At 32.4% G+C, this 72,089-nt stretch overlaps 2 protein-coding genes and 1 long non-coding RNA gene across 11 annotated transcripts; 2 read left to right on the top strand and 1 right to left on the bottom strand.

Moving 5' to 3' along the window:
• Nucleotides 1-31,059: 31,059 nt before the first annotated feature.
• LOC145120183 (oligopeptide transporter 4-like) lies at nt 31,060-36,310 on the top strand. The gene is made up of 6 exons (XM_079055995.1): nt 31,060-31,632; nt 32,025-32,122; nt 33,372-33,968; nt 34,275-34,527; nt 35,093-35,275; nt 35,482-36,310. Exons 1-6 carry the CDS (start codon nt 31,099-31,101, stop codon nt 36,094-36,096), a joined length of 2,280 nt encoding a protein of 759 aa, XP_078912121.1. The 5' UTR covers nt 31,060-31,098; the 3' UTR covers nt 36,097-36,310.
• Nucleotides 36,311-37,634: 1,324 nt separating this feature from the next.
• On the top strand, nt 37,635-58,218 carry LOC145119790 (uncharacterized). 3 transcript variants are annotated; one of them, XR_013714010.1, is made up of 5 exons: nt 37,635-37,878; nt 38,134-38,209; nt 38,394-38,459; nt 44,468-44,585; nt 58,128-58,218. It is a non-coding gene; the product is annotated as an uncharacterized LOC145119790 (long non-coding RNA). The 3 variants fall into 3 exon arrangements; XR_013714009.1 differs by lacking the exon at nt 58,128-58,218 and adding an exon at nt 48,615-48,721; XR_013714008.1 differs by lacking the exon at nt 58,128-58,218 and having other exon boundaries at nt 44,468-44,836.
• On the bottom strand, nt 39,571-66,853 carry LOC145119789 (MADS-box transcription factor 23-like). 7 transcript variants are annotated; one of them, XM_079055525.1, is made up of 11 exons: nt 66,614-66,853; nt 66,083-66,280; nt 50,607-50,676; nt 47,690-47,768; nt 47,444-47,526; nt 41,060-41,121; nt 40,594-40,693; nt 40,448-40,489; nt 40,274-40,357; nt 40,029-40,189; nt 39,571-39,935 (listed from the first exon to the last, which is right to left on the bottom strand). In XM_079055525.1, exons 2-11 carry the CDS (start codon nt 66,262-66,264, stop codon nt 39,929-39,931), a joined length of 870 nt encoding a protein of 289 aa, XP_078911651.1. In that variant the 5' UTR covers nt 66,265-66,280; nt 66,614-66,853; the 3' UTR covers nt 39,571-39,928. The 7 variants fall into 7 exon arrangements, with proteins under 7 accessions (XP_078911651.1, XP_078911650.1, XP_078911649.1 ...); XM_079055524.1 differs by having other exon boundaries at nt 50,601-50,676; nt 66,083-66,266; XM_079055523.1 differs by having other exon boundaries at nt 50,601-50,676; nt 66,614-66,852.
• Nucleotides 66,854-72,089: the final 5,236 nt, after the last annotated feature.

The raw sequence follows: 72,089 nt of genomic DNA, 5'->3' as shown, positions 1-72,089 counted from the left end.
AGGTAAATGGCTAGCATCGATCAGAACTCGATTCAGATTGCAGATCGCTGGCTCGCTGCTTGCTATTTCTGGTTCTTGCGGTCCTGCCTGCCACGAACGAGGCAGATGAGACTTCCGAGGGGTCGACAACTCCACTTCTTTTCCGATCGAGAAAAGAGAATACAGATGAAAATTTGATTATGTCATCTTTTGTTGTCGGCTGGAAATTAGAATGGAAGAGAAAAGGATGCTGATTTTAGGGTTAGAGGTTTGAAGGGCTGAAATGTAATTATATATATATATATATATATATATATATATATATATATATATATATATATATATATATATATATATATATATATATATATATATATATATATATATATATATTCGGGGCAGGGCGGGTCGGCGCAGGCATCCCCACTCCCTGACCCGAACCCGATAAAAATACCCGATAACGGCCCGAAACCCGATAAGCTCGCCCCAACCCACCCCAAAATCTTCGGGAATCGGATTTTCCCGCCGGGTTCGGGTTTTTTTGCCATCCCTAAGACCCATGTATTACATGGGTTAATTTAAAAAAAACAAATATAAATGTCAAAATATTTAAGAACTTTGAATTTATAAGAAAATTAGAAAATTAATGAATTATTATAATATAAATGTCTTTTATCTTTTAAATTTAAATAAATAAAAGAAACTAATGAGTTTTAATTTTATGAATTTTGAAATAAAATGTAAGTTCATTAATAAAATTGATATCCATTTGTTACTACATTTATTGTAATTATTACATTAAAATATCATCTTAAATTTAATAAAATAGAAAAACTCATAAAATGACATGTGGAAAAAAATTCAAAATAACCATAAAATGACATTTGGCAAATTGAATGAGAGTGTAACAAATGAAAAAAAAAACCTTCATTTATTAGAGATGATATATATATATATATATATATATATATATATATATATATATATATATATATATATATATATAAGGTCCTTCTAAACACAATATGAAAATAAGACTATAAACTAACAACAATACTAAATGTATTTCCAGTTTTTAAAAATTCTTATATCGGGGTTTTTATAATTTTGTTGCGATGTTTATATGGTGCAAGTAGTGTATTAACGATCAAGATTTAATATTCCATTAAGAATAGGGATTAATCCTATAGTCAATATTTAACATCCCCTAATCTAATAAATAAGAGCAATTTCGCCACGTGGCATTCAATTAGCCCCCAAATCGATTTATCCCACTCAAAATACCAATGCCCCAAATGCCCTCTGCTTCATCTTTTATAGTTATGCATTAACGTTTGAAGGTTGATTCTCTCTTTAACCCTAATCCTCTTCCCTCTCCATCAATGATTCGTTGCAAGAAACGACGTTCGAAACGCTACATCCAGGTAATTAGCCTTTGATTTAGGATTTGAACTAAGCTACAATCAATTTGGGTGTAATTTCTTTTCTATAATTGGTTTTGGAGTTGTGATTGACTTTTTGAAAGGAACTTCTGCCCCGCCGATTATTTTAGCTTCACATTCCTCGAATGGCTGTCGTCTTCGTCACAGCCTAGTAAGCCTGATTTCTCTAAAAACCAGTTTAACGTTGGACTATCTTCTCCTCCACCTATGTTTCCATCTTCATGATTTCTTCAGAAGAACATCAAATCATCAAATCACCTTAATTTTTTCACAGTTTTGAGAAATTAGGGATTTGTGAAAGGAAGAAGTAATCAATGTTGAACAACATCTGGAAGTAGGAGGTTAATGATCAATTATTAGATCGATTGTATGTGTGGCTTTGTGATATACATGCTGAAGAATTATGGATTTGTGGGTATATGTGACTGGTTAATTGAGGAATTAGGGATTTGTGATTATAAGTTTTTCATGGATTTTCGTAAAAAATAATTTTTGATTGTTGTGCACACTTACATTATCGGCTAATTCACAAATTCCCTCTACATTGTCTACTACTTGAAATAGTGAAAAAATTGTGTTGGTTAATAAATGTTTGATGAATGCATATAAAGCGTTTGATAAAATGCCTGAGTGATAAAATTCATGGAAAATACAAAATTTTAAAGGTAGGTTTTGAATGGTTTTACTTACCCTCATCTTCTTTGGGTTTTCCTTCTTGATGATTTCATGACTTCTTGATCTCAACCTCTACATGTTGATCATGATGTTTGATGCTATGGATATCTGTAAACTCAAACTGAAGAAGATGAGCCAGATCATCGCCTGTGTAAGTTTCTTTTTCCACCAAATATTTTCTGGAGTAGGCATAATTTCCTTCACATTTTTGTGTGATGTAAGGATAGTTTTGTTGAAAGCAAGTTGTATTCTCATCTTGAAAGGGTATTATTGATTTCAATTTGGGCATTTTGTAATCTTATTTCCTTATTCCAACTTTTTACTACTTTTCTTTACACAACTGTTCACTATTTTTTTTTTCAATTTTGGCTCATCCTTATTGATGCCCAGAAGGTGTTCGACATATTGTTAATCCCAAATAATTCCACTGGATGTTTCAATCTTTGTCTTTAGAGTAAGCTACAGAGTGAAACCCTCTGAGAAGCCATTACGTAGATCATCACTAATCAGATGGCTTGATCAGTAGACGAAAATGGTTGATGTATCACCTCAATCTCTTGTGTAAGCTCTTTTTTCTTTCACATTATGTTAACCTTTATAAATTATGCAACCTGAAGTTGTCTTTTTGAAAAAAGATTGAAAGCATATTGGTAGATTATTGAAAGTACAATGCCTTGATAAGGAAAAAAACTAGAAGTACATTTATATTTCATGCATTAAGTCATTAATTGAGTTGTACCTTTGGTTACAGGTTTAGATATAAGTGTTTGAAAATCGGTTATGATTTGGTCAATTATTGTTGTTTGAATCGGGAACTTAGAAAAAGTTATAAATCTTCATTTAAGATTGTACTCTGCTGATTACCCTATTAACCATTACTTGTATGCCTATTTTCTTGAGCTCCTTCGTGACTCTGTTATTTTCTTCAACTACAAATGAATATATATATATATATATATATATATATATATATATATATATATATATATATATATATATATAGATCTTCAACAACAAATGAAAAAAATTAAGTTTAATTCTTGATGTAAATAAGTGACTTACTTTATAAACATTAATAATTTCTTCAACATAATTGATTATACTGCCCTTTATGCTTCTCCCCCTACTCAACAAATCAGAAAATTGACCAGGTAAGACATTCTACACCTGTTGCCTCCTTAAGTATGTTGTTTTCTGGTTCTTTTGGCTAATACAAATCCAGATTTCTAAATTATACCTTTGCGATGTAACATACATGTGTTGAGGTATGTGTAAGTCGACTTTTTGATGCCTTCAGCTAGAAATTCAACATTGTGGTAAATCAATTTTGTCTTTTTGTTTTACTTGTGCTTTTAAATGTCATCAACTTAAACAAACAACTGAAACATGGTATGCACATTCAACTTTGTTTGATTGTGTTGTGTTTATGAACTTGATCATTGAAAATGATTGTAGTTTTTTTAGCCTTGATATACATCCTTATAGATATGAGCATAAAAGGAATTGAACTAACTAATTTCTTGATGTCATTGGTAGGTACTTGACCGGAGAAGAAAAGAAAGAAAAAATTTAAAGGTTGTCAAGAACAGAACATGCGCAATCGTTACAAGTGTTGTTATTTTGGTATGGCATGCCGATATGTTGAACCGTAATGTTACTTACATTCCTACACCTGGCCACCTAAGAAAAAGAACAGAGCATCAAGTGTAAGTTTTTATAAATAACCTATTTTTTCTATGTAATTTTTAGGTTTAAATGAAACACATCTTTTGTTCTATGTTATGTCAGGTAATCTTTTCCAAATTTATATTTCAATTTCGTGTAAAGGAGTTAATAAAAATAGAAAAAGGATGATCAGGTGTAATAAGATAAGCAAAGGGCAAAAAAGTTTTTTTATGGTGAAAATTAAAAATGGGATTGAAGAATTATAGAGATTGGATACTCTGGTGTAAAAATAAGATTAAAGTTCAAAATTGTCTTTTTTTAGGATATGTCGATTTTAGCAGGTTTGTTCTCATTGCCTGAAAGAATCGTGACTATGGTTGCCACAAGAATAGAAAATATTGGTCTGAGAAGGGATTGGTGCAATAAAATTATAAAAGGGTATTTACGTCCTTTTATGGATATTGATGTATTAAAGATTTGGTGTAACAAAAATCTAATCCTATTTGTGTCAAATTTGATATTGACTGCAAGTTAGTGTGGATTAGTTTCTTTGGAATTAAAAAAAGCAGATGTGGATTAAGTTGGTGCGATAACAAGGTTAAAGGGCAATATGGACTTTTTGTTTATTGTTAACTATGATAGGGTTACAAAAGAGTGTTAAAACTTTCGTAAATTTGACATGCAGTGGAGAGAAGGAATCAATTTTGATGTTTTGAAGTTTTGGTGTGATAATATGGAAAAAGGGCAATATGCTCTTTTTTGGATAACATTATTCAGGCATGTTTAAAATTTCAAGACTCAGATAGGGAAGGGAAAAAGAATTGGTTTGATGTCTTAAAGATCTGATGCAGTAAAATGATAAAAGGGTATTTCGCTCTCTTTTTTGGAATTTGAATGGTATGAAAAATGGGAGCAATGAAGGTTTAGAGGGACGTAATGGTCTTTTTACTGTGATGAACAGAAGATTAATTATGATGCCTCAAACTGGAGTTGTATTTTATGCATTAGTGATTTATTTTCTAACCGGAAAATGAGAGAAGTAGATTTAGATATGGTATGTTTTTTGGTCTAACACTCTCATGAGATATAATGGGTATTTTTGGAGTAAAATATTTTTTTTGGAATTATGGTATGTATTTGTTATACTACCATATATTTATTATTTCCTAATTGTTTATAAAAAAAATTGACAAATATTTTCATTTGTTCAGTGTTTTGGTTTTATATATTTCTCCAAAAAAAATGAATAATATAAAAGGGTCAAATAATCGAATTAACGTGAATTACTTATTTGGTTCAAATCTGATTTTTTTAGTTGGTTGGTTTTACGTTTTTTGTCCATAAAAAAATATAGAATAAAATGCAAAGCGGTTAAAGATCAGGATACAGACACCTTAATTTTTCTACTAACGATTCTAGAAAATATATATTTTCTACACTTTCTTTTACTTTTAAATTATTTTGTTGCTTTTCATCGTATTGTCCTATCATACAAGTGTTTAAGTGTACCCTCTTGAATTCATATGAGTTGGTTAGAGTTTTTTGAAGCTGTTTGATGAGTTACATTAAAATATTATATTGTTCTTTGAAATTGACATAGTTTAATGAATCTATGCTGCTCTTAAGAGAAATTATATTGATTTTGCATGATGTTAAAGGTGACAAATCTTTGTGCTTTTATATACGTTTTTAAGAGAAGTTATATTTTTTATATAGAATGAGGTCGGTAATGGTGTTATAGAAGCAGAGATATTCAATACAAAAGTCATAACAAAACTTATATCTTACTAATTTAATGAAATTTTATAAATCTTTGATTTTTCATTATCATTTTTAATTATCAATATTTTTTTTTTCCTTTTTTACCCGTGGTTTCCACGAGTTGTAACATAGTATCATTATGTATAAGTGCCTATCATATGTAGGAAACTTTATAATCAAGAGACTCTTCTATTAAACATGGAAGACTCTAAAGTCAAATGATATAACAGTTGGCCATATTTTCTAAAGATGCGACTTGTTCGTGGTCCCATATTTAGAATTAGAATGGGGAAAGTTCAAAATTTGTGGAAGCTAATTGTTATCCATCTTAAGTTAATAGTGTAATTGTTATAACCATATTTGATATTTTATTTATCAATATTAAAAAAAATTTGTCTGGTTTGTTACCTGTTGTGTGATAAAACTCAATCATGTAGTGTTGAATGATTTCAACCTCTTAAAGTTAATGGTTAAAAGAAGATATGATTATTTAATCGTTCAGAGAGCGCTCAAAGGATTTTAATTCGTTCAAAGACTAGAGACTTTATCAAACGTCGTGAATGCTAACGATTAACATGTGACTTAAGGTTCTATTTAGAGATTATCAAAGGACCTCATAGGCCAATAATAATTTAATATACCTATATATTTTTTTTACATCTGATATCCATAATTTATACTCCTAAAATATACAGATAGTTACAATGTATTGGGCTCATTTTGTAATTTGCATATACAATAATTGTCGATTTTGTGTTCCCAAACATAGTAATCTAAGACTTTGAATGGAGTACAAAGGGATTGTCTTATTGTCTAGTTGACAGTTTGTCACAACTTGCAAATTTATTAGTCAACTTCATATGAAACAACGTTCAAGTAAATCTTATCGGAACCCTCGTACCTCAGATCTCTTCATTTGTTATGATCGTTTTTCACTTGAATTACAAATATAAGGTCATAAATATTATTAAAATTAATGATCAACTGTCTATGGGAATGAATGTACACTTTCACATTAGGTACACATACGTTGGATTACACCAAAAAAACTCACATTTTTTTCGTTTAATTTTTTTAGGTCATATTTTTTATCGGAAAAAAAGCGAATGTACGGTTGTTCACGATTTTTCGTCATTTTTCCATAAAGATGTATGTTGACTTATAAAAAACAAACTTTTTTTTTCAAAAAAGACTCACTTTTTTGTTGTTTTTTTTCAATATGTAAGTTTATTTTTATCCAAAAAAACTAATTATACCAAAAAATCTTAATTTTTGATCATTTATTAATAAACATCAATATCAACTAAAAAACTCAGTCAGTTCATATTCACACTATGAATCTAAACTGTAAATATTTCAATTTTAACATTCACAATGTGATTCTGACTTATTATTTCAACTCTTTGATCATTCACAAATTAATTTAGTGAAATTTACATATGAATTGAAATATATTTCCATGTAATTTTATAATATTTTAACATTTTGATTACTGATAAATTAGTTTTGTAAAATCAACAAATGGATTTATTCACATTGTGAATCTGAACTGTATATAATTTAGTTTTTAGAATTCACAATGTGAATCTGACTTACTATTATTCACATTGTGAATCTGAGCAGATTCACAATGTGAATCTCAACTGAAATTTTGGTTTTTTTTCTACATCAATATGAATCTATGTTTAAAGAGTACCAAAAAAATATGAATATTTACAATGTAGGTAAAGGCACATTGTAAATCTGAACTGAAATTTTTTTTTTTTATCATCAATATGAATCTATGTTTAAAGAGTATCAAAAAATATGAATTTTGATATATTTATTAATTTTCTTCAATAAAACATAGACCTTAACTTTTCAAAAAACAAAGAAAATTAGGTGGGTTTTTTTTGAAAAAAAAAATATTTTTTTATATATCAATACTGATCTCTATGGAAATTAGAGGAAAAATCATGAACAATGATATATTCATTTTTTTTCCGATAAAAAACATGGCTTAAAAAATTTAACTAAAAAATAAGAAGTGAGTTTTGTTATAATCCGATACATGTGCATCCATTGTAAAAGTCTACAACCCTTCCTTTTGTCGTTGATCGCTTTAAATTCTGATGCGTTAGATTAGTTCTTTGGTGCCTTGATTAATAATAGTTCTCTATTGAACTTTTTCCACACACACACACACACACACACACACATATATATATATATATATATATATATATATATATATATATATATATGTGTGTGTGTGTGTGTGTGTGTGTGTGATGGGTTTTATAAAAAAACAAAATAGTACAATGCGGTAAACAATAAACACTTAATAGGGTACATGCATCCTATAAAAGATCTATGTCATACACCTTGATACCAACATACAATGAACAACAAAACCTATTATAACCCTAGTGTAATTCAAAATTACCAAGTGTAGGGTTACATACCTCTTGATTAGTTGTAGTAAACAAATCATTTCAATCTCCTTCTAGTGTAGGTCTTGGAAAGTTTAGCACCAAAAGGATGATGCATCTAATGGCTCACACCCAAACCCTATAACTAGAAGACAATAGGAGAGAGGAGGGAGGAGATTTTTGGCCAGGGTATCTTCCAATGAAGAGTATGAAAAAAAAATTGATGGCATTGGGGTCCTATTTATAGTTTAGATAACTTATGGACAAAACAAGATTTGAATGATTAAATAATAGATTTAATCTCAATTCAAATTTTTTCCTTAATTACTACCAGTAGGCTTTTGGAAACCCTAAAAATGTTCCCAAAACCGTCCACCTTGATGGTAGGTTCTAGAATTGTCTTTCCTTGTTCAACTATGAACAATTACAATTCACCCCTTACATCATTAATTAATTCCAATGAATCCTAAATTAATTCCAGATTAATTATGATTAATAATTAATTAATTCTAATTGATTTCATATTAATTTATTAATCATATAAATTAACAAACCAATTTTCTATTTTCAGTTAATATATTAATCACATAATATATTAAACAAATTATTTCCTCATAGTTTTCAATTAGTTTATCAATCATACAATAATCTAATAAATCATCATCTCTTTATAAATATCATTCTATCCAAGTTCTACTTATGAGGGCAGCCCAAAAAGGACTTTGTTTCTGATTACAAGAATATACCAATTTAATTACTGGCTTAGACACTTTAATCCTATAGTCTCCCACTTGGATAAGTCTGTAACTACACTTTCAAGTATAGACCTGAACTAAACAACAAATAGTGTTTTCCAAAGCCACTACGAATTCTGATTCGAATCAAACGTTGGCCATAAGATAAGTGATCAGCTATTCCTTCGTTCCACAACATATCATATGAACGTGAGACATGGATTATAATCAATCTCATAGTCCAAGATTCTGTTTCTCGATTTCCCGAATTATGACGACTGAGTTCAGACTACTAATTGAAACATCAATTTAGTCCGGGATCGGCTAGGCACTTTAGATGTCGACAACAGATCATCGAGTGGCCCAAATATATCGATTTTCCTGTTAAGGAAAAAGGAACAGATTACTTTGACTATATAGTCATACATTTTACTAACCAAATCATGCATGAAATTACTCTTTATAATACTCAGTTATGAGATGCGTTTGGGTAAACCAATGCACAACTGATTCGTAAACTACGAACTATATATCTCTGCTTAAGAATAGTAGATATTATCGTCTTATAATTACTCGTGGTAAAATCAATGAAGTAATCTCTAAGCATGGGTTTATCCAATACTTAAAATTCCTATTTTCAAAGTATTCATGAATATTGTAGCAATTCTGATTCCAATGTCTTAACCTCAATCGACAATCTACAATCAACTCATGACAATCTTAATTCACTACTTACTTCCAAAAGTATGAGCGACTGTGGAATTTTAAATAATATTAAAATTACTTCATGAAGTAAACATGCAAAGTGAAACTCAATAATAAATTAATTAACTATCGTTTCAAACTTACTGAATGAAAATAATTTATATTATTTAATCACCATAACAATTACGAATGTAGTCGTTGTATAATGTTTCAAGTAATCAACTAACCACTTGAATTAGATAACATCATTCATGTCTACATGCATACTATGCCTCTCTATAATCCTTCCTTTGTGAACAGATCCATTGGACAATATTCCAATGATGCACTTTTCACAATTCCGAATTCTTATCATTTTTTAAGATGTAGTGGAATTTCATCTTTATATGCATTGTCTTTCTGTGATGTCGAGACTTTAAAGTCATAGAGATCGACCCTTCGATAGTACAAAATCTTCCAATAGAACTTGTTACTTGAAACAATTCCATGTTTTTGAAGTCTTGGTTCAAAGGTACATTCTTTGAACAGTTCTCTTGCATTAAAGTTTTCAACTCACATGTAGATTTTACAAACATCTCCCATTATGGAAACATTTCCATATTCCCATATGACCATCAATTATGACCAAGAAACATCTCAATCAAAAACGTGTCACTATAGTCCGTCCTATTAATAACATACTCATAACTATCCACAATCAACCAATTCTTCGGTAAAACCTTAGAACGTTCTTGACAATTGCTTGAAAACTTCAATCACATGAAATTCTAATCCTTTTCACACAATGCTAAAGGCATTTGAAAATTAGAATAATTGAATATTATAGCATATGTAATCGATCCTATATCTGAAGCATATGGGACTCGACTTATAATTACAAGGGTCCAATATATGCACAATTTCTTACTATAATATTTCCATATATAAAATCTTCAATGTTGAAACATTTCAACATGCTATTCATACATGACTTTGACTAAGTTAAAATATACAATCTAAACCTTTACATTCGTAACTTAGTATGAGTGCTCTCTCCTTTAAGTCTACTTATAGTGAAACAGTTCCCAACTTTTGTAACTTGCAAATTAGAGACATTGTTGCCTATGGATAGTATTGTCAACATGCAATACCAGCATAAAAATTATGCTCCCACTAGATTTGACACATACTCAGAAATCAACTGGACTTCTAGAAATCGATACCCTTTGACTTTCTCATGGAAGTGCAGATCCTGTTTCGCGATGCTGCGTTAAGTCTCAAATTAGACTTCTTAAGCCTATGCATTTTTTCTGGATAGGATATGTGTTCAAACCCTTTCAAGATGTGATAAATATATTTCTTGAAAGTTTAAATAATTCATTTCCATTCCTTACAATTCAAAATATGAAGAGAGATGTTGTAATCATATTGTAATTTTGAGAATGCAATTAATACCACTAATATCCACATTGATCTTTGACAGATCTTTAAAATCTATCAGCAAAAATGTTTCCTCATAATCACTTTTATGAATTACAGCGAAACCTTTTGTCACCTAGATTTGAAGGTGCATACGTTCCATCCATGTGGATCTATCATTTCCATCCTATAGTTATAAGACAAGGTTTAAACCAAATTCAAAATCAGTTTTCCTTCATGGACTGGACTTTGCTATTTTTTTAATTTCACTGACCAACACACTTTTGCTTTTGTAGTTAAAAGTAGAAAATTGAACTCATAAGCATTACCAACTCAACTGGAAGTGCACATCAATATTTCAATTAAACACAACATGTTTACAACCTCTGGTCGTGTGCTAGTGATAACTAAAAGGTTTATTGTCATTTGACTCTTGAAACTCTCAAGACCAATATGAATTCCACTTACTTATTTACATATGAGTTTTTTCTCTCAAGGAATATTATTTCACGAGCTAAAACAAATTTTCAAAAGTTTGTCTGGATTCTCGACAAGAAGAACACTTCATAGAATATATGTCTTGGTTTATCTTTTGTTTCTCTATTAACGAAAACATCATAACTCTAATTTTATATATGTTTAGAGTAAGAAAACATTTTTACTCCACATATTACGAGGCGTTATTATCCTTCTTAATTTGAATTTTAGTTTCAAGATATGATTCATAGTTACTAGAGCAGGCCTCTAAAACTTGATTGGAACAAAGTATGACTCATCTTATGATCGAACCATTTCCAACAATGTTCGTTTCCTCTTCTTAGTCATACAATTGCACTAAGATGTTATTGGAGGATAAATTGTGATACAATTCCATAATTATTAATATGATCATAAAATATGATACTAAAGTACTCTTATTTCTTTTCAGATTAGAGAATCTTTTATCTTTCTGCCTAATAGATTCTTTTATTCGTTCTGTTACTCTTTGAATCTTTTCAAAAGCATTAGAGTTTTATCTAATATTATAAACACAACCATATTTACTGAAACATCAGTAAACCATGACGAATAGAGTTATCGTCCCTTGTGGTGGATCTGAAGAGTCCATATCAACATGTACTAGATCAATTAGTCATTCACTTGCTTCACATAAGCATGTGAACAATGAATTAAGTCATAATTTCCAATGAACAAGATTCTCATATATTATACAATTCGACTTGTACAACACCAAGTATTTGTCCATTTGGTGATGAGATTTCTTTTCATTTGGTCAATTATGCTAATACCACAAGTGATACCATAAGAATCAAGTCCATAATTAATAGTGTTATTATTAGAACCATAAATAACTTTTTCATTGATGTCATTGCAAGGAAATAAGATAAGGCAACTAAGTAAACCAAAACTTTGCTTTTATTGAAATAAGTGACAATTGGAACTTGTCCTTACAATGCATAAAATGAAAAACTATATTTCTAAACATCTTAGAAGAGTAATAGCAATTTATTAAATTATCCTAACTCCTTAGTTGTAACTCCAAATTCTGACCATTGAACCATGCGACCAAAGTCCATCTTTCACGATCAAATTTAGCTCACTTTACTCAAGCTTCATTCCTTCTTTTAGATCATGTAATGCCATCAAAATGTGATCATCACATCATGTATTAAGATTCTAATAATAGGAACTTATGAAGTTAGATAATGGGTGTACCTGATGTAAAGTCGCACGAATTGACTTCCCGATCTTTAAGATCCTTCAGGTACTTTGGGCAGCTTCGCTTCCAATGTCCCTTCAACTGACTGTAAAAACAGATGGAATCATTGGGGTCAAAATTGGGAATGATCTCAGAATGAGCCTTTCTCTTTACCATACGACCAAACGGGTTGACCTTGGTTGATCCCTTTCGATTGGGAAGAGAAAACATTTCTTGATCACAAATGTTACCATTATCAATTTCCATGGAAACCTTGGAATTATATTGTAACATACACTTTACTAACCTTGTTCAATTATCATGTTTCATATTCTTGTTAGTTTAAAAATGAATATTATTAGATATCATTATAGTTTTAAACGTTTAAAGTAGCTAGTTATAATGGAATAGAATTATATGTGTTAAAAACACCATTTTTCGATATGGTTTTGAGCGCTGAGTTCTAACAAAATAGTTTTATAAGATTAGAAGTTAAACTAAGTTTAGAATCATTTGTAAGGTATTGGAAGTGATGGGGAAGTCTTATGTGATTCCGATCAAAAAGTCAACTATCGGAATTAATGAAAGTATAACGTCTAAGTTGGAAATATGTAAAATTTCTTTTATTAGAAGATATTTTCTAGTATATTTTTATTGGAAGTTGTAAATTATCTCGTTATAAATGTATAGGTGAAAACCTCATCGAAAACGGAGTTCTGAGCGAAAAGTTATGCAATTTTTAGTGTTTAGGGGTAAAACGGATACCCAAACCGGGTCAAACCCGACCCAACTCAGGTTTTTACCCATTAAAACACGAATTTGGCTTATTTTTCTGTTAAATCAGTTCCTCACCATCACTATGTGATATTTTCACCTACATGATCAATCTTGAACAAGTTTTGAAGATTAAATCAAGATTTGGTGTGTTTTTGAAGTATCAAGCTTAGTAATCAAGGTATGAACTCTTAATTTTGGATTAACCTTTGTAATTAGTGGGTTATTAAGAGATTAGGGTTTGGTAAAAGTGGATTTACCACTGATTTCATGGGATTAGGAATGAGTTTATGCTACTAACCTAGAATCTTAAATGGAAATCAAGTAACTACATGTAAACTTGAGAATTAATCATGGTTTAAGAGTAATTAGTGAAAATTAGTAATGAAAACCATGGTTTTTAACTGAATTAGCATGGATTACTAAATTATTCAGTGTTATCATTGTAAAAAGAAGAACTTAGTGATATTGATCATGAGGTTTGATAATGTAAAGAGTAAAATGAAATCATAAAGGGTATAATTGTTCAGTTTTTGTAAAAATCACCAAAAATTATAGAAAAATCATACGGATATGTGCTACATAACCTTGGAAAGATGAGAATGTCTACTTTGATTTTTGTTTTAACACAAAAATCTAATTCCAGACTTAAGATGAGTGAAAACAGCTATATGTTCAATGCAGTAAGGCTGAATTTTGACAGCTTTAGGACATTTTGACAGCTTTGGGATGTTGTATTGTAAAATTCATAGTAAATTATAGAAAAATCATAAAAATGTGAGGTCAGTGGAATTAGAAAGATATAAGAGTCTATTTTATTAATATTTAGAATTTATTAGTTATTTTGATATTTAAGAAGGGGAAAACAGGTCTGCAAGTGACAGCTATACAAAGAACAAAAACTAAAATTTCTAAATTGAAAACAACATAACTTGAGATTAGTTGAGTAATTGCTTATGAAATTTGAAATATGAACTCCGGGGGTATAATTGAAGCTTTTAGAGGCCTGGGGATGGTGTAATTTCATCAGAATTCAGAATTCTATCACAACATTCCGTTACAACACAGTGAGTTCAATTTAGGGACAATTATATGTTATGTGTTATATGTGCAATGTGATTTCTTGTGTTATTGATCTAAGTGGTTATTACTTGATATTGGATTTTGATGCCTTTGGCCATGTAGAGCATGACTCGTATCACTTTGGTATTGGCTTTGGGCTAGGTAGGGCTGAAAGCCTGTATATTCTAGCAACATGATAAAAAGGAATTATGTTCAATGTGCCACTTGGGCTGGAATTTATGATGTTGATGATCCTAAATTATTGTTTCTCATTGATTGTAATCCCTTGAATATAATCGTTGATTGATCTATAAAGCCCTTCATTTGATACATATATAAACCATTATTGTCCTTTGTTTCTTTTTGTTCCTCTCATGTTGTTATGTATATGACATAGAGTTATATTGTGTCACAACTAGCATTTTAGGGCTAGGTTTCCTATCCTTGTACAAGATAGTTCCTTTGTGTAACTATGTAAAATTCATGTATTATAAATTAACTTTAATGTTATACAAGAGTATTCATCCCAAAATGTCAATTCAAGTCTCTAAGACGTGAGCACATACAGACCTTCCATCTTGGTGTTTGCTTGCCAATAGGGCTTGAGTGACCTTGAACTTTTCAAGTCGACGAACACGTGGGTCAGGGAGAATAATTGGAGGAGGTGGAGGAAGAGAAGTTCCACTAAATCATGAAGAAGGGATTGATCTTTTTAACCTTGATCGTCATGTGGAATATCATCTTCGAATAGAAAGCCTTTTCCAAAAGGATAAGGAAGACCACAGTTGTCAGAACTAGACATCTACAAGGGAAAAATTCAAGTTAGTTGATTTAAGTCCTTAATATGACATCCAAATGAAATATTAAGGCTAGGACCCGACACAATAATTTACAATTCGGAAGAGGGATGTTGTAATCCAATTGCAAACTATTTGTCGGTAGGTAAATGACGATTCACCAATTCCACCACGAAAACGAAATTTTTAAACGAATTAGGTTTTAAATGAAACTCCTAGATCTTTTTAGATTCATTGAACTTTTCAATGGCATGTTTAATCTCAATTATGCCCTTCAAGTTTGTGACTTGGATACCGAGGATCACAAACAAGGTGTGAATAACCATGCAAATTTGCTTGGTACACTCGATGTCATTTATCACCTAATCAATGTGCCGGTTAACCACACACGCTCCATTGATCAACGATAATTAATGAGAAACCCATTGCCATCCTTCATTAGTCTCATATTAGTGTGTCGGTTAACCATACACGCTCCACTAACGACCAATAAGGTGCAATGTGCAATTTCATGGGTTAGCATCAAATTCACATTTTTCCCAAAGTAACTAAGATTGGGAATTTATAAAAGGTTTAGTTACTTTATATTTCATTATACTTTTAATGAGGATTTAAATGTCCTATCAAACTCGTTCGGCTAACGACCCTCTACTGGCCAAGGGTGCAGTAGGTAAGAGTGTATACCCAATGGCGGTCATTTTGCAGGCCACTTCCTTAAACACCCCTTATAGATCAACTTCGTGAATGAGGCCTACTAACGGTAAGACTTACTTTTAACTTATACATATATAATATATTAGACTTTTAATTTTATATAGTATAAGGGTGTATTTTACACATTTAAAATACTAAGTGGTTTAATCTATGAATAAATTATACTTTTAATTTAATTAAAATTAAACCGTGTCATTATGGATTTATTAATTCTCTCTTTTAATTAACCACTTAATTAATAATAAACCATAAGGGTGTAATTTGCATTATTCAAAATATCAAGGTTCTAAATTTAAGATTTCAAAATTAAGGCCATTTAATTAAATTTCAAGTTACAAAACCAAGAGGTGCATTTTTTAACCTTTTCAAATTACTAGAGTTTTAGAATTTAATATTTCAAAATTAAAGCTTTTAATTAAATTTTAAATTCCAAAACTTGAGGACAAGTTTTGAAACTTTTCAAAACCTTTTGGATTCCAAAACTTGATGGCAAGTTTTGTAACGCTTCAAGACCTTTTGAATTCCAAAACTTGATGGCAAGTTTTGTAACTCTCCAAAGCCATTTAGATCAAATTTTAAACAAGTAAAATAATCACATATTTTTATCATTTACCAATTTGATCTAATTCAACTCATATAGCAAGATAATTTCAAATCAAATAATACAAATAATTAGCTTATCATATCAACTAGCAATTATCTTAAAATTTTGACAATTATCTTTTAATTTGGATGAGGATAATCATTACCTTATCGTAAAAACGATTTTTTAGTAGTCAAAACAGTTTGTGGTAATGATTCTAATCCAAAACTTGGCCAAAAAACTGAAAATCTGCCCACTAAACAGTCACCAAGTCGTGGTAACTATGACCACGTCGTGGTCACCAAGCAGATTCCAAAAAAACAATTTTTTTGCTTTGAACAATTAACCAATGCATCAAAATAACAGAAAACACCCTAGGCTCTGATACCACTATTGGGTTTTGAGCACTATAACATCCCTATGGTGCACATACAACCCTAATGCTTTGGATCTAAGTTTTCTCAAGTTATACATGCAATAAAATTATCCAAAGTATGAAACCTACAACTAACATACAACTTTGATATTTGAAACATAAAAACTAGTTAGATGAATACCTCTTTGTTGTAGCTTGTAGAACTTGACATTTCAAGAGCTTAGCACCTCAAGTGTGATGCCTCTAATAAGTCACAAACACCATAAGCAAATGGAAGATAATGAGAGAGAGGCTAGGAGCCACACAAAACGGCTAGGGTTCTTCTTTGAACTCTTAGGGGCCTTTTTGGTGATGCTAGGGGTTACATTTATAGTGTGGAATTCCTAGGGTTTCACTTGTAAACCCTAATTCACTTCCTTGGGCCTTTAGTGCAATAATCCATATGATAAGCCCTTTGAACTAACTCTTCATGGACTCCCACATAAAATTAGTCCATCCTAATCAATATGGATCATTAGCCCAAACTATATGTATTACTGATTTACTTAATCAGTCCCCGTTAATTTAATCAGTCTCTTTTGATCACTAAATTAATTCCAAATTATTTCTTGACCAATACCAATTAAATAATATGATTTCTCAATTAATATATTATTCTCATAATATATTAATAAATCACAAATAACCTCTTTCTCAAATATCCATCCTATCAAATTGCTCTGGTGAAGGCAACCCAAAAGGACCATGCTACTATCGGGTCAAGTACATACAAATTATAGTTATGCGCTTAGACACCTAATTCAACATTTGGTACTATAACACAACAAACTTTGGCAAATTTACACATTTAGTCACTCAAGTAGCCGGTTGTTCCTGTAGCAGGTCATATAATGGTGTAATTGATAGGTAAAATTCAACTTTAATGGTCTATTAGGCACAAAAAATACTTGAGTGACCAGATGTGTAAATTCGCCAAACTTTGTTGTGCTACAATGCCAAAAACCCTTTAAAAGAGATAAGAAATGTTGAAGGTGGGTTTCAAATTGATTAATTAAATATTAGGGAGTTCATGCAGCCCATGATGATGTACGTCGGAAAATTGATTGATTGTCTAATGTGTTGGCTAACACAACTTACTAATACCGTCTTTTTTATTGTAGTTAGTTGAACTGGTGTATCAAGTCTCACACGATCTATTTCAGTAACTTTTAACTCTAGCCTTTCACTATCTATGTTTTATTTATAATAAAAAATTATTCTTACTGTTAAAAAAATGATCTAGTTCGACAATTTTGAAAAATTAAAATAAAATGATGTTTAGGTATTCAATAACATAAAAATCAACAAAAAAACTTGGATAATGAAATTGGATCATGTGCAAGTAGTACTTAGATACCATTTGCAAGTAGTAGGGGTGAATATTTTGACCTCTGGACTTGACCTGGACCGGCCTCAACAAGTCCAAGATCCACCAAATTCTGCAAAACCGGTCTGGTCCAAGAGTCGGTCCGGTCTGGTTCCAGGCCAAATACTCACCCTTACAATCATAATAGTTAAACTAACTTTCAGTAGGCTTCAACGAGTTGTATCATATGCACCTAAAGTTGTACCGGTTTAACTGGTACAAGAACCGGACCTCGACCAGCCTCAATCGGTCCGGTCCAAGGTCCACCAATTTCCGCCAAACTAGTCTGGGTTGGTTCGGTCCAAATATTCACCCCTAACAAGTAGTATTTAGACCATTAATTGTTTAGGTGTCATTAAATCTAGTATTGATAAATCAATTGAAGAACAACTTCGAGTTTATGCATGAAACTGAAGTTTTTTTTTGAACCACTGAATTATATTAAGCTATCAAAAAGATAGACAAAATGCGAAATTACAAAGAAATAGCCAATAAAAGGTTTTTGTTAATGTGTGTTTAGTGTTATGATTTTGTATGTAATATATTAGGCCCACTTTGGGTCCAATAGCTCTTTCGACCCGTTGTAATTGTATATTTATTATGAAGTAATACAATGGATAATTCACATAATAATTTGTAACATCCCAAAAACCATGGTATGTTTTTTTCATTTTATAAAAATATTTCCACAAAAACATAAAATATAAACCACTATTTTCAAATCAATTCCATAGAATCTGAGTATCAAAAATCCTTTAAAACATAAATCATCAGGAGGATGTGTACGATCACGCCTTTTCCTTGCCCCGATCATCTGATGTACCTGACACCATGGAAACCAACAACTGTAAGTCAAAGCTTAGCGAGTTCCCCCAAAATATCCCATACGACAATACATATACAAGCATGCACACTGGGTCCACAGTCATCAGACTGGATTACCCTCGGGTCCACAGTCATCATAATAGATCACCCCCATCCCACAGTCATCGGACTGGATTGCCCCGGCCCACAATCATCGGACTGGATTGCCATGGGTTTGTTGGCTTAAATCATAGAGCAGTAAAGCCTCACCCAATGACACTATGTCGACATATGCAAACAGATAAACAATAACCAGGAATACATGTAATCTTATAGATCTACCAATCTAACAAACCAACATAGCATATCAACATCTTATACACAAGGATACATAACATAATCTAGTGGGCCGACATTAGTGCCTTCGACCTACGAGTATAGTGAGAAACTCACCTCCCGGACTAGAAGATAGCAGTAATGATCCTGATCTAATAACCAGCTCTATAGGTCACCTAAACAACAAATAGGTATCGAGTCTCAACTACAATCCAGAATCCTCAATTTGACCTAAAGCCAAACTTGGTCAAAGTCAACGTTCAACGGTCAAAAAGTCAACAGGTCAGTCGTTACGACGTGGACAAGCATATGCCACGTCGTGCGGATAATAAGACAAAATGGTCGCAAATCTGCCAAACGCCACGGCGTGGTGACTAATCCCCCACGCCGTAGGAACCTTCCAGACCAACCAAATCTATTAAGTTCTTAATCCTTTTCCCCACTCATTCAAACTTTCCAGAATGCTTCCAAACTCCCAAAAGATCATAAAACTCGCAGTTTATAGACATGCATGTCCAATGCATGTAATGAGCTCAATCTAGGTCAAAAAGTGTAAAAATAGGGCCAAGATCTCATGCAAGAGTTCAAAACTCTATCAAACTTTAGATCCATCACTCTAAACCATAAAGGAACTTTAGGGATCCATGAAGTTTGCAACTTTATGGAACCCAAACCTTCCAACTAGCCTAATCATGAATAATAACACAAGAAAACCTAGATCTAAGCACATAGAGTCATAAAGCTTGGAACTTGAGGACTTACAAAAGTCCAGAAAATGTGCACAAAGGGGATGAAGAGAGTTTCTTGTTGAAACAAAGCTTCAAGGGCCACCTTATTCTTCTTCGAAACACCACCAAACACCACAAAAGCTCAAAAGTTAGCAATGGAGGCTAGGGTTTGCTGCCACGATGTGGCCATAATGCTGCCACGCTGTGGCACCAACCAAAGATGCGCATATTCTCAGGCCATGGCCATGCCGTGGGAACTCATTCCTCACTTCGTGGCCACTAGAAAGTGATGAGCAAAACTCTCAAGATGAAAGTGGAGATGATGTCCAAGTAAATGAAGAACTGGATACTACCACACCATACCAATCATTGTCTCAAGAGGATGATTAAATTCTTGAACCTCAACAAAAAAAACAACTTCCCCAGCATCATAATATAGGTATAACTAAACCTAAATATCAACCTGATGTATCTTCCAAGGTTAAGTATCTTATGAGTAACTATATATATGATCAAAACATGTCATACTCAAATAAGGCATTTGTGAATCAATTATTTGTTGCAGCTATTCCTAACAATGTGCATGAAGCTTTAGTTGATCCAAAATGGAGAAAGGCTATGAACGAAGAAACAGATGCATTACAAAAGAATGAAACATAGGATCTTGTAGATCTACCACCAAGAAAACGAACAATTAAATGTCTATGGAACTACACTGTGAAATATAAGGCCAATGGGAGCATTGAAACACATAAAACAAGATTGGTGGCGAAAGACTACACTCAAACCTACATAACCGATTATACCAAGACGTTCAATCCAGTTGTTATCCTTAGCTGCTAATCTTGATTGCCCGTTACGACAATTTGATGTAAATAATGTTTTTTACATGGAGATCTTTTCGAATAAGTATATATGGATCCTCTACCAGGGTGCATAATGACCGAGAAACAAAAATACAATGTATGCAAGTTAAAGAAGTCATTGTATGGTCTAAAGCAATCCCCAAGAGCATGGTTTGGACGGTTTACTAAAGCTATCAAGTCATTCGGATACAATCAAAGCAATGCGGACCATACAATATTCTTAAAAGGAAACACGGTAAGATCATTACTCTTATCGTATATGTTGATGATATGGTTGTAACGGGTGATGAACCTAACGAAAAAAATGATTTAAAAAATTACTTGTCTTGTGAATTTGAAATGAAAGATCTTGGTCCACTAAAATACTTCCTTGGGATTGAAGTGTCTCGATCAAAGGACAAAATCTTGATATCCCAAATAAAGTATACCCTATATATTTTACAAGAAACCAGAATGTTAGGTTGCAAACGAGTAGATACACCTATGATTGAAGGTCTGAAACGTAAAAATGAAACACATCATGTGCCAGTTGACAATAAAAAGGTATTAAATACTCGTGGGCATGTTGATGTACTTGGCACGCGCGCGACCAAACATTGTTTATACATTAAGCGTGGTTAGTCAGTTCATGCACAATCCAGGTGAATAACATATGAATGTTGTCATGTATTTATTGCGGTATTTAAAGTCGGATCAAGGAAAGGGAGTTCTTTTCAAAAGGAATTATCAAAGTGTTGAAATATACACATATGCATATTTGGGAAAGATCAAAAGTTGACGGTCAGTCTACTGGTTACTTTAGCTTTTTTGGAGGATATTTAGTGACCTGAAGTAAGAAACAAAATGTTGAGGCTTGATCTAGTGCAGATGCAAAGTTTAGAAGTATGACTCTTGGTAATTGTGAGCCATTGGCTCTAACGTCTCCTACAAGATTTGGGTTGCCCTTCAAAGAGTCTATAGAACTTTTTTATGATAACAAATCAACTTGTGATATTGCCCATAATCCAGTTCATCACGACTGTACCAAACATATGAAAGTGGACATATTCTTCATTAAAGAAAAATTAGACAACAAAGACATTGGAATTACCAAACATCCGGTAAAAACATCAACTAGCAGACATATCGACTAAAGCCACCTCAAAGCAAGTTTTTTCCAAACATCTTAGCAAGCTGGGCATGTGTGATATATATGCACCAACTTGATGGAGAATGTTAATGGTTGTTTTTTTTGAACGGCTGAATGAAATAAAAAGGCTACCAAAGAGCTAGCAAACAAGAACAAATTAGTTCATGAGATCGAGGATTAAGCATCCACTCATTCCAAATTTTCCTAACTTTACGATTCCTATTACAATACCAATTATAAGAAAAAGAAACGATAGAATCAAACATAAACTCTTTCTTGTACTTCTTGTTGTTGCCAAAAACAAGATTGTTCCGATACGTCCATAAGACCCAAATGAGAGTAGCACAAATCGATTCCATGATCACCCTTTGGAACTGAGCGGCCGGAATACCATCAATCCATATAAAAAAATCTGTCACTTCACGAAAAGTAGGAATTGACTTATCCACCAACTTAGCAACTTTAAGCCAAAGTAGACGTGCAACGTTACACTCGAAAAACAGATGATTCCTCTCCTCTTGTTCCACTTCACAACACGGACAAAGCAATGACTCAAGATCAACCCCTCTTCTATCCAAGTTACATCTCGTAGGAAGCCTATCCAAAAGCATTCTCCAAACAAAAATGTTAATTTTAATAGGAAGAAAGGTATTCCACCTAGTGACCAGACCACCTAAAGGGAGATTCAAGTTATCCAATCTAATTCTAGCCTCCTTTACCACAAACGTATCACTTGCACCAATTGAACACCGCCAAGAATCATGTCTATTACACAAATGGAACGACTCCAATAGGACATTTAATTGATCTAAATGATCAACAAGCACCCCACCATTAATATTTCGAATCCAATGAAAATTCCAAGCTGATCCATCCCAATAATCACTAACGAACGCATCCTTATTATATGCAATAGTATACAGGCGAGGAAACCGAGCTCTAAGGATAATATCTCCGCACCAAACGTCCAACCAAAAATTAGTATTAGCGCCATTTCCCACTTGTTTACACATCGCATCAAAGGGAATAAGACATTTGTCATGTAAATCCCACACGAGCTTCACAATGCCCAGCCAAACTCCCGATTTGGATTTGTGGGATCTAGACAAAGAAAACCCACCATCATCACCATAACAACTTTTAATCACTTGGACCCATGGAGGTGGCGTTTTTTTTATGTTAATGGTTGTTTTTAAAACAAAAGATATGTTTAGGTTGAGATATGTTAAAGAGATATTAGGGATTTGATTTCCTTATTCCAGGGATTGGTTTCATCAATCTCTTATAAATATTATATTTTCCTTTTTGGTTTAATAATAAGAACATAAGCTTTCAAGACAATTAAACAATGTGGATTGAATTATACGGCTTCGACTTTGAATATCTTTGTATTAGTTTGAACAATAATTGAATTATTATTTGGATCTCTAATCAGTTTGGACTAAAATCAAATTACTAATTTGGATTTCGAATTACTATTTTGTCAAACTTAATTGCCGTTTACAACGATATTTTATGAATGTAAATTGACAAATAAATTATTATTAAAACCGTAATGACCAGTATAAAGAACAAAAACTTAAACAGGTAACTAAATATAACATAATGTAGTATATACTCGATCATGTGATTAACACTATTAAAAAAAATCATTTTGAATTCCGGAGTCAGTAAAAGAAAGAAAAATATATAAACGTATCACCGTTTATGTTTACCAAGTTAAAGAGAATATTTCTAATTATACTCTATACATTCATGTTTCCAATATGTTAGTTTAGGTTAAAGATAGTTTGGTCATTGAAAAACAACATGAGATTTCACAGCCATATAATTTATTATTTTCAAAATTCAAAGAAATGATCATTTAAGGAAAAAAGGGTATAAGAATAATAATTTGATGAACAAAATGTAATTGTTTTTATTGTTTAATCACTCTTCTTGCTAATCAATTATATAAACATTAAATTAGTTTTCAATTAATAATATTATGATAGTATATGTAATTTGAAAATTAAGGTATTTAAATATATAAATAGAAATACAATACTGCTTCTCTATTTTTCCAGAAAAAAAACCTTGATGTCGATGCAATAAAAAAATAAAAAAATCTACTGTAATAAATGAAGGTTTTTTGCCACATGTCCTCTTCTCCTTCATTTGGACACATGGCATTTTCTAAAATTTTTAAATTTTCTATTTTCCACTTGTCATTTTATTGTATTTTTCATTTTATTAAATTAAAATTCCACATTTAATATATAAGGTAATATATATGTAAGGTATTTATTAGAAAGGGTTTATATATGTAATGTATTCAATACATTAAAGTCTCATTAATTTTAATAATGCAAAAAATTTCTTATTTTTCTTATAAATTCAAACTTTTCAAATTGTTAAAATTTTATATTTAATTTTTTTAAAATAAACTCATGTAATACATGGGTCTAACACCTAGTACAAGTATATTTGACAAAAATAACTAATATCCGGTAGAAGTTTAAAAACTTATAGCTATAACTTTGATTTATGTAAAATTGTTTTTAAGAAATAGTTATAAGCTGCTAATGATTAAAGTAAAAAAAAAAGAAATTTTTATGAGTTTTCTAAAAAGAGAAATCTTAAGAAAAGTCACAATATTTTACCTTAATTTACGAAAAAGTTTCAAATTAAAATTTGTTTACGAAAAAACATGAAATAACGGTAAAAATGACGATTTGATACATTATTGACCTCGTTACATTAAAGACTTTTCTGGTTTCATTATTGACCTGGTTACATTAAAGACCCATTATTTTACCATAATTTACAAATAAGTCTCAAACTAAAGTTAAGTGATGATTTAATCATTTTCTCCATGTAACATATATTTTACCGACTTCATTGCTGACACGAACGTCTAGTCATTAAATTAGATGATAAGATGGGTTATATAATATTACATTTACCAGAAAACTTGATATCGATCTCATCGACTCATTTATGACTATGTATCCAGGTCAGCAGTGAAACCGGTAAAATGTATGTTTCCGGGAAATAAGGGCGGGAAATGAGCTGATGAGATGGATATGCTGAGTTACATAATATTAGATAGACAATTTGAAATTTTTATAAACTTAAAAAATGACGAAGTTATTGCTAGTTTATGTAATTTATTTCAGTCGTCATTGGATGCATGTTATAATCCAAAAAATATACAATACAACAAGATATCAAGTTTTATGATAAACATAAAATTATATAATCCAACATATCCATCTCATCAGCTCAATAATAAAACCGATCAAATGTATATTAAAAGGAGAAAATATCAAATCATCACTTAATTTAGTTTGAGACTTATTCATAAATTATTGTAAAATAATGTGACTTTAATGAAACCATGTCAGTAATGAAACCGGTAGACTGGAGAAAAGTGGTCAAATCGTCATTTTTACCGGTAGTTCATGTTTTTTCATAAACAAAATTTAGTTTTAAATTTTTTTGTAAATTACGGTAAAATATAAGGATTTTTTTTTGGAGATTTTCCTTTTAAAAACTACTTAACATAAATATCTTGAAATATGAACTTTTTGTCTAAAATAAAAACCAAACATATATTTTTCTTCAATTTGAGTTTCTTATAAAACTTAAAAGTAAAAGCTTGTTAATAAGTCCTAAATATGTTATTTTACCTTAGACATATAATAGTTTAGACATATAATAGTTATGAATCAAATATCTCTAAAAAAATATATTTTGTCTCATGGTAGCCTGTTCCAGACGTCCAACCCTTTTACAGTTTTTTTGTTTCGGAATTAACCAAACATTTCACATGTTTTTAGGCCCCCTCTACTAAGATCCTACTAACATGGTTATATATTTAGCTAACCTTAATTATTAAGGAATTAACTTATCAGGGTAGTTACCTTTTTCGTTTTGTTCATATTTGAGTAGCTTTTTTTACTCATTTAAGTAACGAACTTATTGGAAGTGTTCGCATATGGCTATTATGACCGACTGCAACAAGTTACAGCTTACGTGACATATATGTGGCAACGATAATTATCCATGAGGGTAATGAACTATTGGTTTTGTTCACATCAATTCCTTTTCTTTATTCATATTCGACCATCCAACTTGTTGAAATTGTTACCATAATACCATTGTTCTAGAAATTTAAACCGGTAGTTGAAATTGTTCGTCTAACTTGTTGAAGTTGTTCACATAACACCATTGTTTTTGAAATTGAGACACTTGGTTCGGTCTGACACAAGAACACCATTTCTTTCTTAGGGTGGATTTCGAGGCTGACAATTAAACTTATGTTTTATGGTTATAATACTAATAAAAGCTTTAGCTCACTCCTCAATTGTGTTGGGATTAGGAAACGAGGAACATAGTGGGAGACTAGGTACGAGGTTGTACTAAGCATGCCTCATTTTATCGCCTATAATAATTGGTAGAGTGAGAGGGTGGGAGCTAACTGAGATTTATGGTTTCACCAAAGTAGGGTTGTAGGTTCGGACCCAATAACACATTCATGGCTTTCACGTCTCCATGTAAAACAATGAGCACACAGTCCTGATGTAGATACGTGAGAGCATGAGCCATGCCTAGTATAACATCGTGCCTAGTCTCCCACTTTGCTCCTCGTTTCCCGGTCCATGTACCATGGAGGAACGAGCTCAAGCTTCCATTAGGATACTAATTGTAAACCAGAAGTTTAATCGTATTGTTCGAACCCCACCCTAAGAAACAAATGGTGTTCTTACATTGGATCGAACAAAGTGTCTCGATTTCAGAAATAATGGTATTATGTGAACAATTTCAACAAGTTAGATGAACGACTTTAACTACCGATTTAAAATTTTGAAACAATGATATTATATGAACAACTTCAACAAATGGGATGGTCTAATGTGAACAAAAAAATAAATTGTCTAGATGTGAACGACACCAATAGTTCATTACCCTCCTGAATAATTATCTTTGTCACGTATATGCCACGTATACGCCATGTAAGCTGTAACTCGATGTAGCCGATAATAATGGTCATATGTGAACACTTCCAACAAGTTTCTTGTAACATCCATAAAATTCACAAAAATTTTTAACTTTTTAAACAACCAAAAACCCATTCATTATTACAAATTGTTTTCAAAATAGTTTAAACATCAGAGAATTCCCAGAAATCACGATCATGAAAAACGAGGAGGTGCACGATTAAGCCTTCGCCTTCTCGCGATCATCCGAAGTACCTAAAACAAATCCACAACTGTAAGCCCGAAGCTTAGTGAGTTCTCCCAAAATACCCGCACAACAATAACACATATATAATAATAGCATACTATGGCCCCAATCAACCATCGCGTTGGAATGCCCCAGGCCCTCAGCCATCGGGTTGGAATGCCAACATACTATGGGTCCAATCATCCTCGGGATGGAATACCCTCGACCCTCAACCATCGGGTTGGAATGCCAACATACTATGGGTCCAATGATCCTCGGGATGGAATACCCGCGACCCTCAACCATCGGGTTGGAATGCCAATATACTATGGGTCCAATCATCCTCGGGATGAAATACCCTTGGCCCTCAACCATCGGGTTGGAATGCCAACATACTATGGGTCCAATCATCCTCGGGATGGAATACCCTCAACTACCAATCAAACATGTGCACATATATAAGATAATCTCATAACAGTCTACAATCAGTCAAACAGATCTACAGATCACCAAGCATAGCAAACATCCTATCAATCAGGATACCGCTTTAACAGATCATAACAACATAGCCACATCCTATCTACCATGATACCGATCTAACAGATCATAACAGTACTCAATCAGAAATAAACTAGGATAACAATCTAAAGGGCCGACCTTGGTGCCTTAGACCCTTGAGTACAGTGAGGAAAACTCACCTCACAAGTAGTGCTGAACCGATACGATCAAATCCCAACTCACAGCTCTGAACTCAGCTGCCTACAACCACCATGTGACTAACTTCATTAGAATCTCGAAATACCATAAATACCCTTAAAGTCAAACTTGGTCAACCATGGTCAAAGCCAACAGTCAACAGTTAAGGTCAACAGTCCATGTTGACCCAACTCGTCGAGTGCATATAGCAACTCGTCGAGTTCCTTCAGTGTTCAGAAAACCGGGAAAAACCCTAGCCAACTTGTCGAGTTATCTCATCAACTCGCCGACTTCGCTCAGTATCCAGAAGGCGGGAAAACCCGATCCAACTCGTCGAGTTGTCAGGACAACTCGTCGGGTTTTCCCAGTCTTAACATATTCAGCTCCTTCCAGTCGAATCTAAAGCTCCAAACTATAGATCTGGTCCCCTAGGGTTAAGATACCACGTAAAGTTGCTAACTTTACATCCATGCAAGGCATCAAAGGGCTAAAACACTCAAACAAAGATTATTAAGGGACCTAGGGCATGAAAGAGGGCCAAGATTTGATAAAGTTAGCAACTTTAAGTCCATGGAGGCCATGAGATGTCCAGATCTGAAACCATAGCTTCATAACAGGCTCAAATCCAATAATGGTCCTAAAATAAGCTAATAATGGCCATACACTTTCAAAAGAAGAGATCTAGCAAATGGATGATCAAGATATCGATTTTATACCTCCAAATGGCTGCAACAACACTGAAAATCCTGGATCTAAAGCTTCTCCCTTCAACTATGCACCACAAACTTCAAACTCCTTCAAGAAAAGCACCAAAGAACACTCTTTAAGCTCTCATACACTCAAAATGGAAGATGAGGCACGATTTAGGGTTTCACTGGACAGGGGAGGTGATAAGGGAGGCTAACAATGAGGATTAAGTCCTTTAAATAGGGTGCAAACCCTAAAAATTAGGGTTCCAACTCATCGAGTTGGAGCCTTCCAACTCGTCAAATAAGTCTTCTGAAATACGCGGCCTTCTTGGTTTCTACACGACGAGTTGGGGCCTCTAACTCGTCGAGTAGGTTTTATGAAATGCATAAAATCTCCAAAATTTCATACTTGGAAATCGGGATGTTACATTTCTTGCCTATATGTGTACAAAAAATAGTTACATAAATATGAACAAAACGAAAAGCAATTACCCTGTCAATTTCCCTAATTAATATATATTGTTGACATATAGATAAAGTTTGTTGTATTAAATTATTACTATTATTTCAATAAAGACAAACTAAAAAAATAGTATGTTGCTTTACATATCATGAATAAATAAATAATTTTGTAAAAATTGATTACAAAATTACAATTCAAGGTGAAATAACGAAAAAGAAAATTTTAATTTTTCGAGAGGAACGTTATTATACATGTTTATTTAATGGGGAAAATGGCTTTGGAGGGTAACTAACTGTTCCGTTTGTTCTCATTTGGTCCCTTTCCTTTTTTTTGTACTCAATATACCATTGAACTTGTTGTTTGTGTTCACCATAACCCTTTGACCGGCTAACTTGTTGTTTGTGTTCACCATAACCCTTTTGACCGACTTTTGACCGGCTATCACAGGTGATAGTCGGTCAAAGGGTTATGGTGAACACAAACAATAAGTTCGATGGTATATTGAGTACAAAAAAAGGAAAGGGACCAAATGAGAACAAACACAACAATTAGTTACCCTCCAGAGTCATTTTCCCTTTACTAATTTACAGAAAATCTCACGTCATCTCCTGCTCATATTAAGGACTTTATGAGATTCATTCCTGCTTCTCTTCAAAACATAACCCACGAAAGAACATTATTAATACATGTACAACTTTGTAATGCACTTGAATATTTATTAGGGGAATCTTGACTAAGCAGGTGCATTTCGTGACTACATTTACATTTCCAATCAAATGATTTATCGTATCATGGATTCTGGACAAGTCTACAAACGAGTGGAATCACAAGTGCTGTGATTTTTGAGTTTACTTTGCTTTAAGATCGAATTCATGAGATAAGATACAACATCAATATGTACAAGATCATACAGCTTTTGCAGGCACATCACCATAATATACCTTGAGGTAAACATTTATGCTGATAAATATACCTCTCATACACAATCATATCCTTTTGCAGAGAGGTGTTGACAACTAACCACAATAAGCATAACATAGACCATGTTTTCACGAAACTACCCCTTTGAAACGCTCTTCATGTACATCATGGCCAAAGAAGGTTGCAGTCTTTGATACTTTTGCAACTTTAATTTCATTTAACTTTTTGGGGAAAATGACTCTGGAGGGTAACTAACTGTTACATTTGTTCTCATTTGGTCCATTTCCTTTTTTGTATTCAATATACCATCGAACTTGTTGTTTGTGTTCACCATAACCATTTGACCGAATATCACATGTGATAGCCGGTCAAAAGGGTTATGGTGAGCACAAACAACAAGTTTGATGGTATATTGAGTACAAAAAAAGGAAATGTACCAAATGAAAACAAACGCAACAGTTAGTTACCCTCTAGAGTATTTTTACCTTATTTAATTTAATTAAAATACCTGGTAATATTTTATATAATCATCACATAATATGGTAACCTACAGTAAACTTTTTGTCATGGAAGACCGAATAACGAGGTTTCAATCATCGTTGACCAACATAAAATATGTTTATTAATAAAACTTGTGATAGAGAACATAATGAAAAAATAAACTAAAACGAAATTCGTATGCAAAAGTTATTAAAGATGAAAGTTGTAATATGTCCTCGAAAATTTGAGATTTCGTAAGTTACTACTTGCAAAAATCTCAAGACCACCTACGAAAATGATACGTATTTTGGTCATTTTCTTAATTTTGATTATGTTGTGGAAAAACTTAATTTTTTTTTTTGGCTATAATAAACATTTTCTCTCAATAAAAACACAAAATATCATTACATAAATAAATAACCCAAAAAATGTCAATATTGCGTATCTACATAACAGGGAAGAATGTAAATTGTATATACCTAGAAAAATAATAACATTGAAATATTATTACATAAAAAATGTCAATATTGCACCCTACTCTATAAATACAACATTGCAATATCCCTCCAAAGAGGAAACACCACATCATTCTCTAGAAATGGGAAGTGTCGCAGTGGAGTCCTCGCCGCCGACGGCCGTCAAGAAACCATTCGAAGAAGAAAACGAAGGGAAGGAAGACGAAGAATCTCCGATCGAAGAGGTCCGGTTAACCGTTCCGACCACCGACGACCCGACTCAATATCTATGGACCTTCCGAATGTGGGTGTTGGGTCTAATTTCATGCGTTCTCCTCTCGTTTCTAAACCAGTTCTTTTCGTACCGGACATCGCCGTTGGTAATAACTCAGATCACCGTTCAGGTAGCGACGCTTCCTATAGGGCGGTTTATGGCGGCAGTCCTCCCCACTACCAAGTTCAGCCTGAAACTACCGGGATGTAAATCCCGGAAGTTTTCATTGAATCCGGGACCATTTAACATGAAAGAGCATGTATTGATTACGATATTTGCTAATGCCGGCAGCGCTTTTGGCAATGGATCGGCGTACGCCGTCGGAATCGTGAATATCATAAAGGTCTTTTATTTCCGGAATATCTCTTTCATTGCAGCTTGGCTCCTCATCATCACTACCCAGGTTATAATTATTCTTTTAAATGCTATTATTTTGAATTCATAATTAAGATTTTATTTCTTTAAATAATCAAAATTAGTATAACTACGTCATTCTTTTTGGTTTTATTTCAAATTCTCTATCCAATATGAATTTCTTTGATTTTATTATCTTGTTAGTAGTATACTATCGCCTTTAAGAGTTAAAGAACAAGCATTTTAGTGAATAAAAATCTATAATTTACTCTAAAAATATTAATTCTCTTATTTTTTATTTTTTATTTGTATAAACAAATAATCAAAATTCAACAATTCCAAAAGAGCGGAGGGTGACTTGTGAATGAAACAAAAGCAGCTAGACTGGAGTCAATTAAATTAGTGTAGGGAACGTTGCTAACGTGCGCCGGTGGTGGACAGGTTTTGGGGTACGGGTGGGCCGGGCTCTTAAGGAAATACGTAGTTGAACCGTCGCACATGTGGTGGCCCAGCACCCTCGTTCAGATCTCCTTGTTCCGGTACGTTTCCTTCCTTTGACCGATTCCAATATTTTCCTTAAACTGATTTGTAATTGTAATTCTTTATGTGATACTTGCATTTTTTAACTTACAATAGATTGTTTATTGTTTTGATAAAGGAATTTGAAATATTGTAATTGATAAAATACAAGTAGGAGATTTGTTAACTATAATTATGGATATACGATTAGTAACCCTTACTTTTAGAAAAACGTGATTCAACAAAAAATGTTGTGAACTTAATATATAAAATCATCCTACTATACACTATTTTATTTATGAATATCTTTTAGATGCATTTTCAAGAGTTTGTCATGACGCATGATGTGGATGCAGAGTTGATAGATTAGATTAGATTCCATATTATCCCTAATTAAAGTTTCTAACAATAATAAAAAAAATTAGCTGTTTATAAAAACAAAATATATATATAAATAAATAAATGGATGATACATGCTTAAAATAGTCGACAGTAGAACTGTTAAGTGCCGATAAGATTTAGATTCAGTTTAGCTTATCTCTAGTCTATCTTTATTCAAATTATTTGTATTTATCTTTCTGTTAGCCTCTGATGAGGATTGTAACTATAAATACTTTAATGAATGAGAAGCAGAAGGACGAGCAATTCATACCAGTTGTTTCATGGTATCAGAGCAGGTTTAAAAACCTAAAACCCTAAAAACCAGGGGTCGGCGATAAACCAGAATCATCAGTGGCTAACAAAAAGATAAATACAAATAATTTGAATAAAGATAAACTAGAGATAAGCTAAACTGAATCTAAATCTTATCGGCACTTAACAAGAACCCATATACTTGGCCACAAATACTTCCTCTTAAATATGTAATCTTAAAACTAAACGTGATTTTCAGTATAAATGAATAATCATATACGTAAATAAATTGCTAATAATATTAAAAGTTAAAACAACTACAAATGTTTTCCAACTAAAAAGTTAATACGTCTATAATAATGTGTTTATACAATATAAATAAGTTAATACATTAAAATATAATTCTTTAAGGGCCCATCATTATTGTCAACAAGAAAAAAACAAGAGAAACAATGAAATGAATCTTTGGAATCTTTGCCGCCTCGCTAGAGACTTTGGGTGGAAGGTTCACACTTCTCGCTCACCCACTCACTATCACAGAATAATACACATATATATCCACAAAACAAAAAATATAAGAAAATAAGTTGATAAAGTCTGATAATAATCTTTAATTTCGTCTAATCATTTTTGTAGTGCACTTCATGCTAAAGAAGACGATGATGACGAAGACCCTAACAGCGACAACAAAAAGCGCATGTCACGACCAAAATTCTTTGTGATCGTTCTTGCATGCAGTTTCTGTTATTACTTATTTCCCGGATACTTATTTCAAACCCTACAAAGCATTTCATGGATATGTTGGGCTTTTCCCAAATCCGTAACGGCCCATCAACTCGGGTCGGGCTTTTCAGGCTTAGGCATTGGAGCTTTTTCACTTGATTGGGCCACAACAGCTTCTTTCTTATTTAGCCCTCTCATTTCCCCTTTCTTTGCTATAGTCAATGTTTTCTTGGGCTATTTCATGATAATGTACATGGTGATTCCGATATCTTATTGGGGACTAAATGTGTACAATGCCAAAAACTTTCCGATTTACTCGAATGATTTGTTTACGGGGGATGGGCAGCTGTATGATATCACAAAGATTGTGGATAACAAGTTCGAGATAGATTATGGAGAGTATGCGAAGCAAGGGAGGGTTAACTTGAGCACATTTTTCGCGTTGACATATGGTTTTGGATTTGCTACAATTGCATCTACGATTACTCATGTTGGTCTTTTCTACGGGAAGTAAGTTCCTTTCATATTTTTTCTTTTTTTCAGGAGTTGATACGTAAACAACAGTTTCTTGCCTTATACAACAATTTATGCTTTAGAGGGGTTACACAATATGCAAAAAAAAAAAAAAAAGTTTGTTATTGTTGTGTATGAAAAAAAAAATGTTGTGTACGAATCATCTATTTTTTTTCTTTATCATTTCTATATTTTATGTAAAGTCATCTCCAAACTCTTAACATTAAAAACACAAGTAGTTTATTTATAAAACCAAGTTTGGTGGGAAGGATTTTGGAGTTGAAGGATTTAATTTTGTTATAGGGAGATATATCAACGTTACAAAGCATCAACGGAGGGTAAGGTTGACGTGCACACACGATTAATGAGGAAGTACAAAGACATACCGTCATGGTGGTTTTACGTGCTTCTTACGATAACGCTCATGATTAGCCTTGCGCTCACCATTTTCATGAAAGATCAAATACAAATGCCGTTTTGGGGATTAATATTTGCTGCTTTCATCGCTTTCTCTTTCACCCTCCCCATTAGTATCATCACTGCAACAACAAACCAGGTACGATAACATGTTGCACTGCGTTTGACATTTAATAGACAATGACTAGAGTGATGATGTCAATAGGACAATTGCCCCACTCAAAAAGATGGGATATGGCCTTCTTCTCAATCTATCGTCTACAAATCATGTGAAACCTCTCATCATCGTCACAAAAAATAGTCCACCCTTATGTAACAAACGGAATCTTATTAATTAAATTCATTAGTAAATTACATTTTTGGTGCTCAAGTATAGTTGATTTTTTCAATTTTGGTTTCAAAAAGTTTTCTTTTGTAACTTTGGTCATTGTTTGAAGTTTTTGTAATGTTTTTGGTCTCTATTTGGATGTTCCAAGTAAAATGACTATATCTTTTGGATCAAATTGCAAAAACCAACTATACTTACGTATAAAAAATAGTTATTTTACTTGGAACATAGACAAAACACATAACAAGAACCTCAAGTAAGGACCAAAATTGCAAACCTCGGCTATACTTAGGGGATAAAAATATAGTTAGCCCTAAATTCAAAATTGCATATATGTGAGTCATAAAAGTCTACTTGCTTGTGTTGACATTTTCAGACACCAGGTTTAAACATTATAACGGAGTATGCCATGGGGTTGATCTACCCGGGAAAACCCATAGCCAATGTGTGCTTCAAGACCTATGGTTACATGAGCATGACTCAAGCCATCTCCTTTTTAAGTGATTTTAAGCTTGGACATTACATGAAGATCCCACCACGATCCATGTTCCTGGTTCAGGTTAGCATCAATTTTTTTCCAAGTCTTCTTATTTTTTGGTTTTTCAGAATAATAAGATATAATTTGTTTGTGAAAAATATATTAAAATGTGAAAAAAATATTTGTTCAGTTTCGTAAAATATATACTAGAAAGATAAAAGATTCATTCTAGAAAATTGTATATGACAACACAACTAATCTGAATATTGTCTACTTTGTTATTACAGTTTCTTGGAACAATAATAGCTGGAACCGTAAATTTAAGCGTTGCGTGGTACCTTTTAAACAATATAGAGGACATGTGTCACCCTGACCCTAAGTCCAATAGCCCATGGACATGCCCATATGACCATGTATTCTTCGATGCATCCGTCATTTGGGGCTTAGTTGGGCCAAGAAGAATCTTCGGGCCTCTAGGGAACTACGGAGCCCTAAATTGGTTCTTTCTAGGCGGGTTTGTGGGCCCAATCATAGTATGGTTATGTCACAAAGCATTCCCGAAGGTATCTTGGATTCCTCTCATTAACCTCCCGGTGCTCCTTGGTGCCACCGCCTATATGCCTCCAGCTGCCGCCGTGAATTACAATTCGTGGATATTAGTGGGGACAATTTTCAATTTTTTCGTGTTTAGGTACCGGAAAATGTGGTGGAAGAGGTACAATTATATCCTCTCGGCGGCCCTTGATGCCGGAGTTGCATTCATGGCGGTTTTATTGTACTTTACGACTGGGTTAGAGAACATAAGTGTAAATTGGTGGGGCACTAATAACCCGGAACATTGTGATCTTGCCACCTGTCCAACGGCAAGGAATATAACAGTTGATGGGTGTCCTATATTTTGATTATTTTTCCTTGTATCATCGTTTGCACACATAAAAAACTCTATGAGAATTGTGTTTTTTAATCTAGGTGATCAAGATTCAAGAAACCAAATCTGTTTATTTGTAACATGTGTTTATGTGAAGTAAATTTAGAGGTTTCAAAATGGGAATGTCAAATAACATTAAGTTTGTTAATGGGTTTGGTTCGTCCAAAATCATATTTTTTTTCTATTAACTTTTTTGTTTCATCAACTTAGACCCATTAAAAGTTCATGTATTATAATCCAAAACGACCAATTTATATGTCAATGATCGAAATTAGCACATGTGATCGATGTTAAGACTAGTCGGTACACCCTTAACTGCACACTGAGGTTGCTGAGATGACACCGTAGTGTGCAGTGAACACTGCACCCACCTCTTAATTTCCATTGTGGTATGGCCACCACAGAAGGCTAGCTTACGACACCTCTTTTGTTCCGTTTTGTGACCGTTGACCATGTGATCGATTAAAAAAAATAATAATAAAATAAAAGTGGAGTAAATGTATAATATGACACTCACCTGTTTTGTGAGGTGAGAAAAAATGACGTGACGATGACATGATACTGTAATAATGTGGTAAATGTAGTATTACACTCTATGACCTAAGGATGTTACGGTTAAGATTTATGATAGATATTATGGATGTTAGTCATATTACTATTAGAGTTAAAAATGTAATGTTACAAATCTTACTATTAGGATTTAGGATAGATATTATGGATGTTAGTCATGTACTATTAGAGTTAAAAATGATCGATATCATGATCATCGTTCTTTAACACTTGTTGAAATATTGTGACAGTTTTGATTTGTTTTTTGTTTTTTTGTTTTTTGTTTTTTTTAATTTTATGTTTTTATGTATCATCATTATCATATTATCCTCATGTATTGCATGACTTTTCATTCAGTGTACATTCTAAATGCTAAATTAAAAATGGTTAATAGCTTACAAATTTGCCTAGCTATTCCAAAGTCATTTATGTCTGGTTTTCGAGTTTTTACAAAGAAAAGAAAAGAAGGAGAAAAAAGTAAGGAGAGAAGAGACGAGAAATTAACATAAAAGAAATTTGTATTATGTGTTTACGAGTTGGAAAAAAATGAAAGGAAAATTAAAATTTTTGTTAATTTCTCTCCAAATCCTTCCAAATTGAAATAAATTTTAGGAAAGAAAATGATCATTCAATTTTCTTGTTTTAATAAAACTTAAGAACATCAATTTCTTGTAATTTCTTCTATTTCCATCCATTTTACTCGTTAAATTGAATTCAAGAACATGATATTAATAAACGTTTGGTTTATAGTTTTTTTTTTTTTTTTTTTTTGGAAGGAATTGTGATTTATCAAAAGAATTAGGATATACATTAGCATAAATAAAAAAATATATATGTCATTATATATTTTTCAAAGTATATTTCAAAAAACATAATATACATTAACATAAATAAAAAAATATATACGTCATTATATTTATTCAATAATTTATTATGACTTGCAAAATCTGGTGGGGGAGCGTACCCCTATCGACCAACTGTAGCCCTCCACCCAGCCACGCATCAGTCGACACGCCTCCTGTTGTAGATATTTTTCAACCCTCACCGTCACCATATCTCCTTCTCTCTTCATCATCAGCAGCTAAATTATCTGTCTCCTTCCATGAAACATACAGTTTAAATTCGATATCGCCATGTCTATATGGTGTTAGCATGAAATCGATTCGAGTTTCGATGATAACAGTGCACGTGTTTTGTACATGTTCTGGTAAGTGAATCGATCAATTATGAATCGAGAAAAAATCACAAAAATGTGATATTAATCGTGCGTCGATATATATTAATGTGGATAGTAGTATGAAAGTGAACAAAGAAAAAAATGCTTGATTTCTGTTTTCTGAAAACGACTTGTGAACGTAAATTGTATTGAATTGATCCAGTTCGTTGTTTCCTGTGTTTCAGCAAATTCTTATCATTTTTGAAGATAATTTTATGTTTATTTACTTGTAAATTGCTCTCGTAGGTCAATATATTAAGGAAAATGCATTGATCGAATCATCGAAGGCAGATCCCTGTTGGCAACTTGGCATGAGTTACAGGTATGGTGAAGTTTTATTTTCTCTTTTTTTGCAACTTCCAAAGTCTTTAAACCTGACATAATTGTCGAGGACACAAAGAATCTTTTGTTTTTTTTATTTCGCTCGGTTTTGTGTACGATTAAACGGTTCAGCTTACTAGGTTTTACTTGGAATACAACTTGATTTCTCTTTGAAATGTCTGTAGTTGATGCATGTAGACCAAAAAAAGGAGTCAAATGCATGTTGGAAGGTGGATGGCTTGAAATTTCAGGTGCTTTGTATTTTTTCTAATTATGATTGTTAATTTTCCAAAATAACGAACTTGACAGTTTTATGGACATGAAATTCCTGAACTTAGTTTGGCCTTGTTTACGAGTAACAATTTTTTAACCTTCTTAATCTACTTTCTAAAAGGTTATTGAGCTGCCTGCGATTTGTATGCATAAGTGCATAACCTCATCTTTTATTCTAACAAAAGGTTCTATTGATGCTGATGTTAGATAAAGTTTTACTGAATCATTTGTTTTTTTTTACCAGGATTTGTAATATATCTTTGTTTGCAAATTAAAGCATTCCACAAAACCATATCATTTATATTCTATATGCTAGTGAATAGCTCTCATCAAATTTTTTACCTTTGCCTGAGATTACATAGTAACGTAGTAGAACTTTTCCCCTTTTATCTTGGAAGAAAATAGGGTGTTAATTAAGTAATATTACCAGACTTGTGATATATCAATATCAGTACACACATGTGGAGTAGTTTGAATATCTAGTATTAAGTAAGAAGCACGAGGGGTCCTATGAATTGGTGTTTCTAATTTGGAGTTTTGAAGCAATCTTTAAGTTTAATATATACAACTCTCATCTTTGCTCAGATATAAGTTTATGACACATTCTAGTAGTTTTGTTGCTTGTTTCATGGTTTGAGTCAATGGTCACAATTTACAATACACAAAGATGAGTACCAGATTTGGTATGATCGGGAACTAGTATCATTTAAAAAGAATGTATTTGCAATCTTTTCTGCAATTCTTAGCAAATTATTATCAACTAAGAGATTTTATTGAAGAGAACCAATGTGTAATTTGAATAATTGGAGTGGTCATATCCATCCACTACAAATGGTTTTATATATGAAACTAAAATCTTATACAGTTTTCAACAACATGAATAACTTCTACATGTTCAACTAAATACAAAATGATCTGCTGGTAGACATAATAAGAGTTGTGTACTTCTTTATCCATATTTTCAAAATGCCCCTTATCTTGCCATGTATTATAAGTTTATAACTTGCTTACAAATCAAATGGTGGATTTTTATTTTTATTTTTTGCTTGCATACTTGTTTTTCTTGTTAATTAGTGGTGTGGGGCATGGTATTCAAACTTCAAATCTTTATAAATAAATATATGTACATTTCTTTCTTAGATTTCAGCCAATCAAGTACAAATCTTACTTTTTATCTAAGTGAAAATATCCATGAAATAAAATATAAAACCCCACTCATGTAGTTCTTTGACCTTCAATTTATTTGCTCTTTTAATCTTTAACAGGCAGCTAGTTTTTTTTTTTTTTGGTCCCCTCCATTTTCCAAATTTGATTCCATCATTTCTGAATTGTCTATGATCTGGTAACCACTGACTAACACTATAAAACTTTTAAACTAGACGGGTTTATCTTTGATGAGGAATGAATTAACAGTCTTTGGAGTTCACCCATCTTCTCATCAATGTAGTTATAATCTGCATCATTTTCAGAAATAATCGTTCATTCTAGTTGTATGATTGAAACCTTTGATATTAATATAACGAAATGAATAAAAGATTATTAATCACCCCAAATTTGTAGAATGGAGTGGTGCTTGATCAGTTGCTTCGTGTTGATCTGGCTGAGAAAGCTGGAGATGGATTGGGGGATGTGGATCCTCTCTCATGCCTGAACCATTTGTCAAAAATACATTTCTGTTTGCTGCTTCTCCATCTCTTATTCCATAAATCTAGGAGGTGACAAAATTACTAATTCATTATGTTTCATGATTTTACTAAAATATTTTTCACTGCAGTTGATAAATATTAAATACCTTGTTGTAGAGTTCGGTATTTTCTTCACGAATTTGGGTTACTTTCTTACAAAGTTCGACATTTTCATGGTGGATGAGATTCCCCTGAAAAAGATTAAAAAAAAGATTTAGTTACTTGAAGATATACTTTCTCTAGGATTGACATTTGAAAATGGTCTTAGGTTTTGGGTTGACCTTTCGGCTGAGTTCTTCGATTTCCTCAAAAAGAAGTTGGTCCTATAGCAATTCATCAATTGTCATCAAGACAAGTATTTTTGGTTACATAAGTAAAGTATATAAGTCACAAGATTAGCATTAGATAAAGGGTAGTAGATTCAAACCTTTTTCATGCGGATACCTCTGAGACTCATTTCAAGTTGGCTCTCCATGCCCTGTAGATCTTTCACACTTAAACCAGAAAGCTCTTCACCCATCATTCGCCTATAATTGTTATTGTTAAACTCAATATATGCTTGTATATTTTAATCAATTTCCAAAAGTTTCTTAAGGATCCTAGATTGCATTACAAGTATAGGATTACTTGTTGTTAGAGCATCTCCAATGGGAGTTTTTTTTTTTTTTTTTTTTTTTTTTTTTTTTTTTTTAATAGTCTAATTATTCGTTTTTTATTTCCAGGATCATTCCCATTTTAGCCCTGTAATAATGTAGTATATGAATGTAACATGTCAAACTATTTGCCCTCTTAGAAATACATGTAAAAGGTTGTCCTTATGGATTAAGAACATAGTCTGTATCACTAGTTTTCATGCTTTGCACTTACTGAATCTTGTTAGATAGAAATTTTACCTATGATTCTCTTGCAGACTCTGCAGTTGTTGCTTTAACATTGCAGCCTCCCTTTGCCAGAACTGTAAATAATAAATAGAGATTTTTTAGGGTCATCTGTGTAATCATCATAAATACTTTAAAATGTATGCAACAAAATAACTGTGAATTTGTATGCTAAAATAACTTCAGGTGCGATTTTGTTAAAAAAATTTAGAACTTCCAGTATTAGGAAGAAGCAATGTAGCATGAGTAACTTTACTTGCAATTCAACTGCCTACATCTATGATAGCTGGTTGGTGATTGCTGACAATTTTCTGATACTTTTTGCTTGTGCTAAATGAATAAGTTATAAGAAATGAGACTAAATGAATAAGTTATATTCATATGATATGATTGTTGTCTTCCCATAATTTGCAACTAATTAGTAAAAAAATTAAGCAATTAAGATGGCTTTATTAGATGTCACTTGTTATTCTAGACTATTTTTAATGTTATACCGGTTGGGAGCTTTGGCCTATGTTTTATTTTGTGTATCATATGAGTAGTTCCACAACTTTCTAGGATGCATGTTAAGTATGGAATGTTTGATTTGCTTAAATTCATTTTTTTAGAAACTAGATTAAGATGTTTAATAGCCCACGAGAAAATGGATATACAAATTAGGCAAAAAGGCGACGTTGAAGATGTTTGGTGGGAGAAGAATCTGAACATGATCTACTTAATGCCTTCTAATGAAGTTTTATTGTATTTGATTATTTTATAAGGGAGCAACTTTCCATTTGAGTTCTACCAAAACTTCTGAGGATTCTAGTCCAAACTTATCTATTTTTCCCTCAATAATTATAGCAAGAAATTGGTGACATTGATTTTGATGCACAAGTTTTCTCAGTTAGTTATGTCCTATGTCCTAGGGGTATTTTTGGTATTTGATTATTAGTCAAAGACTTATATATATTGAAGTACATGATAAATCAAACATTACATTTTTCTCAAATGGAGGGAGTAATATATTGTTTTAGCTTTGTGGATGATCTTTGTTCTTATAGAAAAATAGACACTCTTTTTGTTTTTGTTTCAATATGTGAATTAGTTATTTTGTCTTTCTTATCCAATATATCAACTTATGTATATAACTTTATGAGGGAGTCGATGTAGAGTTTCTTTGTTGTTCGATAAAGATTACTTTCCTGTAGTAGTCCCTATACTTAGAAATAGATAAGTTACTGTGTAGCCCTTTTAATTTGTTAGTGTTAGATAAGGGTGAACATGGTTCTGTTTGGTTTTTCACTTGAAACTGGTAACGAACCAAAAATTTCTGATTTTGACTTCGGAGAAACCAGCTGTTGGTTTTTCAGATTTTTTTTTTTGTTTTCATTTGGGCAAATTGCAGAAAAGCACAACCATTTATCTACCAGCACTCAAAGAAACCCTTTATATTGTTTATATGCAGAAAAACCGTTACATTTTCAGTTACATTTCAGATTTACCCAAATATCTTTTTTTTTAATTGTTTTATGAAAATATATTTATCTTGTTTGTTTTTAAGTTGACATGGAAAAAAAATAAGCAATGTCACTTATATTTGCCTAAGTAAATGGTTGTTGAGTAAATGACCTATTTCTCACGTTTTACCATAGATAAGAGGCAACGTCACTTATTTTTGTTTCCATGTTAACCTAAAAACGAAAAAGATAAATGTCATGTCACAAAACAACTGATAATTTCTTAAAAAAAATCGGATATTTAGGTTAATGTGAAAGGTAGCTAAAAATATAAGGGTTTTCTGCATATAAACAAAATGCAAGGGTTTTTCTGAATGCTAGTAGATAAATGGTTGTGCTTTTCTGCATTTTCCCCTTTTCATTTATCTATATGTTTTATTTTCTTCATTGACCATACTCTTAAATTAAACAACGGGATATATACACTAAAGTCCCAATATTTTCATCGATTTGATAAGAAAGTCCTAAACTTTATTTTTTTGACAGTAAAGTCCAAACTACCGGTAGTTTTTGACACTTTTACCCCAGTTAGCCGGTAATTAGGATTTTATTGTCAAAAAAATAAATTTTAGGGTTTTCTTGTCAAATCGTGAATTAGGACTTTACTGTAAAAAAAAATAAAGTTTAGGACTTTTTTGTCAAATCATTGAAAATATTGGGACTTTAGTGTATATATCCATTTTTTTGTTAGAAATTTAATAGTATAATAGTCTTTAAGCATAAGATTTATTGAAACCTGCTCTAATAAGTTAGATCCTATTGAAATTCCTAGCATTTGCTTCTTGTTAAATAGTTTTTTTAATCTCAACAAACCGACATTGAAAAAAATGGAGATAATCAAGAAAGAAAGAAAGAACTTTTATCTCAATTTTTTTCAATGTCGGTTTGTTGAGATTAAAAAAACTATTTAACAAGAAGCAAATGTTAGGAATTTCAATAGGATCTAATTGACTAGAGCATGTTTTAATAACTCTTATTCTTAAAGACTATCATACCATTAAATTTCTAACAAAAAAATGGATATATACACTAAAGTCACAATATTTTCAACGATTTGACAAGCAAGTTCTAAACTTTATTTTTTTGACATCAAAGTCTTAATTCACGATTTGACAAGAAAGTCCTAAAATTTATTTTTTTGACAATAAAGTCCTAATTACCGGCTAACCGGAAAAAAGGGTAAAAGTGTCAAAAACTGCCGGTATTTTGGACTTTACTGTCAAAAAAATAAAGTTTAGGACTTTCTTGTCAAATCGATGAAAATATTAGGACTTTAGTGTATATATCCCTTAAACAACAATCCAGTACTTCACAAAAAATTAATACAAGACGGTGTAAACATATGCTCATTATTTTGTTTGATAATGGAGACCGTAAATACTTGTTAATTATTTTAATTTTTAGCATACTAAATCAGTCAAAATTATAAATAAAGACGTCATTTTGTGTATTTCGGACCGGTTTTGATTTTCTCGGTTTTTATATATATAGAAAACCTAAACCTGAAATTATTTAAAAAAAAAACTAAATTTTTCATAATAGTTCGTTTTTTGGTTTTCTTTTTGAGTTTCGTTTTTTTTTTTTTGCACACTAGTGCTAGAAGTATCCATGTTTAGGCTTACTCTTGTTAGAGCAAGGAGTCCCTCCATGCTTGCCATAGTGGTAATGAGGTGAGAATCCGCAAGTGAGGTTGTAGGTTGAAGCCTAGCATCACCTTCCTTGCTTTGGGGACATTGCAGTTTACCTTCCCCATGTTGGTAGGTGTGGGACCGGTTGGTGGGTGGCATTCACCAATTGTTAGAGAAAGGAGTTGTAAATAGATTGTTGTTGAATGTTTAAAAACCTCATTGCATTATGTAAACTATATCATATTCAGCAAGTTGCAACATTGACAAACCTTAATTTGTTTCATTGTATCATGCAGTTATATGTGCATGTCTTAAGTATCGAGGGAGCATTATACGTGAAGGGCATGCGGGGACAAGTGATCCTTGAGTGGGCGGATGGATGCACATGAGAGTTCAGACTAGTTATCCAACATGGTAAAAATACTTCTTAAGTGATGGATGGATATATATTATTTTGGGTCACATCCGCTTTTAGCTGAATCGATTCTGCATTCAAACCTCAAAAACTTGATGTTATTATGTGGTTTGTACTTCTAGGGCTTAATTTTTTTAGCAAGGGTCACCTAGGAACATCGGTGGATCCATGGTTCATTTCACAATACATGATGTGAATATTATCAGAATACATGTACATGTTAGAATTAAAAGCTAAGTTACTTTTTCAACATGGCTAGTTTCATTGTTCCAATGATGCCAATTAGCCATTAAGGATTGAGAAGATAACTTCCTGTATGAGAAATAGTCCCCTTGTTATTTTTCAAATTCTTATTTTTGACGATTAGCGGCTAATATAAGTGGTGAGGGATGGTGGATGATTTAATGACCCTTTCTAGTTAAAACCATAAGGAGAACACCCAGTGGATGCTTAAGCGCCCTAAATAGGATTTTTTGGAACACCAGATGTATTCTAATTAAATATGTATCCTATGATATGATTCACGATACCCTACATGTTTTCGGAACACTATGTGGCTCATTCATCCATAAATTCAAATACAAGTGAAACCAATCCCTTAAAAGTCGTTACTCAATGTTCTCTGCATGGATAGAGTCCGTCTTACACTACACATAAGCTCATGTTCTTTGTATGTAAAGACTAAAGACATGTCCACTGGTAGAAAGATATACTTTTCTGAAAGTTGCATAAAGTTTCGGGATGTTAACCAAAGCACAATGTTGATGTTGTATAGGCTTCTTTTAGAGTCGTGCCTATAGTTTTGAGTAGAAAATCATGATCGTAACTTTGGGAATTATCGAAATTTTTGGAATTCTAGCTTATGTATGTCAAAATTGACAATCATATACATTGTTTGGTTGTAATCCCATTGAAGTGAGTGTGTTTCTGAAGTCAAAGCTTCTCCTGGTCTGTAGTTCTCATTAGTCTTGTGATTTAGTATCTATTTCCTTTTTGGCTCCTCAATTCCTTGACTAATCAACTCATGTGTGTGTTTGCGATTAGGGTTTAGGGTTTAGTGAAGTTGTCCTGAGTCTTTCTTCATACACCGAGTGTTATAGTAAGAGGCTATATTGTTTCAGTAGTTTCGTGAAGAGGTATTGTCAGGTGTATGTGGAAAGCTATGTAATCTGCATCAACCAGCACTTCATTTTTTGAGATTGTTTTACTCCAGATTGCTTTTACTCTTTGCACAATAATGTCAACCCCTCTTCGTTTCATCATGTATATGTATTTCTTTTTACCAAGATCTATTTCATCTTAAAAGGAGATTCAATGCATATGAAAGCTTCATATCACAATGATTTAGTTTGTGAACACTAGAAATTCACTCATTTTCCTGGAGCTCTTGTTGCTTGAGGTATTTCTTGGTGCCGAATCTCATATGGCATGAAGTATGCTCATGGTTTTACACAATCTAGCTAACACCACCTTGTGGATCTCTCATGTTTTGGTCGGGTGATACTTTTGTTTTGCATAAAAAAGGCTCTGAGCTTTACCTTGAAATGATCATCAGCTTATTTTTCATGGCTACACGCGTTTTCCCTCAGTGTTTGGTTCAATTTAAACTTATCTCTTTCTATGTATCTCATAAAAGGTCTTGCCTATTCACACACATTTTTTAAAGATGTTGTTTGATCCTTCCTGACTTGAGAGATATCAGCCGTGACTTGGTTCAAAGAGGATTTCATTTGCTATGTGGTCTATCGAAATTGATTGCTATATGCTCTTGTGTTCCTACATTTTGGTAGAAAACATTATCGAATGGAAATGGTGACTTTGTTTCTATGTGGTTGGGCATGGAGGACATTATGAGGCTGATAAAATAAAACAAGAACGAATTGGTCATGGAAATGAATATATCCACCACCTTGGTAGGTATTGGGAATTTCAATGAAAATTGTTTCTTCTCGATGAAGTGAAAATTTTATGCAGTTTCGTATTATTTTGGAAGGAGCTTCAAGTTGGATTAAGGTGGTTGAATAGAGGAAGTTTTGGATAAATGAAGTATGAACTTCTAAACTTTCAGGGAAATGCTGGGCACAGGTTGGGATATGATTTGGGTTTGAACTCTGAAGGTAAGGCATGAATTAGGTTTAGATATGGATGATATATCTTAATTCCATTTACTTGCACAAATTTCACCTTTTCATATGTTTTATAGTGCTATTCTTCATTTTGGCTTCATTCTTCTCTTAGAAGGCCAATATCCCTTTCTCCTGGAGGGAATTTTTTTATACCTTTTCTACCTTACCAATCCTTTTAACTATTGAACAGGTTGTCATTAGCTACATGGTTGGATTATATAGGAAAGCAAGGGCTAGATATATTAATGATTTATCCATCATCAAATAATTTCTATTTGAATCCTTGAGGAAAACATTTAGTGGATTAGCCTCTCTACAATTGTAAAGGGTATATGCCACCCACCCATAATCATCCCCACGGCCAACAAGGCGTAGATAAATCACAATATTCCTAGAGCAAGCAAGGAAGGTGATGCCCATGCTTGAACCCAAGACCTCTCTTATGATTTTTCAGTTCTCACATTCTTACTCAATGAAATTGTAAAAAAAGAGTGATCTTAGACGAATAAGAAGGCAGGAAGATGTTATTGCAAGGTTGGTAATCTGTAAGAGAGATTTGAGGTTCAAGCATGGGCATCACCTTCCTTGCCTTGTAGTTGTGGGACACCCTTTTTTAATCTTTTGAATAGGGTTATTACTGTGGCTGAGGTCCTTCCTTTATGAGAGGGAAGGAAACAGATAAGTAATATGATGAAAAAGCTTTAGTGCTTTCTCTATAGGATGGATTTTACCTGCGATTGCAGATTTTCCGAATCTGCCCCTTGCCCATGAAGCATGCAGATCCTTGATCCTTCTGCTTTGGTCTTGGTGGTTCCTGAGATGAAGGAAGCAGCCTGCTTAATAAACTTAAAAAGAGTATTGTTTTGTTTGGTACCAGATTGCTTCTTTCAATTCAGTAAGCATCTTGAAGCTTTCAGCAGTGAACATTTCAATCTGTGTTGTGTTGAATTGAAGAGTGATCTGTTAAGAAAACGAACTATTTTTCAATGGGAAAGTCTCAGAGTCCTTCCGCCTCTTGGATGCTTTTGTTTCTGACTTTTCGTCCTTCATCTGCAGCTGTTGAAGAAGAGCAGTTGGTGATGCATGTCTGCAGAAATCAGTATCATCTTCCTTTCACTTTCCTAATTCCATAACAGTTTTTAAATCACCATTAAAAATAAAATATAGAAGATAAAGCTAGAGATGGACATATTATAGGGTGCGTACTCTTTGTGCATTCTGTATGCCAGCAGTCACCTATGTGAGGAGCAGCAGCAGTAGGAGCTCTGCTGCTCAACTCAACCTATCTGCCAACTTGTGCAGAATAGTTGGGTAATATTAGAAGCCTTATAATGCATGCTTATGACTTCATCTGATACTCTCTCAGAAATCAGTATTGACCAGACAAAGCAGCCATAAGTCGCTCTAATACCAACCCTATTAGAGGTGATTTAGAGAATAATGGAGTCCTGTAGTGTTCTTGTGAGTGAAGTATGAGAATGATAGGATGGAATGGAAGAATAATGATGAAACCTAAAATTCTACAATCATATTTCCTATTGTTTAACTTAATTCTCATAGCGAGTATATCTTAATCTTACTTAGAGTTAGAGGGGTTGGTATGATTTCCCAGCAAGGCTCCAGACAAGACATGTTGCTTGAGAAGCTTATGATGTATGCAACTTGCAGAAAGGTTAAAGGTATTTCACTAGTAATCCAAACTAGAGGGGTGCATCATGCATGTGCATTCCACCATAATATATAGTGTGACTGTGATAGTACAATAATACAAGCTTAATACACAAAGAAAAGAAACGTCTAGTGTAAACCAAATTTGCTACCATTATCTGATCGATCTATTAATAGAATGTAGTAATCTTTGGTTCTTTAACATTCACACTGCTGTTCATCATTTCAATGCAGGCTTTCACAAGATCTAAAAAGTGTTATATAGCCTTTATCCGCTTCTGTCTTGTTTGAGAGAAAGCTTTGGGTTCAGGGAGGAGATTGTATATTTACTTATTTAGCCTTGGTGATAGATTGGTCGATCTGATTTCATGTTTATAGTTTGGTATAAGCATGTTTTTTTATTTCATCAATTCCTGGAGTACTTAGCAAATGTACTCCTCCTTGGAAATCAGAAAGCTATTGATATGGAGTATAGACCATAGGAGATGTGGACATTGGTTGTGAATTGTGGGCTCCCTAAAAGAAGCTTTTATAGACTCTCTCATCTGTGGCTTCTATCCATCCATTCTTGTATGTCTCCTCATTGAACATTGATGTGGAATTGGAACAATTAAAAACGCAAAAATCAGTCAAGTCACAGAATTCTGGGAAGAAGAAGATGTATAATGAAATGATGTAATGATGAACAATAACTAATTCCAGGGAATCTCCCTCTCTCACTAGGAGAGCCAATTACAACCCAAAGAAAAATAATGGAAACATGAGATATTCCTCCCCTTTTATTCTTCTCTCTCATCTGGCCACCTTCTAGCCACTTTCTTTAATTCCCTTTTTTACCCTCCTGGAGTAAACCTGCAAAACTCTTGGCTTACCCACATTTGGGGCCAATATTTCTGGATCCGTATCAAACATCAATCAGTACAAGTACAGGTACCTATTTCTTTCTTCTTCACTCCTGTCTTGCTTGTCAACTTAGGTCTCCTGATATTAAGATTTCCCTAACCCAAGTTGTTTGTTTGTTTGTTAGAATTAGGGTTTTTGTTACTTGGTCTTTTTTGCTTTTGTAGCATACTTAATATATATATATATATATATATATATATATATATATATATATATATATATATATATATATATATATTATAAAAGTAGTAAAATATGAATGGATTTAAGTTTTGTTGTTAAATATCTTTGATAAAAGTATTAAAATATGATTTGGATTTTGGTTGTTTAATAAAATTATTTACATATGATTATGATATGACATGTCTACGAAACTCAAGGGCAATGTGGTAATTTTGACATCTTTTTCTGTCTTACCGGATGCATAAAGCTAGCTTGTTCTGTTTTGTCCTAATCTTACTTACCAAACACTACACAGAAACTCATTGCAGTCCCATCCAATCTTGTCCTGTGTCCCAAATACTACCTTAGTAAGTATTTTTACAAAGATAGCTACCATTAGGAGTAACTTGAGTAGACCTGGATATGTTTGGAATATTATATTGAAAATGATATGTTTGGAATATTATGTGTAGTCAAATTACAGTTTAGTTTTTATATGAAGACTACTTAAATAAAATACTCCCATTCTGTTTTCTCTGCCTCATGGTTCCCGTTGCTTTTAAGTTAGTTGACTATTTGTACCAGTACCACTTCTCCTTTCTTTTTGTGTCTTAATTATCTTTTGGTCTTCCCTTATAACAAGAAAATATCACATAATCTAAATTGTTCTTGTTTAGCTGAAGAAATTTAAGTTAACAGATACTTATGATTGATTACTATATAATATACATATGAGGGACCGGAGGATATATGTTTACACTCGCTACAAGTACATAATTTGGGAAGTGAATCTTACACTTTGATACGCTCTCACTAAAACAAGATTCTGATTCATTATACAAATCAGAATCTTGGCTAAAGGGTGTGTACAGAATACAGTAAATGAAGGATCAGGAAGCATGGTGAGAGGTATAATGTAAAAGGAGCATCTATCTGAATATACATTTATAGATTTTTTTTTTTTGGAAAACTAGTTGCAAGTAGGAAAGAAGGGAGCGTTACTTCATTTGTTTCATAGGGTGTAAAAATGATCCTTAAATTTACTGATGTTTTAAGTAAATATAAGTTGACTGAGTCTAGGAGGTAATTGTGTCTATTAACCATATATAGTAGTAAAAGTTAGGATAGGATGAAAGAGGGTAGTTGAGAGCTTACCCTGACCTCTGAAATTGGGGTTGTCATTTGTTGTTCGTCTTTGGCTTTGTGGTATCGATCAATCACCGACTTCATGCTGGTAAGAGTAGCACAAACAAAAATCTATCAAGTTATAGCAACGTCATTCAAATACAAAACATTTTTCACTGTTGTAATTATTTACATTTATCAAAGTACAATGTCTTGATATGTTTTTTTTTTTTTTTTTTTTTGAAGCAAGTACATTAATAAGAAATAAGTGAAAGTAGAATGCAGCTGTAATAGAAAGGATACGTTAAATAAATAAACAAATTGAAGTATATTGCTCTTTCTTGCATTTAGCCCATAAAAATATACACTACTGCTGCTATCAGTTTACCAGGCAAATCAGATTGCAAGAGAATATGGAAAGTCTGAACAAGTTTTCAGATTATGTCTCTTGTATAAAGTTCATTTGATTGGTATTATAAATTATTAGCTACCTGTGTTGTGTTGACTTCACCCATATGACCAATTTTTTCTACCTGCTTGTCTATGGTGCTGTTTTAAGACAGTCAACATAAAAACTTGTTTCATATAGATGCCAGATATAAAGCATATGTAATTATGTATTATACTTCTAAAATTTACCATCGCCAATTCTTAACACTCCACCTTCATGCTAAACTCTTGGAATTGAGAATGAGACCATAAAAAAACTAAAAACAAGAATCGGTTACAAATACAACACATACATCGACTTAATTTGACTACAAAATAAAATAGATGATTGGTTGAACCAACAATTAATTTTTGTTGATTGGGTAGCAATAATGAACTTACGACAAGGTACCTCTCATTGTCTATAATCATAAACAGGGTTTACAATTATTTCCAACATAGCAAGAACCCTAAGGAATTCAAAATTACAGGACTACAGTTTTTTAATCTAATTATATGATTTAATTGGAATAAATTAAATCGGAGGAATTAAAAGAAAAGTCCGTATATAGAGACTAAAAGCAACATTTGATGGAAATTCAAGTCCCAAGGTGTAAAACGGTTTGGAGTTTATAAGAATAAGACCTTGCTAAAGTATTACAACTAAAATTACATATAGTTTAATAAGCCCCTACAAGGTATCTATCAAATCTCAATTAAGGCCAAGTCTTCTACTCAACTGAAAACATAAGCATGTGCATTTTGACCTCCAAACTATTAAGACCTTGCTAAAATTAAATATAGTTTGATTGCAAGACAAGGGTGGGGAACAACCCGAAGCTTGAACCTAAGAAACATAAACCTTTGTGTCGACAACAAGCTTGGTGTAGACACTTATATGTAAATAAATTGTAACTCATAATTTTTGACATTTAGAGATCTTTTCCACCATGAAATGAAATCAGTTTCAATATTTTTTGCGTGACTGCGAAACACCATATTAGACTATATAGACTCGTTTGATCTCACTTATACAATGATAGGTTTCTACTCCCATTCGATAGATGAGCTAGAGAAAATTTGTTGCTTCTTAGAAGCCCAAGACCCAAAGATAAAGAATATGTTTTGTTGTAGACATAAACACTCAATGGACAAGAGATAGTAACTTATCGTAAAGCATCCACATTTTGTCAATCTTTTCCACAGGTCATCAAATAAAGTAAACAAATCATAAGCAATGATATAGGAAAAGAGTAGGTTTAATAAACATATCACATTTAAACATAACCCGTTTAAATATACGGGTTCGTGGGTCAGGGAGTCGACAAGTCATTTTCAGATAACTTTTCATATGTTAAATTTATACGAATCATACACGTTTCTAAATTAATTAATAATAATTTTACATTAACTAAAATGAAATGAACAACCAAATACAAATCTGCAACACATTTGAAAAAAAGAGGTTTGTAACGCCTTATATATATATATATATATATATATATATATATATATATATATATATATATATATATATATATATATATACAAAAGTTCAATAGAGAATCAAAAGGAAAAAGGAATCAATAAACCAATCTCATCTATACATTCATACTATTTATGATGGGCATGCTTGCATGTGTGCATATGTGTAGGAGTGTATAGATATACAAATAAATATCCGATAAGGAACATGCGAAGCATTGATATGTCAAACACTTACATGTTTATAAAGCAAGTTGATGTTTATGATTTAAGGAATTGATCAAGTTAATGTAGTAAGTATGTAAGTATATTATATGTACATGTATTCTTTACGCATATGTAAACAATGATTTGATCATATTTATGTAATTACCAAGATATGTTATATTTTGAGTAAGGATACAAGTATGATAACATGTTAATTTATTATGTTGTCATTGAAATAACTGAAAGGGTTGTTGTGTTTCAAAATAAAAATTTCTTTTTTGATAGAAGTGCTTATAACTTATGCAGTAACAAAAAAATGTGTTTGGATTAGTTTATGTGACGAGGAAAAAACTATAAGTATAAGTTTTTTTTTTGTTTGACAAAACTACTTACCGATGTAAAATGACCAAAAAGTGGAGGATAGAGAAAAATGAAGGAAAAGAGAGTTTGAGGTTCATTAAAGGTACTATGGTCTTTTTATCTTAAAAATTCATAAAGAGTTTCAATAAGCTAGTAGGGAGTGTGTAACACCCTTAATTTGGGCATGGAGTTTTAACTCATTTTTTAGTAAAAATATATTTTTTTGGAAAAATAAAATAAAATGATTAGATGAATTAAAAAATTTAACTAAATAAAATAATACAAATTAATGTAAGAAATATCTTAAAGTTTAATAGATTCCAAATAATGAAATAATTTAAGATTTAACCTTAAGTTAGCTTGACTTAACCTTGTGGGCTTAAAATGTTATAAAATTGACGAGAAGGACTAAGAGTGTAATTAAATAAAGTGTTAGTTATTTGTTATTTTTTTGGCCAATGTTTAAAATAAGAATCTTGAGGGTTTGTAGTGTAACATGTATTAAGTATAAAAACTAGTGATCTTCCCTCATTTTTCTTATTTGATTCAAACGACATGTAGAGAGGAAGACACACTTTGAAGATGGTGATCCCAAGCTCTCATGGTGGAATTGAAAGTCCTTTGGTATCAAATTATATATTCAACCATTTCCTCTTCATCTCTAAGTGATTAGAGCTATAATTTCTCTTTTAACTTCTTCATTTAATTATTTAGGGTTTTGAGTGATAAAGTCGAATTCAACTTTTATCTTTTACCAAGTGATTCAATGAAGTTTTAGTTTTTATCTCATCTCTAGAACATCATATCATCATCAATTTCCTCCATAGTTGATTGTATGATGCTTTGATAGAGATTTTTGTGTGTTTTCAACCCTAGATTTTTTAATCTTGAATTTGATGATTGATTTGTGATTGGAATGAGATTTAATGCTTGTACCATGCTCTAAAACATCAAGGTATCACTATTAAATCCTTTGAATGGTTGATTACATCTTCTATGGTGGAATGTGAGGGGTTGCAACCTCAACTTAATGTTGGAATTGTACTCTAGATTACGCCTGAAGTTTTGAATTCAAATCTAGGTTCTAGTTATATTTATGAAGTTAATTGTTAATTTGTGATGATCCTCATGATGATTCCAAAGTTCTATAGCTCCTATGTTAATGGAATTAATGATTCCAGTGGTGACATACCATTGGAATCGTTTTGACTTGTTTTTAATCAATGGTAACCTCAAAATCATTTCGTAAAATTTGGAAAAGAAGTAATGATTTTAACACTACATGTATTTGAAGGTTTTTAAAAGTGTTTTAAAAATCCAATTGAATTCACAAATGTTTTATTAGAAAAAAGTCTCATAACTTCACAACTGGACTTGGAATCATGTATGAAGGATGGAACCATGAACTGAATGGGCGGATTAGAAGTAATATAATGTTTTGAACTTTTCAACGTAATTTAATTGATGATTTTAAGGTTATTCAAATCAATCTAGTTGAGTCAATGCAGTGAAAATGCCAATTTTAAGACTGTCTTAATTGTTGCTTCTTTTGAGTTTTATTGAATTCGTAGTCATCTAATCTATAATTTATGGAAATGAATAATCATTTTTATAATTTATTGAGTTGTTTTAGAAGTTTCCTAATAATTATTAAGTGTTTAAGAGTCCATTGGAACCATTCTTGATACATGACCCCAAGCAAAGTGCAATAGCAAAGTGCAATGGACAAATGGGTGAAAATAAATATTTTTGGCAATGTCCTACATTTAAACCTTGGGCCTAGTTAGGTATGCCTAGTTGATTTTGGTACTTGTTGGTGAAACCGACGCGAACCCACATTCAAGCTAAGCCCAGGTGGGCTTAGTATTCAACCATTTCTTGTTTAGACCATAACTCTCGCACCTGATATATAAATTAGTGCCTGTTTCTTTTCCTATGATCGTGTTTAAACTTAAGGAAGACTTTGAGACAATAAAATTTCATCTTCCAAATTAAGATCTTAATATGTGACTTAATAGGTCACTTAATAGGATTTCAACACACCAATTCCTTATAGCTACTTTGATTTTTTTTTTCTTTCTTTTTTTCATTTTATATATGATTTTTTGGTTTGTATATCATATAATATGATCTTACTTGCTATATATGTATCAATGGTTGCTTGTATTCATGAAACTTACTTATGGTTTTGATGAAAATATATGCATAGTTTTGAAATGGTTTTAGAGCATCCTTCTGTGTGCATTCATATTAGGATTGGGTTGAATTGAGTGGCCACATGACTTTGTGATCCCATATTTGTTTGTTTGTTATGGTGAGTAGAATTTTAAAAAAGCCCTCGCAGGTACAAGTGTGGCTTGATACCTCATATTTCCAAGTTTGTTTGACATTGTGTGATGGCTCATATTTCCTAGTTTTTTTTAGGACACAAGACGAGGGTTTAGGCTATGTGATTGACTCGGGTTGGGATAGATGCATATAACATTATTATTATTATTATTATTATTATTATTATTATTATTATTATTATTATTATTATGTTTATTTATATAATTACTCCATTTTAACCTATTGAGTCTTTTGTTATGTTTTTAGACAAAAGTTGAAGGTGATGCATTATGCATACTTTTCATGACTCCATAGATTCTTTTGTTTGGTTATTTGTTGTCAATCCTTATATTTAGTGTATTGAAAGGTTAAACCATTTATTTAAGTTTATGAGTTATTCTTCCTTACGCTTTGGTTTATTGAAAGACTTACCTTTTATTTGAGATTATGGGTTATTAAACCCTTTCTTGGATTAAGCATTATGAACCCTTCTACTTGAAATGATGGGTATCTAAGCCCTTTGCTTTGCATTATGAAATACTAATTCCCTTATTATATATTATGGGTTATTAAGCCCTTGACATTGGATATGATTAATACATCTTTGGTTTTGGGATAAGAGTTAGTAAACTCTTGACTCTGGTTTATGAATTTCATATCCATATATTTGAATTTAGGTATATATACCCATTGTGTTTGGTTATTTTACTCTTCGTATTCTACACTTTAGTTCTTGATACTTATGGTATTTGTTGGTTTTAAATTTATTTTGGAGGTTTGATTCAAGTGTAATGATAGCTATCATTACTTGCTCAAAATGAATCAATCTTGAGTATTTTCACTAGGTAGTTCTATTGCCTATAATTATTTTGACTTATGCGTGCTCAGATTGAAGACTTTAGGGGCGAGACTAGTAGTAGTAGTATGGATTTTGAGAAGGCCACGTCATGTGTGGTATATTAAACTATGTTATGATATTAATTGTTAAATTCCTCCTTCTTTTGTACTTAAACAAAAATATTTTAAACATTAGGACCTATTTACTACACTAAAACCTTTTGAGGTATTTTGTAACATCCCACTGTTGAGGTATTTTCAATTTTGACCCTATGTATGAATAAATATTGCTTTTTAGCCCTTGAGTTTAAGAAAGAGTACAAAATGGCCCATAGTGGCATTTTGGTAATTTCAGCAAAGGATTAGTACGCTGAGCGTACGTTGTGTACGCTAGGCGTACTAGGGCGGACCCTAATACGTTGGGCATACACTACGTAACCAAGGCGTACGTGGTTAACCTTCAAACCCTAATTTGTAGGGTTTTGCCTATATATAAGCATTATCGACAAAGGATTAGTATGCTGAGCGTACGTTGTGTACGTTAGGCGTACTAAGGCGGACCCTAGTACGTTAGGCGTACACCGCGTACGTGGTTAACCTTCAAACCATAATTTTTAGGGTTTTGCCCATATATAAGCATCATTATCTCTCATTTCTCATTCCCTCACCAGCCTCCATCTGAGAAAAACGACCTCTAGCAAACCCTAAGTGAAAAGAGTGCATTTTGAGCCCATTTGTGTGCTTTGGTAGTGTTCTTGAAGAAGAAGAAGTTGGTACAAAGACTTGGAGCTTGGGAAGAAGCTTGGATCTAGGATTCTTCACTTGTTAGCTACCTCCAAAAAGGTAAAAAGCTCCTTGCACAATCTTACTATCTTGTAGATCTAGCCATTTCTTCGTTTAGGGCATTTCTTGAGCATGACATGCTCTTAACCAAATAAGTCGTCCTTTCAGACCTTATGAGGGGTCTTGAGTAATAAAAATGTGGTTTTGATGCTTAGTTTTGCCCCATGCATGCTATAGAAGGTCTTAAGGCATTAAGATGTTGAGATTTTGTGTATTAAGCACTTAATGGACATGCAAAGTCATAAAGTTGGAAACTTTATGACTCTTAGTGGTATTTTGGCCTTGGATATGAAAGTTGGACGTGAGAGCTTAATGCATTAGGCTCTTATTGGGGAAATGGAGTTCTGAGCGTACGCCGCACGTACGTGGTCATTTTTCCGACTCCGGTCAAGGTTTGAGTACGACCAACATAGGAGCTGAGTACGCCCCGCGTACTCGGTTGAGTGGACCAAGTTGGCTCCTTAACCCGTTGACTTTGACTTTGACCAGGGTTGACCAAGTTTGACTTAAGGGTATTTTAGGTATTTTAAGCTATAGTTGAGCCTTGGTCTCTATCTGTTGAATAGGTGACCTGTAGAGCTGGTATTTGGAGCAGTGTTTTGTTCAGCTATTCGTCAGACCGTGATTTGGGTTTTCCTCACTGTACTTATGGGTCGAAGGCACCAAGGCCGACCCATTGGATTAGATATCCTGATTTGTTGTATGATGTTATGCGGAGTTATGTGGTACTGGTTATGTGATTAGACTGGTAGATCTGTAGGACTACCTGTGTTATCTGTTATTAATTGATAATGTTATGCATTGATATGTTATGGTTTGCTGGGTTGAGGCAGGCCAATGGATAGACTAAAGGCCAAGATACCCAGGACGGTCCGGAGAGACTGAAGGCCTACGAGGCGGACCAGTCAGGCCGAAGGCCCAGAGAGAGGTCCAGATAGACTGTAGGCCCGATGAGGCGGTCTAGTCATGCTGAAGGCTCTGTATGCATGCTGTTGTTTATTATGTTTATGTGGTGGTACTTTGGGGGAACTCACTAAACGTTGGCTTACAATTTTAGTTTTGTTTCAGGTACTTCTGAGGACCGTGGCAAGACGAAGACATGAACATACACACCTAGGTTTTATGTTGTTGATCTTGTGAGACTCTGATTTTGAATAATGTTTTGGAAACAATAGTTATGTAAACACATCTTTTTAGTAAATAAGTTGTCTTGAAAAGTTTAAATTTGTTGTGATTTTTGAGATGTTACATATTTGAACTTATACTGGGATCATATCTTCCATATAAATTAAGATTAAAACCTTTCTGATATAAAATGAATTATTTATAGTTCTTTTTTAAAAATACCTTAACGAGGGGTGTTTCTGAGTGACTTCTTGAAAACTCTTATTAGAGTTGGGGAAATTTATTTTGAAAAACTATTTTTATGACCCAAACACTTAATTTAGCTTATTGACTTTTTATAAAACCAATAAGTTAATAAGTTATTTGATACACACTCCCAAACACCCTAAGTAAGATGACAAATTAGATTTGATGAGCAAGTATGATATAATAATCAAGTTTATGATTATGTTTAAGCTTAAGTCTAAATGCAGTTAAGTATGACAAAATCAATAACCTTGCACGTGTATAAAATATTTCAATGATGATTATGATTTTAGATTTATTTATGTGTTTGAAATAAAGGCAAGAAAACAAAAAGGAACTAAAAGAAGCTCTAGACTTTGTTTAATGTCATTAAGGCGAGTCCATATATTTGAAAAAAATATGTATATACTAATTGGAGTCCTTTTCATTTTGATATATACATTTGCAATTATTATTTCAACTCATATGTGGCCAGGTGGGAATATTTGTAGCAAAATAACTACGTTTATGATTTTAAGACATAAAACATGTTTTGATATACCATCACTATATATATATATATATATATATATATATATATATATATATATATATATATATATATATATATATATATATATATATTTGTTGATTATTTTGATTTTCTTGTAATGTTTAAAGCATAAAATTCACATGTGATGTTGATGTTATTTTACTAGATTTGTGAGATTTTGCTTGGATTTATATACTTCATGTTAGTTTAGTTATTGATTTCATTATAAGGAATTTGAAAAGGAATGTAGCTCTTGTTATTATCTTTGAGTTGAACGATACACTTGATTTTGTTATGATTCGGATAGGATATGTTTTACACTGTGATTTAGTTATAATGTTCAATGTTGTGTCATAATTTACATGTAGACATTATCATTGTTGCAATGCACAAATTTACTCATAAAGGAATCCAATGATTTGAATATAAATACAATTATGATTAAAGATTGATGTGTAGCTTTTACATGCTAGTTCATCAAGGCTAATGCATATGTTGCTTGAAACATTATAGTGAATGCCAATAGTATGTAACTGTTTAGTCTCACTTCTGACAAATGTAAACTTCATTCGTTTACTTTCACTAAGTTAGATCGTCATGGGACCTCATTATGTTGTTATTGAGATAATGATGCACATATTATTATTATTATTATTATTATTATTATTATTATTATTATTATTATACTTGAGTTATTAATCTTCATTATTGATTATTTACATGTGTTCAATTACACATTTGATTATAAAGTTGATGTAGTAAGTTGCATGCATGATGGTTTACCCTACATAATATTGAAAATTGGCTAATTTATGAAATTTGTCCCTTGAATTTCATGAGTACGAAAGTACAAATGATTGTTTAAAGATCGAGGTTTTGGCAATGTATTGGCAATTTACTTCTTTAAATTGAAGAGTGCTAACTTCAGAGATATTAATTTAAAACCTTAATATTATTTAAAATCTATGCTATTTAGATGATGTTATGATAGTCTTTTAGACTTGCATTAATAACATGTATGATTTAATGATTTTAATTTATTATGTGATTTAGCTTTCACATACTTTAATAATTATTCATGTATTTATGGAATTTTAAACATATATCTATGGAATTTTTAAAGATGTTATCCCAATTCCCCTCGAATTTGTTTATTCTGGAATTGTAATTTAGAAAGATAGGTAAATTGGAATCAAAGACATGTTTAAGGATTAATGAATAGTTCTTGGAACGGAAATGGAGGAGACATAGACTGATAGGCATTATTTTTTTTTTGTTTTTTACGGGGTTGACTAAAAAGAAACCCTATTTTCCCATATAGACACCCTATTTAATGGTTAATATATTTTTATTGGTTGAATTTGCATTGTTTTTTGAAAAAGTAAGTTATAAATAGTTTATTATAGGTTCATTTTTAATAAAAATGTCCATAAGGTGTCTAAGGTTTATAAAATTATATGAATACGTTTTTAATAAAATTTTATTTCAAAATCAGTTCTATTCCCTAAATTATTTCCTCTTAAAAATAGTTTCCCTCATAAATAATCATCTTTCTATTTTCTCATGTTAGAAAAACAATAATAAAGTGTTTTCATGTGGTTAATAATTAATATAAAAACTTAATCACATTAATATAATATAAATTAGTAACTGTATTGAATTTTTATTTTGATATTTCAATTCTTTATATTCCACTTAAAAGTTATTTAACATTAAAACACACAACTTATTTTATTTTTACTTATGATACTTAACTTATAGTTATGATACTTAATTATTTAATATCAAACCAGTACAACTCAAAAGATTTTAAAATTATGATACTTAATTGATATTTATTATACTCATGTAAAAAAACCTACGAACCTACTATTAAAATTTATTGACGAATGTTTAATATTTTGTTTGCATTGTTTATATAAAATAAATTTTATATGACTATGATTTATTATATAAACTCTGATTATTTAAGTTGTATTGGTAATGGTATTTAATATTTTATGACTTTTTAATTTTTCTTATCTTTTTTCCTTATCAACACAATATATAAAATTCTTATTTTCCTAGTAGTTTAATGTTACAAAGAAAGGAATTTGTGTAACCTAACTTTATACTTACCTAACATTATGGTCTTCCCCTTTCTTTAGTTTTTGGTTGAAGGGTAATCATAATCCTAGCCCTCATAACATAGTTGAAAGACCTTGATACAACATTTATTCTCAAACATGAAAATAATATTTTTATATAGGAAAAACATTTCAATTAATCAAACAATTAAATAAGATAAGTTGAAAAGTTTTTATGAGTTTCAAATGAATATTACAATTAACTAAGAAATTAAATATGATAATTTGAAAAGTTATTGGAGTTTCAAATAAATATGATTTAAGTATTACGGCCTCTATTATAATAGATACTAGGCGAATATCCGGGCGTTGCGCGGAATAAAATTATATAGTTAACCTTTTAGTAACAATATATAATTATTATTACATTTAGACATTTAGTTAATGTAACATTATAACTAATTTGAACAATAGATAATATGACACTTACTAAAATCCAATCATGTAATGGTATCTACTCATGTTTTATGTGTGTATAAAATTAATTATATTTCTTATCTATTTTAATTAACTAATGTAATGATTTATTAACTTTAAAGAAAAATTGACGACATTTTAATTTCATCATGATGATTATTTAAATTATCAATTATTGTTTGTGATGTAATATAATTTAATTTATAACTTTATTTTATTTTAACTATTATTATTATAAATTAATTTTAAAAAATCTTAAAGAAATTTCAGTTATTATAAAAAATAGTTTTTGAAGATCTTTTAGTTAATTTTACTTTTAGATTTATGTTCTTTTACATTTATTATATTTAATATTTTTCTTTTAACTATTGTAAAAAATATACATTGAGTTTTTTTAAAACTTTATTTGATATTTTACTTTAGGTTTTAAATTTTACACTATATTTTTAAGTTTGTTTGATATATTAATTTAGGTTATACATTTAACACTATAATGAAGTTATTGATAATTCAAGAAGTCCTCCATTTATGATAATATTTATAATTAGTAACATATTTAAGTTAGAAAGTATATTATAGGGAAATATGAAAAGTTGGGAGTTTCAAATTGATGCGGTGAAAGGAAATATGCATCATTTATAAGTATAGTATGATAGTATGATATATATATATATATATATATATATATATATATATATATATATATATATATATATATATATATATATATATATATATATATATATATATATATATATATATATATATACAGATCCTCAAATAATCTTCTTGTTGAAAAATTAGGTGCAATGATAATATTGCTTTATAAAGTGATCATTGATCCAATGCCTCTCCCCTATCTAGCAACTTTCCTTGTCGGGCTGCTTTAGAATTCATCAAATTGTTGTGAACTCTTTAATAAATTTCATGTCCCTAACACCCATATTAAGTGGAAAAGAAACTAGAGAAGAACCATGAAGCTTGACAAAGAATGTTGGTGATTTGTTTCACTAATGTGATTTAAGTGTAATGGGATTACTTTGTTGACCAAAAGTGATCTTGATAAATATTAAACAAGTAAGGAAGGTGTGGAGTGCACACTTGTTTAAGTTTATTCAAGATTAAAAGTAGACTGTCATTTAGGGGCGAAGCCCCTAAACGAACGGGGGTCCGGGGGCAGCGCCCCTGGGAGCGGGGTCCAAGGGGCAGAGCCCCTGACTGGGATCGAAAATCCAAATTTAGAATATTTGACCCGTTTTTTGGCTTGGTATTAATCCTTATAGAAAAACCAGATTTATGACAGTTGTTTGACTGTTGCCAAACTGTTTTATGACAGTTTTGACAGTTTTCAGACAAATGAGATATTTAACCAATTTTGGTCAGCTTTTTCTAGTACTTACGAAATTCATATATCTCATTCTCTTTTCTATTCTCTTCTAAGTCTTATCCAATCAAAGATTAGGGAGTACCACCCAATACTTTGATTTGATAGTGAAATCACAATTCTCAGAATATCTAAGTGCCTTTATTACTCTGAATTTCTAACAAAGAATGAATTGAGTTTGATGTGCAATAGTGCTTAAGAAAATAAGGCTTGCCTACATATATTCACTTTGTAAGTTTGGAGTTGGATTTTTAAATCATACACTTCTTCCATATTGTTAGAGGTCTTGTTACTAAATCCAAAAGGAGTAGACGCATCAAAATTCCTAGCGACGGTATAGTGTTGGGGTGCAAACCCAATTCCATATTAGTAAAAAGAGAAACCAGATTCTAGCATATAAGCCAATGTCCAATCCTTTCTATCGCCAATTGGTTTTAGAAAATGAAATTTTGTTGTTCTTCTATGTTAATCATGGTTTGGCTAGTAGTGATCATGACATACAAATTATGTTGTGACTTATATGGAAGGTGTGAAAGTGGTTTATATTTTGGAATCGTACGATCTCAACCCCTATAAGTTGATGGATGAAATCTAATTGCATGTATTTATTTGGTTTAAACATATATCAAATATGTATGGTCTGAGTTGGACCGTTTGGTGTTGTAATCCCTTGCTTGAATGCTCGGTTTTGTTGTAGCCATTTTGGCTCTTTTTTTTCATCTAACGTCTTGCTAGGTGTTTTCCTTTTCACTAATAGAATTTATGTTGTTCTAAAAAAATAATAGGAGATCATTAGGCCATGAGCTATAGAGACATGCCATGCAGTGTGGTTTTTCTCCACCTCACCACCATCTCCTTTCCCACCAACAATGAGAGAGAGAGAGAGAGAGAGAGAGAGAGAGAGAGAGAGAGAAGAAGAAGAAGAAGAAGAAGAAGAAAAAGAAGAAGAAGAAGAAGAAAATGATTGGTTGTGGTCTTCCGTGGTATTTACCACGAGACACCACCATCGTGACACCGGGGATGGTGTGCACGACCATGGCAAGGTTGCCACCTGGCCACGAACCATGTTCGTGGCCAGTATACCTTCGGCTTTAACTGCACAAACTTTATAGCGTGGTCTCACACCTTGAAGGATGTCCTATGGCGGAGAAAAAGGTATATGTCTTAAAGAAATAAACTCCTGCACACATAATTATTCGAGGATAGCTTTTGGTATTTAGTTTTAGTGTTTGAAATTATTTGGTCCATGAGATCAAGTTTATGAATATTTTATTGTAGAATATTTCGTAATTATGTGCAGCGGGATATATAAATATAGACTGAAACTATTTTGAAGATATGGAACACGTGATTTATCTAGAAGGAATCAACCACACGTGTATAGTGGTTGGGACTGAGAATATCAAGTTAAAGTTACTATGAAATGGACAACGATGATTGTGTATATAAGTCTGTTGGAGCTGGATATCATCAAAAGAATGTTAGCAAAATATGATAAGAGTCAAACACAAGTAAAATTTTGTTATAGAAGACAGTTGTAATAGTTCACAAATATAGCTATCCTAGTTTACTTTGTGGGACGTGGTAATTCATTGTTTAAGAAGGAAACCATCAACTATATATTTATTGTAATTGTTCATCTGCTTATAACTATTGAACTTTTAATTACTCATTCTTTTTCATTCGATCTTGCATTGCTGCTGGAATTAGAGATGCCTGTGAGACCATCTGACTGAAGCTCTTCAATCAGAAGATCGATTTTTTGGTGGAATAGATTAATTTGTTAATATGTTTAAAGCCCCTATATAGATAGATATCTAGCATATCGAGGCCTTGTTTTTATATTGTGTAACATATTCACGTTGTACATTGCAAGACCTTTAAAAGGACCTGCAAGTGTTGATTTTGTTCAATTAATTACATGTTATGGATTTATTAATTTACATGCAAAGTTGAAACTAATTAACTAATTAGGGCGCCCCCTACCATGCAACTTGATAAAACCAATTTAATTATAGATTGTATCTCATAACATAAAAAGCTAATTAACAAGATAGTCCAGCTGTGAACTTTAATTAGAGATTTATATAGCAACCTAATGATCGATCATTATCCATATTTGTGTATCTATGATGATATAATTGACGAAAGTTGCTGATCCAGAGGGTCAAATTAATGGAATCAAATATTATTCTACCTAGGACCAACAAAAATATTGGAGGCATCAAAAGCGCAGGCTTTCAAGTATATAGGGGGAAAAGGTCCCAATCTGCATTATGGTCAGCCAACTAAACTATCAACTCGGTAAGGCTAGACATACATGATACATACATGCATATATACATGTATGTGTACTACTAATAGATATAAACGCATTATACCACATTAATAACAGAAATGTGTTACTCTAGCTCTTTGTATCATAATTAGATATCGTAACACTTTTTATTAATGATCAATTGATCATGTAACATTTTTATTTTTAGTAAGAAAGTTCTAGTAAACTTAATTACTTATTAATTACCCCGATCAATAGTCCTCTAATTTAAAAGTAATCGTGATTCATTTAGTTTAAGAAAGATTACTTTAACATGAATGGTACAAAAGTGTAACAATTTAAGTAATGAACTTTTATTGACATCTGTGAGGATCAAAGTTTCATTAACATTAGAAAGACACTCTACAGTTAAGCAAATGAAGCATACATATACATATGTATGTAGCCGGTTGTTATAATAACACTCACACTCTCAGCTTATCATATAATTTTATTTTTCTCTAATTAGACACTTAAAGTAATTGTGATTCATTTGGTTCACAAAATTTGTTTGACTTAAATAACAAACAATGTTTCAGATCATGTAGTATAAGTGTCTAACAACTTCCATAAACATGCATGTGTGAGGATCAAGTAATTGTTTCACTTCTTTAATTAGAGCATGAATTAGATAATATGCCCAACGTTCAGAAGCAAAAAGATATTAACCAAATGCAACTCTAGCAAGATCACACACTGATGATCGTGGTTATTAATTAGGTCGCTAGTTAATTTTTACACAGAAAGAAGTGAATAAATATATATATATATATATGACGTAATAAAAAAATGAAAAACAAAGATGACGAGATATATAAGAGTAGTACTATTAATAGATCTAGCTGTATAGTGAAAGTGCTGATTAAATAAACTGACCTAGTGTTGGAGAATTCATGAAGTTTGCCTGTGCTAGAGAAGATCATAACGCCGACTTCAGCATCACACAAGATCGCAAGTTCTTTCGCCTTCTTTAGCAATCCGCTCCTCCTTTTCGAGAACGTCACTTGCCTGCTCGTCGAATTGTCAATCCTCCTAATCACGATCTTACCCCTCCCCATACCTACCAATCGATCCCTAATCAAACAATCTCATGCTTCATCATTCAAATTCATTCATTCAATTCTACTGAAACAACTCACAGAAATGAATCAATCTACAATCAATTCGTGCTTTTGTATACAGCTAAATGTATATACCGCAAATTGATATATATGGATATATGCAGTGACTCCGTATGAGAGAGAGAGAGAGAGAGAGAGAGAGAGAGAGAGAGAAGTTCATCATGGTCGACAGTGCTTCAAGAATTCTTGAATTCAAAAACAAATCGCAGAACTGAGAGAGAATTGTGAATAATCTAGAGATCGAGTGTGTGGGTTGTGATAATCGAAGTTGAAATCATTTGCTTACTTTGAGGGTGAATTTCTGATGCAGACAAAAGGACGCTTGACCAAAGCAATCAACCAGTCGTCGTCTTCCTTTGATCTCTCTCTACTTTATGTGTCACTCTTTCTCTCTCTATATATCTATATGTGTATGTATCTCTGGTTTCCCGATTGAGATAACAGTCGTCTTCTACATAAGGAAAGTTGCCTCTCTTCTCTCCCTATATATGGTAGGTACTATGAAACCTTTTCTCTACAAAACCGCTTTTCATTAATAAACACATTTTCTCTCTCTATAAAACCGCCCTCTTGTATAATAAAACCGCTAGTACTTTTTTACTTGATTTAGAAAATGAATCGCGTGATGCCACATGGACCAATCAGACTGCTAGCTGTTTAAATTATGATTATCCTAAATCTTTTGTTGGTTTTGACGATAATATCCTATAGATCACTGACACGTGTGAGCTTTTGCTGGCACAAAGCTCGACTTTTCATTTTTGAAGCGTATTGCTCCTTTTTTGTTTTGAGGGTTTCGAGATTTTGTGTTCATACTATTTTGCCTTCTAGTATCAGGGTGTTGAACTTTAATATCTTTCTTAATTACGCACCTTCAATTTCTTGTTTTGGTATAAAGGCCCCTTATATTTAAGACAAAACAAGAAATATAAGTTAGGTTTCTAGCCAGCATTATCTGGTGTTGCCCTCCTTCCTTGAGGTCGAGGGTTCAAGTCCCGCAATGAACATAAGTAAAATAATTTAGAAGTAGTTTAGTATATTTTCCGTTTAAAAAAAAATATAAATATTATCTTTAAATAAAACATTATCAAGTTATACACGTATATCTTGTTTGTGGTGAATCAAAAGATGAAACAAAACTATTTATTGATTTTCTCTGTAAGTTAGTCTAACTGTTGAAGAATGAAATTTTTATGGTGAATCAAAGGATGAAACCAAACTATTTATTGATTCTCTTTTTGAATCTAACAGTTGAAGAATGAAATTTTGACAGTGAAATATTTGGTTCACAATATTACCATGCATCTTTGACCGCCGGTGTTCATGTCTTCCTCTCATGTGATAACCACATGAGGCTATCATAGGTATGGTTTATTATTTTTTCAAAAAATATTGATTATTGTAATGATATAATTGCATCATTTTTATCATTGTTGCCTTGATTTATTTGCACTTGTAAATAGATTGATCCACTAAGTATTAGGATAAATTACATCATTAGTTCATTGTGCATGTGTTAAAATGCATGGTTAGTCTATGTTGAGTAAATTACATGAATGGTCCTTGTGGTTTGGGGCAATTTACACATTCAGTCCCTAACTTTTTTTTTTAAACTCAGACCGTCCCCAACTTATGTTTTTATTACGTGGTTGGTCTCTGCCTGAAGTATAAAGATTATTTTGCCCTTATTAATATATATTTTTAATTTATTTATTATCTTTTAAATATTTTTATTATTAAAAAATGACAATACGCCTACTAATTATCTCAACCCATCAAAACAACTGATGTCCAGTACTTCCATCTTCGGTACTTCATCTCCGGTAAACCACCGCTAATATACGCTCGATTACCACCACTTTCTCATGTCCGTGACCATCACAACCTCTGAAATCAAGTTTACCTTCGCATCTCCCTATCAATAACGAACCAGAGCTTCTATCTTACTCAATTTCACTGATTTTGAATCTACAAATCCCAACGATTGCAGAGGCTTTGAGTATGCATATCCATAGAATCAGAAGCCAACATATAGCAATCAAACTGTAACACCTGGTTCCAAGGTATTTCACATTTTGACCCTTGATATTAAATTAATTTGCAAATTTGGTCCCAAGGGGTGTAAAAAGTGAAAATTTTAGGGGGGGGGGGGGGAGGGGAGTGAGTACGCTGGGCGTACGGCGTCCAAGGACAAACCCTAATTTTTAGGGTTTGGACCCTATTTAAGCAATATTATGACCCATGATCCTCTTATTTCCCAACCTCCATTACACTTAGAGCCTCATTTCGAAACCCTAACCCATCTAGAGAAGATTTGACCTCTTTGTATGTGTTTTAGTGTGTGTTGGTGAACCTTGAGGAAGAAGAAACCTAAAGAAGGAGATTTGATCAAGGGAGAGCTTGTAGATCCAGATTCCACTCATTATTTTCAGCTTCATTGAGGTATAAAGCTTGGAACTTGCTCATTGTATGCTTAGATCTAGTTAGTTTGGAGTTTTGTCCACTTTTTAGTCCCATGAATGAGATCTAGTGGGATTCTTCCACTCCAGAAGTTAGGAGTTGTTTCTCTTGATGTTTCTGAGGTCCAAAGCCCATAAAGTTAGCATCTTGATGGCTGAGGATCAACCATGCATTTGTTTATGTCCATTTGGTGAAAGTAGGATGTTAAGTCTAGGATTTAAGTTCATTTGAGCCATGCAAAGGCTCCAAGTTAGTAACATTATGGTTCAAGACGTTTCCTAAGGATTGGATATGAAGTTTAGGCGTCTGGTTGTAAGCATTAAGTGCTTAATGGAAAAATTGCTTAATGGATGCGTACATTGGGCGTACACAAGCGTACGCGTGCGAGTCCCCGATCATGCAAGCCACCCAGTACGTTGTGCGTACTTCTGGTACACGTAGCGTACTAGGCGTGGTCGCGGGCTTTTGTGGTTTGGGCCATATTTGGACTATTAGGGTTTTGGGCTTTGTTGGGACACTAGCCTTCCTGACTTTGGGCCATTGTTAGGCTTTGGGCCTTCTTGGATTCGGGCCCATATTAGGCTTTAGGTGTCCTTTAGGAATTGATCCACTATTAGGCTTTTAGTGCCATTGAGTTTGGGCCTCGGTTATTGGGCTAAGTAAGGGAAGGATAAAATGGTCTTTTACCCTGGGTGTTGGATAAATGAACTAGATTCCCAGTTATGGTTTATGGCCCAATTATTAATTGGGGTTTTATTTGATTGGTTAGAGCAGGGATTCTCCGGTTCAGCAGCCCAATCATCTGTTTGACTGACAGCAGACTGAGGTGAGTCTCCTCGTAGTGTTTGGCGGGTCGAAGGCACCAATGACGGCCCATTGGATTATGTTATAGTATGCTAGCTGTCTTTTTGAATCTTTCATGTATTGTATGTGCTTGTATGTATATCGGGCGGGGCCCGATGCCAGGTGGGGCTTGATAAGTGTGTTGGGCGGGGCCCATCGCATGTTACTGACAGATCTGTTTCGGGCAGGGCCCGATGATTGTAGGGCAAGGCCCATTGTATGTATGGTATGTGGTATTTGTAACATCCCAAAATTCAAGACTAAAAATTTCATTTTTAATATATGAAAAACACTTAATAACTTTGTTCAAGACATTGAAAACATTTTATTTAAAACAAATATCAGAGTCTAATCCCAAAGATCACATAATGCGGAATAATATGGGTGAATGCGATGCGATTGTCCCGAGCTCCTTATCTGAAAACTGAAGGTACCTGAAACCAAAACTGTAAACAATGATTACCCCACTCTTGGAGCAGATTCGAGAGGACCAGGTTGAGTCCATGAAGGAGGAGCACCGAAAAAGTGAGTGCATAATGGGTCAGGTGGCTTCCTTGATTATGATAGCTGGGGGTTATTGACCCTTCATCGGAGGGTGTGGATTCCATATTAAGGCAGCGCATGTCAGATATTGATGGAGGAGGCGCACAAGTTGAGGTTCTTTAATAATCCCAGAACGACAAAGATGTATATGTTGGATTAGTGTCTAAGTCCATAACTATAATTGGTATGTACTTGACCCGATTGGCATGGTCCATTTGGGTTGCATGGCATCGGAACAATTTGGATAGACTTTTGTGAGAAAAGGATATTTATGATTTCTTAATATATTATAAGTTCTAATATATTAATATGAAATCATATTATTTAATTAGTATTAATCAAGAATTAATTTGGAAGTAATTTTGTGATCAAAAGGAGACTAATTAAATATATGGGGATTGATTGTGTAAATCATTCATTCTTATATATGTAGGCTTATGATCCATAGTTCTTCATCTTGGGCTAAACCCATGGAGTAACCCATGGATACTCCATGGAGGTTTTAACCCATGGAGCATGAAGAATATGGAAAGACATGAGTTACATGGTGTAACCCTAATAGCCACAATATATAAGGACCCCATGGCTCAAGAAATTGGGACTAGTGTGTGTACACATGAGGGCTAGCCGATTTGAGCATAGGAACCTTTTCTCTGAAGTTATTCCTAGATGTTGGTGATGTTGGTGATGTTGTGTGAACCATTTGAGGTGTCACACTTGAGGCACTAGGATCTTAAGCTCCATGGAATCAAGCTACATAAAAAAAGTATGTCTTCTAACTTGTTTATATTACCCAAGTATCAATGATTGTATGCTAGTTAGGGTAATACCTTGGAAAGTTCAAGTTTGTATATAATAGAGAAAACATAGATCCAAGGTATTTAGGGTTGCATGTACACCATAGGAGGGTTAGAATGCTCAAAACCCTTCAGTGGTATTAGAGCCTAGGCTTGTTTTCATTTATACTTGATGCAAACTTGTTTTTCAAAACCAAAAACTGCCAAGACCTGAAAACTCGACGAGTTATGGCCAAAAACTCGCCGAGTTCATGAGTTAAGGCATGAAATCGATGAGTTCCTTGGAGAACTCGACGAGTTCCTTGGAGAACTCGACGAGTTTGTGTTCAAGTTGGGAGTTTTTCGATGTTTTTGGCTGGAATTGGTCTAGAAACATTACCCTAAGCTGTTTTTAAACTTGTAAACCTGTTTTTGATGTGGTAATGTTCATATTAATCCAATTTCATAGATAATTGTCAATAGATTCATGTTTTGTATTAGTTTAATGGTTAGGCTAATTACATGAAAAGTGTTTGATTTTAATTATCTTGTTCTTATGAGTTGATTTAGATTAATAGAAAAGTTATGTGATAATATGTTTTCAATCCAAATTAATCTAAAAGTTGTTCATAATATGTGTTTTTGTAACTTGTCCTCAAGTTATATAAAAAGTCACATTTATGATTATTAAAACTCATAAGATTTCCATAAGTTATGAAAATGAAGAGTCTCATTTTTAAATGTTTTAAAGTCTTCCATAACTTGTCCTCAAGTTATGGAACTTGAAGAGTTTTTCATTAAAACTACTTTAAACACATAAGTTATGGAATTGAAAAGTTTTCGAATAGTTCAAAACTTGCCCTCAAGTTTTGGAATTTGTAAAGTTTCCCCTCATGAATAATTTAATTCCAAGTTAAGCCCTTAGAATTTTAAAAGTTAAAATTCAACCCTTATACTTTATAGTATTATAAGTTAATATATATATATATATATATATATATATATATATATATATATATATATATATATATATATATATATATATATATATATATATGTATAAGAACAAAGTCAGTCTTACCGTTAGTAGGCCTCATTCACGAAGCGAGTCTATAAGGGGGGTATAAGGTTACTGCCTAT

Source organism: Lactuca virosa, chromosome 6, assembly GCF_052849685.1.
Source record: "Lactuca virosa cultivar CGN04683 chromosome 6, Lactuca_virosa_CGN04683_v6, whole genome shotgun sequence".
NCBI classification, from domain to species: Eukaryota; Viridiplantae; Streptophyta; class Magnoliopsida; order Asterales; family Asteraceae; genus Lactuca; species Lactuca virosa.
Note: the sequence above shows the minus strand (reverse complement) of the source record. Positions and strands in the feature narration are given on the sequence as shown.

Excerpts from the sequence above, each read along its gene's own strand:
- LOC145119789 (XM_079055524.1), bottom strand. The coding sequence starts at position 66,264 with ATGGGGAGGGGTAAGATCGTGATTAGGAGGATTGACAATTCGACGAGC. Across the intron at positions 47,527-47,689 it reads GACTTTCCCATTGAAAAATA|GAACCACCAAGACCAAAGCA; the intron begins GTTCGTTTTCTT and ends CCTTCATCTCAG. Across the intron at positions 40,358-40,447 it reads TCGAAGAACTCAGCCGAAAG|GGGAATCTCATCCACCATGA; the intron begins GTCAACCCAAAA and ends AATCTTTTTCAG.
- LOC145120183 (XM_079055995.1), top strand. The coding sequence starts at position 31,099 with ATGGGAAGTGTCGCAGTGGAGTCCTCGCCGCCGACGGCCGTCAAGAAA. Across the intron at positions 31,633-32,024 it reads TCCTCATCATCACTACCCAG|GTTTTGGGGTACGGGTGGGC; the intron begins GTTATAATTATT and ends GGTGGTGGACAG. Across the intron at positions 33,969-34,274 it reads GTTGGTCTTTTCTACGGGAA|GGAGATATATCAACGTTACA; the intron begins GTAAGTTCCTTT and ends ATTTTGTTATAG.